This window comes from Argopecten irradians, unplaced genomic scaffold (assembly GCF_041381155.1).
Source record: "Argopecten irradians isolate NY unplaced genomic scaffold, Ai_NY scaffold_0373, whole genome shotgun sequence".
Lineage (NCBI taxonomy): Eukaryota > Metazoa > Mollusca > Bivalvia > Pectinida > Pectinidae > Argopecten > Argopecten irradians.
Window position 1 is genome coordinate 1 of NW_027187840.1, and position 60,620 is coordinate 60,620.

Here is a 60,620-nt window from a genome sequence, read left to right on the forward strand (position 1 = left end):
ACTCCTTATGGGATGTTGTCAGATGGATTGGGCTATAAGGATCATCATCTTATTTTAATCAGTTTGGTGTGTCAGTTCTAATTTTAAATTATCACTTGTAATTCTGCTCCACTACGATGCTTTATATGTACGTTACGCTCCCATACAAGATCTAACAATCGCCATGTTCAGATCGAGTCACCTCAGCATGGGTCCATTGCGACCTAGAATCGGAACATTTCGGCGACGTACTGTTAGCCGTATTATATTTCCATAATGACACTAAAACCACACCGAAGATTCCGTAGACGCTGATTGGCTAACCTCAGGGGGTCATGCTGAGGTAAACCCCGAATGGGGCATTGTTAGCTATAGATCTTGTTAATTGGAACACAACGAAAGAGCATGTTAGTGGAGCGGAATTACAAGCTATAATTTTAATTAGTTTAACTGCTGTGTGCCAAGGTTATTGAAGGGTCAAGAGTGGACACGCTCGACACAAGTCATTTGAGTGTCACATGGACAATTTAAATTCAGACAAATACTCTGCGCATGTAATTTATACACACTTTAATTTATATGATTATTATATTATAAAACAAGCGAAATTTAAACCCAGATGTTTTAGATGTAGGAGGCTATGATTTTGTTCTTACGGTAGCTGAACAGTTGGAGTCGCCACACGCAAAAAAAAAAACAAAAAAAATACTTATCAGAACAAAGTGAAACGTCTAATTGTTACCATTATTGTGTGTTTGAGATGTCATGGATCAGTTTGTATAATATGCGGTGTACTAGATTACAGCCACATGTCAGCCATATATATATATTTGCTAAGTGGATAGTCTGTGATTGAATGTCCGGATTAAAAGTGATCAAAACATCTTCCAAAGGAATAGAATAATACTTTTATAAATAAATGCAATCTCGCAGCGAAAATGAACAATTTAGCATATGTCCATGGACGCACATCCCTGGTAGGGACGCTAATAGATAAAAAGAGTGGTGTGTTGAATTGAGCATTGTGTCAATGGGAGAACAAACTTGAGAATCGGCGCGCGGCTACAAATTCTTTATATATGTTCCAGAATCAGACGGGACAAGGACAGTAATTCCAAACGTGGTGGACAAAACAAAAATTGTACGAGGCGATCTGCCCCTTTATCACAGAAAATTACAAAAAAGAACACAATTACATTATAGGGATACGAAACAGTGTAATGCGGGACAAAGGCTGACCGTTATTTAACGTAAATAGCAACTCGGAGCGCAATTAACACCTTCGGCAAGTAGAAGCTGGAAAAGCGTGCCACGTGTGAACGGTCCCAAATATGTGGCGAAATTTTATTTTAAGGTGCATCATTGGAATAGGAAGCTAATTTTGTAGCTTATTTCCATAGGTGTGTTGCAAAGAAAGCAAAGTTCCCAAATTTTAAGTCCTCCTGTTTGAGCTGCCGGCAAGGAATTATGTATAGGATCAATAACGCGATTCGAACAGAACGGGAAAATGCAGGAAATAGGTATAAGCTAATTGAAGAGCAAGTGAGCAGTAATTGAAGAGCAGTGTACAAGAATATATCTTATGCATGCCTTAAGACGACGCCTGTGGAAGTCACGTATGGCCTTGCGAACGCAAGTCTACTTGTGTTTCTTAATAATTTGTATATTTAAATTCCCAATGAAACTACATTTATAACAAAAAGCAATACAATTTATTGACTCGTGCCCTAGGTCCGGGGCCATTTCTCACGATCTACGGCACCCAATCGCCTATAGCCAAACATAGCTGTGACCTTCTACCACTATTCACTATGTGTTTTTGTATCCAAAGATTTAATTTGGACAATTTCCATAGTGATCATGTCAGCATATTGAGATCCGACTATCACTTCGTCATTGAAACATCCCTTTTTTGGGGATGGTGGAGTTTGGCGCAGTGGTAGAATGCACAGCTATGTTTGGCTAGCAATTGGTGACCGTAGATCGTGAGTTCGAGGCCCGGATAGGGCACACAAGTCAATAAATTGTCATGCTTTGTTTAAATTGTGTTTCTTTGATATTTTATTTTTTTATATACATGTACATGCTTATAGATTGATATAAAGGTTAATAATTAAAGCTTAGTTGGTCGTAATGAAATGGTTGATTTTTGATTTTATATGGTTATGTAATGATCTTGGTGGCTACTGGCAAGTACATGATAACATGATCATGGTGACTACTGGCAAGTAAATGCAAAAGGTTACAAAAATCAATTTAAAAATAAAATAATAATTCTTTTTAGGCGTTTGACCTATGCTGAAGTATTGTGGGCTATGCCAGCTGTGCATGTTCCAAGTGATAGAAAGAAAGAAACAGTAAAAGTAAGTATAATAATATTAATGTATAAACATGTACATACAACCTGGTATGGTATTTCAGATATTGTTTTCTATGTACCAGTATATATAACTCTTTAGATTTTTTCTGTGAAGGATGATTTTAAAGGGGACTTGTAGTACATTTGCATGTATATATTTCTTTTTTTTTTAGCATATATCAATGTTATTAAAAAATCGTAATGAAAACTGCACATAGTAAGGCTATGAAAACTTTTTGTTATTCATCTTTATGCAATACACATTTGAATCTTTAGTGTTTTAATGACTTCAATAGGCAATGACTATATTGTAGGAACTCTGTTTGACGTTTTTATTGTGTGATGATTGCACTTAATTATATTATTGAACATTGATAGAAAAAACAACTGCAGAACTGAATGTACCGATAAATTGAGAGGAGGAGGAGGAGATCCAAAAGAATGAAATTTTTCTAATCGTAGAGTGGTAGGTGATATATATTCTTGTTCTACTTCATCATTTAGTTATAATGTGTTTGTAATGAATTTGCACAATATGCTATATATGTCCACTTCATTTCATTTCTGTTCTACATCTTTTAAATGTTTGTCTTTCCATATATATAGTGGCTGTGGACTGTTCAGATTTTTATTTTTTTTCTATCCCTTTAATGCTTCTCTTGTTGTTACATATTGAAGTTGTATGTGCCGTAACTGTGCGAAAAATTTTGAACATGTTATTTTTTCTTCATTAATACATTGAAAAACCATAAGGTTGATGAATTAATTAAGCTGGTGAAAATCATTGAAATGGACAGACAAATATGTATGATACTTTATAAATCATTACCTACGATGAGCAGTAAAGTTATGTGTTTTTATGCCTGAACTGTAGAAATTAATTTACAATTACAAATAATGCTACAACAAATGTGAATTGAGATTTTACAACCACAACTTATGCGTCTATGTACTCATTCCACGTACACTGTAAACATAAATATAATGTCAGCTGTAATTTGTACTTGTAAAATTGAAACCTGTACATATACATGCACATTGCACAATCATTGTAATTTTTCAAAATATTTTGTGGAACTGTTTTAGGCTGCATATAACATAAAAGAAAGCACCTATTTGATGTCATAAGCACATATAACTTTAAAACTTGTATTTGTATAAGCCATTTGATCAATGTAGAAAATGAGCACTAATTGGTAAACCTGTCATTTAAAGCTTTTTATAAAATTTTGCAGAACACTTTTTAAGTTATATTCTTAATCAAAATGTACACTGTGTAATATTGTTAAATACTCTTAGCATTTAATTTAGTTTATTTGCTGACTGAAACTATGTTTATGTTGTTGGTGGATGAATACGCTTTGCTGTGTGAACACAATTAATACGGAATATATCTCTTCTGCAATATTTTTCACAACATACTTGTTTTTTCTTAGCTGTCCCACATACTCACTAGATTGTGAATGTTTGTTTGTTTGTTTGATTAATTAACGTCCTATTAACAGCTATGGTCATTGTAAGGACGGCCTCCCCCATGTATGCGGTTTGTTGCGTGTATGTTTGTGCGTGGTGCGTGTTTCGGGAGACTGGCGTATATTTTCATTTTGTGTCTTCTTGTATAGTGGAAACTGTTGCCCTTTTTATAGTGATTTATCACTGATGCATGCCGCTGAAGACACCAAGCAACACACCCCACCCGGTCACAATTATACTGACAACGGGTGAACCAGTCGTCCCACTCCCTTTTTGCTGAGCGCTAAGCAGGAGCAGAAACTACCACTTTTACAGACTTTGGTGTTGTCTCGGCCAGGGGACAGAACCCAGAGCCTTCCTCACAGGGGCGAACGCTCAACTCAAGGCCAAAAGTGAGGCGGTGCCAAGGGAGGCATTAGGAAGGATAAAGTCAGTTAGGAAGAATAGAAAAGATAAGATCCTAAATTTAGTCGCCTTTTACGATCATGCAATAGGGGCAGCAGGTACAATTCTAACGCCCTACCTGCAGAACAAATTTTTATCAACGGTATTCATTTATAAATTAAAAATATCCTGTTGATTAACTTTGTTCATACTAAAAAGAGTTGAGCATGTAATGTTGATTAACTTTGCTTTGATACTAAAGCTCTGTTTTTTGTTTGGTAGACTAGAAACCGCATTAATGCTTTTCTCACGAAAAGTTTATTTTCGTGCAATTTTTTCTTCTTTTTATGGACTTTTAACTATTGAGTTATCTTATTTGTTAAAGTTTTAAATGTAGTATACATTCAACTATACCATTAAGTATTGTATAAAAGCTATTTTTAAATGGAATTATAATGTATATACATTATGTTCATTTGTATATTATAGTTATTAATTATTTGATAAAAGTTATTGTGATAATACATAATTACCCTAGTATATTTTTTTATGTCCTTGATTTTAAACAAACTACTTGGGTGTTTTCTGACCTAACTTTTGATATTGACATTATGTGGCTGCCAAGGGCTAAAAAGAAAAAAAAAAAAATACATTGAACTGATCTCATGACTAGGGGTGAAATGGTACGCTTTCTCTGGTTCGGTTCGTATTGTGATACATTGTTCATGGTTCGGTTAATACATTTGATATTCATATCTGCCAAAATGTGAAAATATCAAAAGCATATCAAAAGTAACACCCACCATTGTAAACTCTTACATCATTAGATAATACATTTCTAATATTAAGAACCTAAATCTTACATGCTACAATGTTTCAAATCTGGAATCTACATAGAATATACCCAAATAATGCCATATAGCAGAGCGTTAAGATGCCAAGGCAGATTATATTGAGAGATTATATTTTTCCGTCAATAACAAGGTTACTGTAATGCCACTTGATTGGCCGTTTTGAAAACTGGCTACACTAATCAGAAACCCACTTATATACAGTATATAAGTGCTTTGGACCTGCCACAAGCCACCCAGAAAAAAGTTGACGGTATATACATGTACTGTAATTCTGAAAAATACTGTGTAGTAGAACGAAAAGAAGTATACCATTCATGACGTTAAACTGTTTCACTCACTACTAATGATATCACATGCATGAAGGATTCGTTTGTTATATGAATTTTTTCTTATAGAATATACCACGGTTCATGACGTTAGAACTGTTTTTTCATGAAGGATTCGTTTGTTTATTTCATTTTGTAATTGCAATGATGGCATCATTGTTATTGAGCTTATACTAACTAAAATGTGTAATTTCGATTTTATTGCATTTTGTTATTAATTTGCATATCCTTGTTTTCATTCTGCTTTAACTTTAATTGATTTGTGGCTGTCTCTCTTCTTTCTACCACACTTTTTAGCTCACCTGGCCCAAAGGGCCTGGTGAGGTTATGTCATGGCGCAGGCGTCCGTTTGTCCGTCGTCCGTCCGTCTGTCCGTCAACATTTCCTTTTTTAAATCGCTACTAGTCATAGAGTTCTGCATGGATTGTAACCAAATTTGGCCACAAGCATCCTTGGGGGAGGGGGAACAGAACTTGTATAAATTTTGGCTCTGACCCCTCCGGGGGCAGGAGGGGCGGGGCCCAATAGGGGAAATAGAGGTAAATCCTATAAATCGCTACTTGTCCTAGAGTTCTGCATGGATGGTAACCAAATTTGGCCACAAACATCCTTGGGGGAGGGGGAACAGAACTTGTATAAATTTTGGCTCTGACTCCCCGGGGGCAGGAGGGGCGGGGCCCAATAGGGGGAATAGAGGTAAATCCTATAAATCGCTACTTGTCCTAGAGTTCTGCATGGATTGTAACCAAAATTAGCCACAAACATCCTTGGGGGAAGGGGAACAGAACTTGTATATAAATTTTGGCTCTGATCCCCCAGGGGCAAGAGGGGCGGGGCCCAATAGGGGAAATAGAGATAAATCCTTTAAATTGCTACTAGTCATAGAGTTCTGAATGAAATGTAACCAAATTTGGCCACAAACATCCTTGGGGGAAGGGGAACAGAACTTGTATATAAATTTTGGCTCTGGTCCCCCGGGGGCAGGAGGGACGGGGCCCAATATGGGAAATAGAGGTAAATCCTTTAAATCGCTACTAGTCATAGAGTTCTGAATGGAATGTAAACAAATTTGGCCACAAACATCCTTGGGGGAAGGGGAACAGAACTTGTATAAATTTTGGTTCTGATCTCCTGGGGGCAGGAGGGGCGGGTCCCAATAGGGGAAATAGAGGTAAATCCTTTTAAATCGCTACTAGTCATAGAGTTCTACATGAATTGTAAATCCAAATTTGGCTACAAACATCCTTGGGGGAAGGGGAACAGAACTTGTATAAATTTTGGCTCTGACCCCCTGGGGGCAGGTGGGGTGGGGCCCAATAGGGGAAATAGAGGTAAATCCTTTAAATCGCTACTAGTCATAGAGTTCTGCATGGAATGTAACCAAATTTGGCCAGATATATCCTTGGGAGAATAAGAACTGAGTTTGTATAAATTTTGGCTATGGTCCCGGGGGGGGCAGGAGGGGCGGGGCCTAATAGGGGAATTATAGGTAAATCCTATATAAATTGGTACTTGTCCTAGAGTTCTGCATGGATTGTAACCAAATATTTGGCCATAAACATCCTTGGGGGTAGGATTTTTGTTTGTTTGATTAATTAAAGTCCTATTAACAGCTATGGTCATGTAAGGACGGCCTCCCATGTATTGTGGTGTGTTGCGTGTATGTTGTGCGAGGTGCGTGTTTTGGGAGACTGCGGTATATTCATGTTGTGTCTTTCTTGTATAGTGGAACTATTGCCCTTTTTATAGTGCTATATCACTGAAGCATGCCGCCGAAGACACCAAGCAACACACCCCACCCGGTCACATTATACTGACAACGGGCGAACCAGTCGTCCCACTCCCCGTTTGCTGAGCGCTAAGCAGGAGCAGAAACTACCACTTTTATAGACTTTGGTGTGTCTCGGCCAGGGGACAGAACCCAGAGCCTTCCTCACAGGGGCGAACGCTCAACTCAAGGCCAAAAGTGAGGCGGTGCTAAGGGAGGCATTAGGAAAGATAAAGTCGGTTAGGAAGAAGAGAAAAGATAAGATCCTAAATTTAGTCGCCTTTTACGATCATGCAATAGGGGTAGGAGAACAGATCTTGTATAAATTTTGGCTCTGACCCTCCGGGGGCAGGAGGGGGGCGCCCAATAAGGGAAATAGAGGTAAATCCTATAAATCGCTACTTGTCCTAAATTTTGCTTGGATTGTGACCAAATTTGGCCATAAACATCCTTGGGGGAAGATGAACAGAACTTTTGGCTCTGACCCCCTGGGGGCAGGAGGGGTGGGGCCCAATAGGGGATTTAGAGGTTAATATTAAAATTTCTTCATAAAAGAAACAATGAACATGTATTCAGAACATTACTTGGCATTACAAACCAGGTGAGCGATACAGGCCCTCTGGGACTCTTGTTTTTCTGTAATTGTAAAAAGAGCACCTGATGTGGTTGGATGTTTATAAGCAAAGCCTCCAAATCTTTGCTGTCAGATGGAGCATGGCGCCTCTTTCACTCAGTTGGTAAAGAGATCTAGCACTGTTGATCATATAGGAAAGATTTGATAGTATTGAACATTGTCTGTACTGTTTATTTAAAAAAAAACAAGAGGCCCAGAGGGCCTGTATCGCTCACCTGGTTTGTAATGCCTAGTAAGGTTCATTGTTTCTTTTCTGAAGGAATTTGAATATTTACCTCTAATTCCCCTATTAGGCCCCACTCTTTCTGCTCAAGGGGGTGAAAGCCAAAAATTATAGGAATTCTGTTAACCCCAAGGATGTTTCTGGGCCAAATTTGGTTAAAATCCAAGCAGAACTCTAAGACTAGTAGCGATTTATAGGATTTACCTAAATTTCCCTATTGGGCCCCGCCCCTCCTGCCCCCAGGGGGTCAGAGCCAAAATTTATACAAGTTCTATTCCCCTTCCCCCAAGGATGTTTCTGGCCAAATTTGGTTTCAATCCATGCAGAACTCTAGGACAAGTAGCGATTTATAGGATTTACCTCTATTTCCCCTATTGGGCCCGCCCCTCCTGCCCCCGGGGGGTCAGAGCCAAAATTTATATAAGTTCTGTTCCTATTCCCCTAAGAATGTTTCTGGCCAAATTTGGTTACAATCCATGCAGAATTCTAGGACAAGTAGCGATTTATAGGATTTACCTCTATTTCCCCTATTGGGCCCCACCCCTCCTGTCCCCAGGGGGTCAGAGCAAAAATTTATACAAGTTCTGTTCCCCTTCCCCCTAGGATGTTTCTGGCCAAATTTGGTTACAATCCATGCAGAACTCTAGAACAAGTAGCGATTTATAGGATTTACCTAAATTTCCCCTATTGGGCCCCACCCCTCCTGTCCCCGGGGGGTCAGAGCCAAAATTTATACAAGTTCTGTTCCCCTTCCCCCAAGGATGTTTCTGGCCAAATTTGGTTACAATCCATGCAGAACACTAGGACAAGTAGAGATTTATAGGATTTACCTCAATTTCCCCTATTGGGCCCCGCCCCTCCTGTCCCTGGGGGGTCAGAGCCAAAATTTATACAAGTTCTATTCCCCTTCCCCCAAGGATGTTTCTGGCCAAATTTGGTTTCAATCCATGCAGAACTCTAGGACAAGTAGCGATTTATAGGATTTACCTCTATTTCCCCTATTGGGCCCCGCCCTTCCTGCCCCGGGGGGGGGGGGGGGGGGGTCAATGCCAAAATTTATACAAGTTCTGTTCCCCTTCCCCCAAGGATGTTTCTGGCCAAATTTGGTTAAAATCCATGCAGAACTCTATGACTAGTAGCGATTTAAAGGAAATGTTGACGGACAGAGACGGACGACGGACGACGGACTCCGCGCCATGACATAAGCTCACCGGCCCTTCGGGCCAGGTGAGCTAAAAATATTCACATTTATGTATATATATATATATTTATATATATATAGCTGTGTATTGACACCCGACATCTTTCCATAGTATATTTACTACTTATAATTGTAGGAAGTGTGGTCATTAATTATCAATATGTCTCATTTTATTTTCATTCGATTTCATTTCAATAGGCTGTCTCCATACAATGTTACACTGGACATTGACGACAGCTTTGCGATTGTTGTGAAACCAAAGTGTGTTGTGTCATTATTTGAGGAGACAAAAGTCAAAAATGAGGTATGTTAAAGAAAGATGTTATCAGAATTCTCGGTTAATTTGTCCTCTTGATCACCTTTCTTATAGTCATCAAATTTTGACGAAGTCTATGTTAATATTTTACTTATCAGTTACAGTTTGATTTGTTAAGTATAATTTTTCGCTTGTTTAGAATTCCGTTATTCATTTAATTATATGTTGAAATTGGTATACATCTCCATGATAATTTGTTCAATACTTCTTAGACCACTTGTTAAATTTGTGTTTACATTTCAGGTCAGTAACTCCTTTGAAATTTAATTAGATTTAACCTTTGCTCTTTCCATATTCTTAATTCATAAAAAAGATATTATTGACATTATGTATTAACTAAAAAATTTACATTATTAGAGATTTTTTATAGATACACGAATTTAGTGCTTTATTTTTAATTGCAGAACAATGACATTCGATCGGTCAAGAAGACAACAAAAAGAAAAGATACAGTAAGATAACATCATGAAATATCAGTTACAATAACTCGGAGTTTAATCAGTCAGCTTGTTCAGATTTCATTTCCAGTGATAATAGGTTATATTATCTACATTGTACAAAGTGCAATTGATTTTTTTTAGGGATTCATAATAATAAAGTGGTAAATATCTTGGTCTTAAAAAACAATAAAAAAAAATGTGTGTAGATTAAAGTAGAAGCATAGTACATTTCATAATTAAAATAAAATAATTTGTTTTATTATTATCATTTCAGCAAATCACCAAGAAGCTGGGGACGCATTGTTGTGGCACATACCACAACAATGACATAAAATTCCTTGACCACTATATCAAGTGCCACAGGAGCCAGGGAAATAGTACTGGTATGTATAATTGACTCAGTGATATAGTTTTTATTTGCATATTCATTTGAGGACATTTTCTTGGTGAAACCTACAGTAAGTGGAGAATACCACAACAACAGCAAATTTCATTACAACACATAGATTTTCAATTTAAAAAGCAAGCAGAAAGTAGCAATATAGAGAGAGAGAAAAGGAAATTTAAAGGAAGTACTACAGATATATTAATTTGAATATGTAATATATGCCAAGACAATTAAATTGAATTTTTTTTAAATAATGTGATAATTTGTTTAATGATTTCCTTTTGTGTAATGTTATTGTTATCTATACTTGTATATTATATATTACTTTCAGACAAACAAACAAGTCACAAACACACCAGCACACATAACACACAGCCAAAATCATTAAACAGAAACAATAATACAACCAACACAACATCCCAACCCAACATAAATAACCATTTCGCACAGGAAGACCCAACTACAAGCAACACAAACACTAGCATCATTGGTCTTCACACAGGAACATCTATACCCTTGTTGTCCTGTGGGGATATTGAGGCAAATCCTGGCCCAATCTATAAGGTAAGTAAATCTCCCCCTCATCCGAGCTTTAGTGACGGATGAGGGTGATTCTTCTGTATCAGCCTGAGGCTGAGGGAATAAGGAGCATTCCTGTATCCAAGCCAACGTAAACCTCGTTTTAGAGACAAAAATATGCAAATGAGATGGGTCTATATCTGGTCAGACACGCACAAGATCGCCATACTTCAAAGTAAAAACACTGTTTACATCAAGGGCAGGGCCCAAGGGAGGGCAAAGAAACCTTATTCCCTCAGCCTCAGGCTGATACAGAAGAATCACCCTCATCCGTCACTAAAGCTCGGATGAGGGGGAGATTCTTTCCGTATTGCGCTCTTCCGCTTCCGGAATAAGGAGCATCTTCAGAGGATGGAAACAGTGATAAAAGATAACACAACAAGAAAATAAGTTCATAAGTGTAATGAAAAACACATTTCAAAACTATACATCATGATACAACAAATTATGCTGCTGTCTGCAAAACTGAATTTGCAAAGACACTACCATCACTAACATCCCGCTGATAGAATGTCGCGAATGTACGCGCCGAGGCCCAATTGGCAGTCTTCAGAATGTCACGTAACGGAACACCTGCCCGAAAAGCCTGAGAGGAGGCTGCTCCTCTAGTAGAATGTGCTTTAAAAATAGGATCTATGCCTGCTGCCGAAAGAACCTCCTTCACCCAACGTGAAATCGTAGATGGTGACACTTCATCGAAAGTTTTATAAGAAATGAACAGTTTCCTACTTTTCCTCCTCTTACGTGTAACCGACAAATATTGTTTTAACACTGTCAAAACGTCCAACGTAACGTCTTTCTCATAACGATATAACTTCACCACTGTCGACGACTTCCCCGGTTTAGAGGTTTTAAGAAGAGCTTTAACATAAAAAGTACACGTATCGCCCGACCAAGACATGCTGTCCACATCTAATGCTGCTAATGTCTGACACCGTTGCGCCGTCGTCAACGCAATTAAACATACCAATTTCAACGATAAATCCCTCAAAGATAAAGTTTCTATACACGGTAGGTTCTTCAGATAAATCAGCACCTTTGAAACATCCCATGTTTCCACATACCGAGGCATCGGTGGGTTCTCGTTAAATAACCCCTTCATAACACGGGAGATGCGTTTACTGTTCAAACACACATTACAATTTAATAACTCGAGAGTTTGTGAAAGCATAGATCGGTGCGTGTTCGCCACGCTATAAGACCTGCCCAAAGACACAAGATAGTCACAAATTACAGCTTCAGTCGGCGCACTTGGATCAACTTCCTGTTGACGACACCAAACTCGCCATTGCTCCCACGCCAGGTTGTAAGCCTTCGAGGTACCCCGTCGCCATGACTGCAGTGCCGCATCGGTAGCCCGGCCTGAAAAGCCCTGGTCTGTGAACGCTGTCCGGAGACGACACAAGCGGTCAGGTTCAGTGTCCTAAACAGACGATGACAAGAACCATCGTGAGGTAAAGTTATCAAATCTTGCCAATGAGGAAGTCTAGCTGGCGTGTCAATCAATAAATCAAGTAAAGTGGGAAACCACGCCTGACAAGTCCAGTTTGGTACAACAATAATAGCTCTAGATATCCGATCATCAATCACCTTTCTCAAAACCCTCCCAATCAAGCAGAATGGAGGAAAAAGATATGGTTCATAATCTGACCAACATACTGTGAACGCATCATAATTCTCGGACCCAGGGTCTGGGCCCCACGAAACATATCTAGATAACTTACAATTAAGTCTGGATGCGAACAGATCAACATCTGGTCGAAAGAAATGTCTGCAAATTCTCTCGAAAATTTGAACATCGAGACTCCATTCTGTTTGAATCGAAAATTGTCTCGACAAAGAATCTGCCTCGACATTTTCACAACCTGGTAGATACTTGGCAGTTAGAAAAATCTGTCTATCGTAGCACCATAACCAAATATCTTTGGCTAGATAATAAAGATCACATACGGTACCACCCATATTATTGATGTAGGAGACTGCTGTGGTATTATCACATTGAATAAGGATATGAATGGCCGATCGCTTTTTACAGAAAGCATGAAGTGATAATTGGATAGCTTTTAACTCCAAAAAATTTATATGACATTGTGCTTCTTGTATAGACCAAAGTCCATTAACTTTCTGATCATCAAACACCGCACCCCATCCTTCTAGGGATGAATCAGTTGTCAACAAACAATCTGGTTTATCAGGACGAATAGATTTCCCATTTGAACTGATAAGATTCTCATTCCACCAATTAATCTCTGTAATGCTTTCTGATGAAAGAACGACAAGGCCTTCATAGTCATCACTGTTTTCTGATAGACCTCTCACTTTATCTGCTTCTAATGATCGATAATACAATGGGCCAAGTAACACTGCCCTGAATGACGCTGTACAACATCCAATGAAAGAAGCCAATTTTCGTATTTGAACGCAGGGTTCTGACAGGATCTCTGAACATTTCAACAAGATCTTTTGGACTTTCTCATCAGGTAAAAATACCTTGAACTGAATGGAATCTATAATATAGCCCAAATGTGTAATAACCTGTCTGGGGTCAGTAACCGATTTCTCATGATTGACCTGAAAACCTAATCTCGCCAGAATATCGGTCAACGCAGTAGTGTCCTGGTGACACCTATCTTTCTCAGAAGCTCTTGTCAAAGAATCATCAATATAATAAAATGTCGAAATGCCCCTGCTTCGCAGGTACCCATAAATTGGTTTCAAAATCTTAGTAAAAACTCTCGGTGAGCAGGCTAACCCAAAGGGTAAAACTCTAATTCATAGAGTGTCTCTCTCCATTCAAATCTGAGCAATTTCCAAAAATCTGGACTAATAGGTATGCTAAAATACGCATCTTTTAAATCAACAGATGTAAAGAAATCGTCTCTTTGTACTGACAGTAGAATAACATCCAAAGTTTCTTGTTTGAAGTGCTCATAAGCAACCCATTCATCATTCAGATCTCTTAAGTTTATGACTGGACGATACTTTCCATTTTTCTTCTTAACTAAAAAAATATTTGACAGAAATTCACCAGGCTCATGATAACAAGGAAAAATCGCCTGTTTAGACAAAAGTTCTGATACTTCCTTATCAACCAATGACATTTCATCTTCTGAGAAAGATATCGGTGCTGGCACACTATATTGACAAGGCCACTGTTTATCAATCAATTCTATCTCATAACCCTGAACTGCGTTCAAAATCCAAGTATCGGATGTAATACACCGCCATTCATCAATGTGATTGGTAATCCTACCAGAAGGCACACTTACCTCTACTGGTTGCTCTTGTTCTGTGACTGTGTGTAATTCTGACTGTCTGGGGCGTTCTGGTGGAACTGTGCATGCCTTCGTCCCCGTCGGTTCCCGAATCGTCCCCTCTGGAACCCTCTGCCTCGCCCCCACGGAGCCTGCCAGTTTTTTGTGACATACGACCGACCACCACGATAACTAGGGTATCGATTACCAAAGGCACGACCCCTTCTCTGTGTACATCTGTTCAAGTCATCCAACTCTTTAATTCTCTTTTCTACTCCCTCACCGAACAATTCTGATGTGATAGGTGTATCGGCATTACACAGTGGGACTAAGTGTCTATAAGGCAGCGACGGCCTCATAAAGAATCTACGCTTCACTGAAATGTCATAATGAACATTACACAACAAGCTCATGCCATCTTGGAGCAACTTCTTGATCATTTGTCTATCGTCCGTATCGGGGACTTTGATTTTCGGAAACTTTGAAATTAACTGTAAGAACGGCACCATACTGTGTGCCAAAAGACGTTGAAAGTCTTGTAAGGTTCTGTCCGATGTCTGGGCAGCCGGCCCAATAAAATTCCACACCGCGTGATTCGTGTGAGGCGGCAAGATCGCATCAACATTCTCCGGTACCCGGTATGTTTCATTTAGAGCAGTAACATCAGCTCTGGTCCTCACCGCGTGAGAAACATTGTTAGCCAATTTTCCCGAAATGGCCGGCCCGAATTTCGCTTTATCGTAAATGTCGGATAATTGGAAGATCTCCTCTTCCATTTCATCATTGTCAGAGACCGCCTGAACTTCCGACTCGTCATCAAAAAGAGAGAAATCGTCCGCCTCTCTACCAAACACACCACTCTGTCCTCCATTTTGATTGTCCTCTCGCGAATTCACGTTCGCCTCGAGATTAACCGACTTTCTCGATTTTTTACTAGAATTCACGTTCTCATCTGTCTTTCCATCGGAAATGACCTTAGTAAGGTTTTGAATTGCCGACAACACATTATCAAGCTTTCCATCATCTGTGTTGCGTTTTCTCTTTCTACTTGAGTGTTCGGTATTTTCCGTCTGCGACGGTTTCACTTTCGATTTGTCAGCCTTTTTACTATCTTTCTTTTGAGACTGTTGCCGAGTATTCGAGGCTGGTGGTTTAAAAGAAGAACCCGGTGCCCGGGACTCGTGTATTTCGGCTGTAACTTTCATTTTAGAACTAGGACTCTCTTGTAACATTTCTAATTCTTCCTCGGAACCAAGTCCGATGGACACATCATCACCCGAGTCCGACATATTGTCCAACACGTGACCTCGCGTGAGGCCAAGAAAAGTCTGAAAATAAACACAAAAACCGAATGTCATAACGAAATAAACACCGAATTGTGTAGATAAGACCCGAAATTTCAATTGAGAAAACTCATAAAGAAGTGTGCGTGCCGACAAATGTCTCAGGACTTACCTTTACGAGGTGTACGCTTTCGAGCTCAAAAAGGAAGATGGCGATCTTGTGCGTGTCTGACCAGATATAGACCCATCTCATTTGCATATTTTTGTCTCTAAAACGAGGTTACGTTGGCTTGGATACAGGAATGCTCCTTATTCCGGAAGCGGAAGAGCGCAATACGGAAAGAATCAGCAATGCATACATTCTTTTACACAATAGTTTGAATTGTCTTAGTTTTCATCATTTTGTTTCAGATATAATTTTTTATATTATTTTTAAAGTAAAAAACTTATATTAGGATATTTATGTTGTCTACTATTGATGTACTGAACGGTATTTTACGGCTTGCAACAAATACATTTGTAATAATTTTGTTTATCTATGTTTGGATGCTATAGATGTAATAATGTTTTGCATCGTTTTCTAGTGTGAACATCAAACATGTGGAGGGAATGAGCAGACGTTTCCATCAATACAAGACCTTGCCAGACACATATCTGGTACCCATGTGTTTGACATCATATGTGGATGGGGAGATTGTGTCTGGGGAGCTCCTGACATTATTGATAGAGATATGGAATCTCATATTCTTCAACACATATACAAGGTAATAACACCATTCTGTTTTTATACATTCTAGTAGTTTGTTTTGAAATAAGTGTTGAGCAAACAATAACATAACATTCAAAATTCATAAAGCTTTATTTTGGATTCTTTTAAAAGAAATTCTTTACTTTGTTTTTGATAATTTGTATTTTAATTACAGACTACTATTTTCGAATCACTTGATTCCTGGTGTGAGGCATTGCCTTCCGGTTATCTTGATGAGCATTCCACAGATCTACGGCTTTGCCCGCCTGCCTTGGTTAGTATAATGCTATCTATATATGTTACTTGAAATATAAATCATTGAAATGTTTTAACTTGTTATTGATAAGCTTTGGTTACATTGCCCTGATTTTTAACATTTATAATATTAAAGCCATTTATTATTGACATTAACTACATTTTTATAAAACTCACAAGGTTTGTAGACATAAGACTTTGAGCAGAAGTTTCCTTTATATCATATTTGACAACTTATATTACTCTTAAATGAGTTTCCCTCCATATTAGATTTATAATGCGAGTTTATAATTTTTCATGGCCTTTTAAGAGCAAAAAATGAAAAATTTGAAAAGAATATCATCAATCTAATATGAAGGGGAACGAATGATAGATTCTATTTATCATATGGCTAATATATGCCTTTGTTTCTTCCTGTTTGGAGTTTTCTGCTAGATGATCAATCAATAGATCAGTTGAAATACGTACCATTCATCAGAATCAACCAATCACCATGCAGATAGGTTATATTACACGTGTAAATAAGATTTATTAAATGGATATATTGAATGGGAAAACATGGAAGTCATATGATAAATAGTCATCTTAATATGACCTCATATCATATGTACTGATAAATAAAATCATTTATTTCTCACGAAAATCGACTGAAGCATTGAAGGCACTTGGGAAAGCAGATTTTATGTTTAATGAATAATCTTGAACATGTTATTCGTCGAAGTGATCTACATTAATTTTAAAATTAATTTCAGATTTACAGTAAGAACCTTGAACTGAAGCATCAACATGTTTTATATTTATCTTATAGACGAAATAGTTTGATTGATATTGATTGGTAATTTTGCCATTTGGGAATTCAGTACCGATTTACCATTTGAGTATAAATATGTGGATCAAGTTTTGTTTGAAAGCACTCTTTGTGGAGAGTGACAACTTGGCAAGTTGAAAACCTCATATCTCAAACTGAGAATAGAAGACAAATCAAAACTTAAATTCTTCTCCTTATGTAATTTATGTGACAAAAAATGACTTTGGTCAGAATTTGACTTTAATAAGTTTATTTGAGAAATCGGAACCAGTTACTCAGTTCACGACTCATTTGATTTGTGTATTCTTTTTTCTTTACAGAGAGGTGACTTGAACCTTTTACTGTTGGATTCTTCATTTACCATCAAGAAGAGGTACACCATATTTGCCCACATGATGTACCTATTCCATTTACAACAGAAGAGTCCAAAAGAATATTACGAAAAGGTGGAGAATTTCATTTCAAGGCAGCCACCAGGAAAATGGGAATTCAAGGGTAATGAATATAGAATCGTTGATGAGCAATATTGTATTAATGACGATACTGATAAACAGGAACTAAATATGCCATTATTTAATGATGTGTATTGTGTGAAAATGCCTGACAACACTGATCACACTAGAATTGTAACTTCTAGACCTGAACTCCAAGGTACAAGTACTGCCTTCACTCTACATAATACTAAAAGAGTTAAGAAAATGAAAACTTCCCATTCGCAACCACATTTTTATGACTGTCCATGGAAGATAATTTTAATGAAAAATTTAGAGAGGTGTAACACTGCTATAGTTACAGAGTTGAAAATAGTAGAAAAATTACAAGAAAATAATTTTATTACAAAAAAAAATCTAAATTTTTACTAGAAGCAGAAGATTGTGCAATAAGGCTTTCTACATCACCTGATACTACTGAAGGTGTATTTGTTTGTAATGTGTTTATGGTAGAGGTTGATGAAAGAAGTATTTTTTATGCAAGATATGTTGAATCAGGTTGCTATACTGGTTTCATGTCTCAATGGCTGAAAAATTAATTACTCGAGGCATTAGACATTTCTTCTGAAGCATTAATTTTGAGTCAAGTTGTTACAAATTCTGACATTAAAACATTAAGTAAAAATCGTGAAAGTGAAAGGACGATCAAAGGCAAAAAAGGAAGAACTGATAAAAATTATAAGTATAATTTGAAAAACTTTAAGCAACTTTTGGGAAATAGTTTAAGTCATGCTGAAAATTGTGGTGTCAATTTTGTGCTTAATCTCTCTCATTGTGTCAGAAAGGGATTTCATGCACATATAGAGTCAGAGTCCTCAGATGATTGGTTTTTACATACAAATACTTCTGATTCTGACAGAAAAAAATTTCAAGATCAATTTCTGTCATTTCCACTCTAAAGACGGACTGAACAAAGCAAGTTGTCTGAGCATTTTGCTGAAGAAAATTTTCCCAATTCTCTACCTCTTTTAAACCAGTCTATTTATCTGAATTATTTATCAAATAGCCATTCACTATTGAAAGAAAAAGTTAGATTTGAGGAAAGACTGCCAACATCTAAGTCAATACCAAAGTCTTTCCGTTACCAAATCTCATGGCTGTTTTTGAAAAATGATACTCATAAGTTATTCAATATTTTTGAAAGTTCAATGGGGTTAAGTTTACAAGGAAATGTAACTTCCACATGTAGAGATAAATTGATATCAGGTGTTTGAATGAGCCATGGTGGTACATCCGATACGGTGTACTCGTCAATGGTGTCGAAAGTTATATTAAGTTCCAGCAAAAATTTTGAAATTCTGATGCCAAATGTTGGTATGAGCTTTTGATTTTGTGTAAATATTTCTTGATGTTGTGGATTGAATACAAGGTTAAATGCAGGATTTTTGGGGTTGGATTTCAGTTGAGCAGCATACTGTAAGGATAATTTCTTTCGTTGATCGTCTAGAGATGGCTCATTAGACTCTTCACAGGTGTTGTCCGAAAAGCTCCTAGTGCGAGACGCAGTCCCTGATTCTGTATAGGGTCAAGCATCTGTAGATAGGAGCTGCGAGCCGATCCATAGACAATAGAGCCGTAGTCAAGTTTTGATCTAATAAGTGCCCGATAGATACGTAGAAGCATTTCACGGTCTGCACCCCAATCAGAATGGGAAAGAACTCGTAGAATGTTCAGCGCCTTCGAGCACTTATCCTTCAGATGTTTGATATGTGGAACAAAGGACAGTTTCGAATCAAATATTAGTCCAAGAAATTTAGTTTGTTCAACTACTGGAATTTTAATTCCATTGAGTGTGAGGTCAGGATCATTGTTTGGTTTTCGTTTTTGACAGAAGTGCATACAGACAGTTTTTGATCTTAAAAATCTAAAGCCATTTTCGTCAGCCCAATTTTGTAATTTGCCTTAACATTGTTGTAGTTGCCGTTCTATAGTGTGCATGTTTTTTTTATCTGTAACAGATCAAGAAATCATCCACAAATAGAGACCCTTCCGTAGATTGGCCAAGACATTTGGTTATGCTGTTAATTTTTAGTCCAAAACGTGTGACGGACAAGATACCACCCTGAGGGACGCCCATCTCCTGTGTCATCTGACCAGATGGGTTAGGATAACCTACATGTATAGTCACCGTGCTTCGTCTGTCGTCGTTCGTAAACTTTCCATTCAAACTTCTTCCCAGTAACAGAAAGGCCCAAGGTACTGATACTGGGCATGTAGAGTGGTGAAATGAAGAACTAACAAATTTGTTCCAATGAATGACCTTGACCTTTATTTAAAGTCACAGGGTCAAATAGGCTTTAATCTTAAAACGACTTCTTGAGAATAACTATGAGGCATATATACCTGATACTGAGTCTGCAGCAGCTGGGATGAAGGACTATGAAGTTTGTTCAAATGAATTACCTTGACATTCACTAAAGGTCGTAGGTGACAATAATGCTTATATCTTGTTTATACACAAGAGGCCTAGAGACAGCTTGATATTGGGTCTGTAGCATACTAGGATGAATGGCTAACAAGGTCTTCAAATGAATGACCTTTACCTAATTTTAAGGTCAATGTCATTAAATATATTAAATATCGGAAACTTATAGCTTTAATGAAAGAGTTCCTTGTATTGCCTTAATTGTTACATTGTAGCCACTGCTTTATACTGTGACTGTTTAACGTTGTTTTTTGCCAATGTTCAAATGACTGTTAAGGCCCATAGGCCTCTGGTCTTTTTTGATATCTTATATTAAATGAAGCTAAGATCATTCATTCTTAATTGAACAAATAGGTAGCCATTAAACAAACCAAAAAAGTATATGTGCATGTTTGTCATTGGTAAACAGATATTGAGATTTTATCATAATTGTCACTGTGACCTTGAATGAAAGTATGCTTTTGTACTTTAAAACACAATAGGTAGGCGTAAAAGCATCCTACTAACCCAATATTATTAGTGAACTTTGTACCTGTTTGGGTTGAATGGTTTCAAGTAAAGAATGATCTTGGACAAGTGAGTTGAAATTTAAAATAATCAATCGAAATTTGATTGAGTTATTTGGACACCTTTTGGTTAATAATGGAATGTTAGACTCTCTCATTATGTAAATAAAAAGGATAGGGATATAAACAGAATCTGTCACACTCTTTATGGCAAGACATTGCAACCCATTGCCAATGGTTGAAATGCTTAAACTGTCAGCTTTGCTGAATGTTTGACAACTTAATAATCTTATCTTCAGGGTGCAGATCACCTGTCTTACCCCATAGAAGGTGTATGTTTCTCTTTTTCTTATCCACATGCAATACACTTTGTGCCGAGGCTGTATTGCATATGGCTACAAATGCTGAAAACCAATATCATTATTTTCTCAGGGAAATTGAGATGTCAGACATTTTGAACACAAATCTTGTTATCTAACCTCTGTTATAGTAAAATTTTGAAAAATGACATCGAGAAAACACTAATTTTATGTTGATATTGATGTCACAAAGTTACATTGCATGGGTAGCCATGAAATACAACCTAAGTCAGAACAGTGTACATTTTTTCCAAGGATAAATCGGGGATGATGAGACAATTTATTGATATTTGTAGAGAATGTTATTACCTGAAGATTACCATCAAAAGACTTTTGACATCTGATCTTGATAATTATGCAGTGATGTGTATTTCTTGAAATTGATATCACAATTTATTTTGGAATGTAATATATAGACAATGGGACACATAGTACATAAGGACAGATGCATCTAAGATGCAGTTGATGATGGAATCTGAAGCAAGAGATCATAAATAACATTAATTTATTTAAGCAGATTTTTATTTAAAATAACTGTGATTGCAGCAATAAATGCTGCTTACAAATGCAATTACAGATTATATAAATATCTTATACAGCTGTACACTCAATTTGGACATGTTCTTTTTACTATATATACATAATATATAACACATTACGAGACAATATAAACACTACATTCATTCCAGATGATATCCGATTTGACTTCAAATCTCTTTACATACAAAACACAAATAATTTTAAAGTTGTGCAGCAAAGCATTTTCATCGTATGGAAAATTTGTATCTTTCAATGCTGCTTTGAAACCATGACAGTGAAATAATAAAATACATTTAATGCATTACTGTTACCAATAATTGTTTCAAAGACTAATACAAATGATTGTGATCCGCAAAATCAAAACAAAAATCTGAGTGTATTCTCATCATAAACCGCTTCACGGCTTATTTAGAGTACACTCAGATTTTTGTTTTATATCTCCATAACATAAAAATTCCTTAATCCTTAAATAATTTGAAAGCTACAAACCAAGAGGTCCATAGCACATATATCTTATATAATATGACCAAATAGATCCATTTAGCACCGTCCATCTGTCTGTACGTTTAGAAAATTCTGTAATATTATGTCACTATTGTGGACACTTTTACACTGATATTGTTAGTCATATTGTTTTGAATTGTTCATTAACTGACCAAATAAGAAATGATTTCATATGTTCAATTGTATCAATCACAAATGTAGATTTCATTTCATATTTATACTCCCTCTCAGATTTTGAGCTAATACATGTATTATTAGGAGGTCCCTTGGACTATACATTGGAATGTTATGATATAGAACAATTCAGATTGACATGCGTGTACAATTTTAGACAAGAGCTGTTGGAGAACAGCAAAGCTCGCCTATTTCGACACCATTGACGAGTACACCGTATCGGATGTACCACCATGGCTCATTCAAACACCTGATATCAATTTATCTCTACATGAGAGGGCAAAATCCAGTGCATTACCCGAAGAACACAAATCCTCCTTTCGGGAGTGCATTAGGGCTTTCCCTGACCATGTTCAGATCTACACTGACGGATCAAAAGATGGTGATAATGTTGCGGCAGCATGCTGTACATCTAATCACTGCTCCTCTATCCGACTCCCGGATGTTGCCTCCATTTTCTCTGCGGAAGCATGTGCTATCGGTCTGGCGCTTGACCATATCGAAGAACACCGCATTGAAAAGGCAATCATCTGTTCAGACTCTCTTTCGGTTCTTCAGGCTTTGAAATCAAGAAGCCCTAGAAATACTCTAATCCAAAATCTTTTAATCCGAACATTTCGATTATCTTCTAAAACTCAAATTACTTATCTCTGGATTCCCAGTCATGTGGGTATAAAGGGGAATGAACAGGCTGATAAAGCAGCTAAGACTGCTCTTCGCCTAGCACAAACAGATTTGAAACTACCATACACCGACATCAAACCTTCAATTCAGTCAGCCATCAAACACCATTGGCAACAAAGGTGGTCTACCGAAACAAACAATAAACTGTTTAAAATTCAACCTACACTTAATCCTAAACTGTCCAGTTGGAGAGACCGCAGAGAGGAAGTTGTTCTCTCTCGGCTCCGAACTGGACACACATATTTTACACATTCCTATCTATTGAGAGGGGAGGATCCTCCTACATGCCATGCATGTGATTCCCCTCTCACAGTGGAGCATATTTTATTGCATTGTATTGATTTTAAACACATACGAGATAAATACTACGATGTCTCCGACATGTACACTTTGTTTCATGCCGTGAGACATAATCGTATTTTTAATTATCTCAAAGAGATCGGTATTTTAAGCAAAATATGAACGTTTTCTCATCATACATCGTATCAACTCAACATTTCATCGTTTCATCAACATTGTGCATGAGTCATGTGTTTTAGCCAAATTTATTTTATCCCATGCAAACCTTCTTTTTTTTTTATCAAATTAACATTTACAATCTGTGTTTTAGTCCTTACTTGCTTTTTCTTACCCTGAACTTTTATCCTGATATTAATGCATGACTTGTAGTTTGGCCCTAAATGACCTTAGTTGTCGATGGGCCGTAAAACTCAAACAAACAAAACAAACTTTAAAAAAGTTTATTTCAGTTGCGTTGCTTTCATAGCAAGTCTAAAACAGTTGATAAGTTAATCAGTTACTGAACCATATATATTTTCATGTTGAAGGACTGTAAAGTAATAATTAAACATGCACGACACGCACGCACTTTTTTCAATTGATGCATAAAATACATTATTTGGTGCTTCTAAGTGTTTAAATTGTTCATTATAGAATGCTGTGAATGCACAATTTGCTAAATATAATTCTTATTTGCTGAAAGGAAAAAATAATTTCCGCCAAAGCAAACTTGAAAGTTAGTGTGAGACCAGCTGTTAGGCTAAAAAAATAGTTAAAAGTAAGTAAGCATTGTGCAATTAGAATTTCTACAATGTACAGGACCATTATCGGTAAACACAGTCATGTGTAACATATACCACCACACACACTCGGATACATTGAGACTTAGTTGGAAATTTGTGTAAATTTTGATCGGCAGTTTTGAAGGAGCCCCACCTTAAAGGCCCACTACCTTTCCAAAACAGTTTTTGATTTTTAAAATGGGAATGTAAAACGAGATAAATAATTTTGTAGAGTGGCAACTGTTATTAACTTAATGTTAATACTACACTTGTTATCACCTCCTAAACAATTTAATTAAATAAATAAAATGTTAAAGGGCCTTAACGGTCATCTGACTACCTTGACAATAGTAAAATTAATTATATATGGTGTCACTTTGTCAGGATCATGTCAGGATCATTTTCAATTTCTTTCAACAAATTTTATTTCAAACAAGAGGCCCAAGGGCCTTTAAATATAGGAAATTAATTAGACATAGTGTCATGGTAGTCATCTTCGATTTGGGATCAACCAGAGATGTAACAATACTTTGTCTGGACCATGTCAGGATCATTTCATGCAAGTTTCAGCCAAATCCCTTCGGTAGAACTTGAGAATAAGTTCAAAATGTGTTTTCAAGATGGCGGCTGTGACGGCCATCTTGGATTTCGGATTGACCCGAAAAATAACAACACTTTGTCTGGACCATGTCAGGATCATTTCATGCAAGTTTCAGCCAAATCGCACCGGTAGAACTTGAGAAGAAGTTCAAAATGTGTTTTCAAGATGGAGACTGTGGCGGCCATCTTGGATTTCAGATCGACCCGAAAAATAACAACACTTTGTCGGGACCATGTCAGGATGATTTCATGCAAGTTTCAGCCAAATCGCACCGGTAGAACTTGAGAAGAAGTTCAAAATGTGTTTTCAAGATGGCGGCTGTGGCGGCCATCTTGGATTTCGGATCGACCCGAAAAATAACAACACTTTGTCGGGACCATGTCAGGATCATTTCATGCAAGTTTCAGCCAAATCGCACCGGTAGAACTTGAGAAGAAGTTCAAAATGTGTTTTCAAGATGGCGGCTGTGGCGGCCATCTTGGATTTCGGATCGACCCGAAAAATAACAACACTTTGTCTGGACCATGTCAGGATCATTTCATGCAAGTTTCAGCGAAATTGCACCGGTAGAACTTGAGAAGAAGTTCAAAATGTGTTTTCAAAATGGAGACTGTGGCTGCCATCTTGGATTCAGATCGACCCGAAAAATAACAACACTTTGTCGGGACCATGTCAGGATCATTTCATGCAAGTTTCAGCCAAATCGCACTGGTAGAACTTGAGAAGAAGTTTAAAATGTGTTTTCAAGATGGAGACTGTGGCTGCCATCTTGGATTTCAGATCAACCCGAATAATAACAACACTTTGTCGGGACCATGTCAGGATCATTTCATGCAAGTTTCAGCCAAATCGCACCGGTAGAACTTGAGAAGAAGTTTAAAATGTGTTTTCAAGATGGTGGCTGTGGCGGCCATCTTGGATTTCAGATCGACCCGAAAAATAACAACACTTTGTCGGGACCATGTCAGGATCATTTCATGCAAGTTTCAGCCAAATCGCACCGGTAGAACTTGAGAAGAAGTTCAAAATGTGTTTTCAAGATGGCGGCTGTGGCGGCCATCTTGGATTTCGGATCGACCCGAAAAATAACAACACTTTGTCGGGACCATGTCAGGATCATTTCATGCAAGTTTCAGCCAAATCGCACCGGTAGAACTTGAGAAGAAGTTTAAAATGTGTTTTCAAGATGGCGCCTGTGGCGGCCATCTTGGATTTCGGATCGACCCGAAAAATAACAACACTTTGTCGGGACAATGTCAGGATCATTTCATGCAAGTTTCAGCCAAATCGCACCGGTAGAACTTGAGAAGAAGTTCAAAATGTGTTTTCAAGATGGCGGCTGTGGCGGCCATCTTGGATTTCGGATCGACCCGAAAAATAACAACACTTTGTCGGGACCATGTCAGGATCATTTCATGCAAGTTTCAGCCAAATCGCACCGGTAGAACTTGAGAAGAAGTTCAAAATGTGTTTTCAAGATGGCGGCTGTGGCGGCCATCTTGGATTTCGGATCGACCCGAAAAATAACAACACTTTGTCGGGACCATCTCAGGATCATTTCAGGTAAGTTTCAGCCAAATCGCACCGGTAGAACTTGAGAAGAAGTTCAAAATGTGTTTTCAAGATGGCGCCTGTGGCGGCCATCTTGGATTTCGGATCGACCCGAAAAATAACAACACTTTGTCGGGACCATGTCAGGATCATTTCATGCAAGTTTCAGCGAAATTGCACCGGTAGATCTTGAGAAGAAGTTTAAAATGTGTTTTCAAGATGGAGACTGTGGCTGCCATCTTGGATTTCAGATCGACCCGAAAAATAACAACACTTTGTCGGGACCATGTCAGGATCATTTCATGCAAGTTTCAGCCAAATCGCACTGGTAGAACTTGAGAAGAAGTTTAAAATGTGTTTTCAAGATGGAGGACTGTGGCTGCCATCTTGGATTTCAGATCAACCCGAATAATAACAACACTTTGTCGGGACCATGTCAGGATCATTTCATGCAAGTTTCAGCCAAATCGCACCGGTAGAACTTGAGAAGAAGTTTAAAATGTGTTTTCAAGATGGTGGCTGTGGCGGCCATCTTGGATTTCGGATCGACCCGAAAAATAACAACACTTTGTCGGGACCATGTCAGGATCATTTCATGCAAGTTTCAGCCAAACGCACCGGTAGAACTTGAGAAGAAGTTCAAAATGTGTTTTCAAGATGGCGGCTGTGGCGGCCATCTTGGATTTCGGATCGACCCGAAAAATAACAACACTTTGTCGGGACCATGTCAGGATCATTTCATGCAAGTTTCAGCCAAATCGCACCGGTAGAACTTGAGAAGAAGTTTAAAATGTGTTTTCAAGATGGCGCCTGTGGCGGCCATCTTGGATTTCGGATCGACCCGAAAAATAACAAAACTTTGTCGGGACCATGTCAGGATCATTTCATGCAAGTTTCAGCCAAATCGCACCGGTAGAACTTGAGAAGAAGTTCAAAATGTGTTTTCAAGATGGCGGCTGTGGCGGCCATCTTGGATTTCGGATCGACCCGAAAAATAACAACACTTTGTCGGGACCATGTCAGGATGATTTCATGCAAGTTTCAGCCAAATCGCACCGGTAGAACTTGAGAAGAAGTTTAAAATGTGTTTTCAAGATGGCGGCTGTGGCGGCCATCTTGGATTTCGGATCGACCCGAAAAATAACAACACTTTGTCGGGACCATCTCAGGATCATTTCAGGTAAGTTTCAGCTCAATCCCACTGGTCAAACTTGAGAAGAAGTTCAAAATGTGAAAAGTTAACGCACGGCGGACGGCGCACGGCGGACGGCGCACGGCGCACGGCGGACGGCGCACGACGACGGACGAAACATGATGACTATAGGTCATCCTGACCCTTCGGGTCAGATGACCTAAAAAAGATATGAAATTTTTGTAATAATTTTCGTCTTATGTTTTCCTCCGTCATCCTAAATACCGCGCGGTAGTTGACCATTACTGCGGCAGACGGTAAAACAGCAAAATGACTCTCCATTGTTATCTTATATTACGCAGGAAATCTTGCATATGTTTGATGTTGTAACCTCATCTTAGGCCATCAGTATATATTTTCTGAGGTAATTAATGTTTTTAAGAAATCTTTATATTTTGCTCCAGAAAGGTAGTGTGCCTTTAAGCTTGTTATCAAATTGGTTCAGCTAAGCAATATGCACATCAAGGGTCCTTACACAATCACAGAAAAAGCAGCTGTGACTTTAAGCACTAATCCGATGCCCACAACTAGTAATTTTACCTCCGGAGTGCCACATGTAATGAACTAGTCCGATAAGAACTAGTGACTCACCATTTTAAACTGATAAAAATTGGTAAATATAATACATTTACAAGAGCGGTGGTCAATAGCATTTTTCTATACATTTTGAGTGCATTCTGTATCCAATTATTTCAGCCCAGATGCATCATTTAATCCTGTAATTTGGGTAATTTTTCCAAAACCATGAACTAATCATGACTGAAGTGCTGAAGCAAAATGGCTGTATAGATGCTCCACCGCTGACAGAGCATAAACGATACCCATCATTTGAACAATAAGTGTTGTATAATCGTGTTTTTATGTGTCTAATTAACACAAAAGTGCATATAAAATAATTTTTGCTTTTGTTGCATGCGCAATCAGCACTTAATTCCATATAGGGCATAGTGGCATGGAATTACCACCTTTACTTCAAGATTAAATACTAATCAAAGTACTGTAAGTACTGAACTGAAAAAGCATTGATGTAACAAAAATTTAGTTCAAAGAAGGCAAATATGTCATTAGTAACATTTTTGGGTGTGTATTTTCTTGCAAGTCTCATGTCATTATCTAGTTTGGTTATTTATCTTCCAAGTATTCATTTAATTAATTTTGGATAAATTGTTAAGATTGCAGACAACCATTCCTCCTCATATCAAAAGATGAATCTAAAAATTATGAGAAGATTTTAAGAAAATGCTAGAAAATTTCTTTAAGATTTGAACTTTGAACCTATCTTGAATTCAACAGTTTCAACAAATATTTACAGTCAGTGTCATGTAACCTTTTCTCTAATGTTTGAATGTAATTGTCTGAATAACAAAATAAAGAAACATTTTGTAGTTATGATTATTTGATAATTGATCTTGAGGACAAGGCTGTGAAGACCTACAGCTAATAACAATCTGCAGTAAAATGACAACAAGGGAAACATTAAGACTCCATAAGAAGAAAGTATAATCTGACAGATGGATATCCCTTGATGGCATTTTTACAAAGTTCATGGCTTATGCTGCGAATGTTGTTTACAGACCTCATTTATAAGGAACTATGTGCAATGCATATAACATACAAGTATTTTTTTCGATTAACTATATGGTACAGATCTATTACAGGAGGAAAGGGCAAAAGGCAATTAATTAGATAATTATCAAGAGAAGAAATGAAATGACAAAAACTAAGGGTCACATGTTTATTTAGAAGAATTGGTTACTTCATCAAAATGAAAACTGAATTGTTTTGAATTATGTTTATTCAAAAATACTTTAATACAAACATGAAATAACATCATAATACATTATTTTTTCTAGTTCTCTTCTGTGATACACACGATGTATTCAGGCATATTAGTAAGTAATGAGCAGTTCTTGATACTTTGCTGCAATATTGAAGAAAAGTCATATCAAAGTCAGATTCAGTATGATACTGTCTCTATATAATGCATAAAATGGACACTGAGAATTCTTAACAGCATATTAAAACAACCATTCTCAAAACCAGTGTGTTATTTGTATACATTGACATGTACATTCGACCCTCGATAATCTGGACACCTTCGATCCCAGCCTAAACCGTCCAGATTACAAATTTTCCGGACTGCCGAATTTCGTGTACCCTAGTCAATTTTGAAATTGTCATACACAAGTTACTCCCCTTGACCTTGTAAATCAATGATGGGTTTTTATGTTTATGTACTAAATAAATACTTTGTTTGTTATGTTTTAAAGGTTTTTTTCCCATTAAATTATAATGTTAAGAATATGAAATTAACATACATGTAATCACACATTATTGGCAACTTGTTGTTAATGTCACATTACTGTTTATACATGTATTGGTAACAAGATCAGAAACAGTTGCAAAAACATTTGATAGAGGCATCAACTAATGGGAACAACCAGAAGTGTTAAAATTTGTGTCATTTTGGTAAACACACTGCACAAAGTCAAGAAGTAAAACTGTTTAATATGTTTCTGTTGTAGCAAATAATTGAATGTCATTCCATATACAATGTACTTATATGGCCGTGTCACAGATGTGAATCACTGAAATATACATTGTAGTAATGATAATTCAGGCGTGATGATGGGTAAATAAATTATCAATTTATATTATAATTGTAGGATATTTCTATATATATCTAAATGCAAAGTTACTCGACACTCGCTAATTGTCATCACTTGATGTTTTGCAACATTACAGTCAATGGGACAGAATTGTAGTTCTGATAATGACCGTCTGTCAGAACATATATAGTGTGTTTCATTCAAGCCAAGAAAACTCTTTTTTGTTTGTTTGAATTTTACAACAAAACAGAAAGACTAACACATGAGTCAGTCTGTGAAGTTAAACGTTTAAACACCTTCTATCTCTCCACAGATTGATAATCGGCAGTATGTCAAATGGTGACAACTCTTTGCAAAAGTTGCAAATATACTGGATTTACTTTTTTTGTATTTTGGTGTTTTAATTGGCATTATGAAACAACGCGAACGAGAAGCGCCAACCCATATGCCTGTTGTCCAGAGCTACATGTATGTTGTCGCAGCTAGTTTAATATATGCCTGATAGTCATCCTTAGAATCATTTCACTGCTTCCAAAGTAATTCTGATAATCTCCAGTCTTCAACAATTATGAATCTGCTTCAGATGATTAGCCAATGAGTCCTGTAATTATAAAAATTAACATACACTATATATGTAATTATTCTTAATTTGTTATAAAAAAAGTTACAGAAATCATCTAACAATGACAAAAGGAAGATATTGGACTCATGTATACAAGTACTTTAAGTTAAAGATGCTCCACCGCCGACAGAGTATAAATGACATTTGAACAATAATTAGTGTTTAATCGTGTATGCATAAGTCTAATTAACACAAAAAATAATATAAAATAATTTGTTTTGCCTTTGGGTCAAGCGCAATCAGTACTTCCTTCCATATAGGATATAGTGCTACGGAATTTTTTCGGGATGCAATTAATTATTTTTTTGATATTTTTAACTTGAAGTAAAATTAGAAGCTCAAACTTTTCAACGGCGATAATGGTGTAAAGTAAGTAACCTACTAACTGAAGAAAAATACTAAATCGTCTGCTGCCGTTTTTGATAGTGAAAAAATACCATTTGTCAGCGGTGGAGCATCTTTAAATATATTAGCATCATAATTAATTTGTCTCCTCTACCTGATACACATTGATAAAATACAATGTTTTTTACTGTTAGCAAAACTTACTTTAAACCAAATACTGTAATATTGAGCAAGTGTAAATTTACCATGTATGATATATTACAGTGCACAGGTTATTGTTTATTTTGGTAAGTGTTATTATAAATTCTCTGAATCCATGAAGTTATATATGTAGTGACTGTTTAATCGATGTTTTAAGTTCATACCGCCAATTTCGAAATCCCAGATATTAATTGTCTTAAATAAATCTAGCATTACAATTCTTCTATTTATCTAAAGCAATTCTGTATTCACGTGTGTATTACACACATATGTACGTATTGTGTATGGATCTATATCATGCATTGTTTTGCCTACAAATAAACACATGCTTTTTGTGATGTTTATATTTTATAGACATATTGACAATCTGGTAAATTGACTCTATGCATTAATATTAAATTTGATGTCATACCATTAGAAAATAATACCAAAAATGAATCTTGTCAACTGCTAATATAAAAACAAACTACTTCAAATTTAAAGTGATAGTCAATTTTGTTCGTTGCGTTGTAATAAAATAAAACGTCGATTATATGGATGTTAGCAGGAATTCACCCATACTCATGATGTTGTAAGTTCACTTCATGTGCCGATGTCTGTCAAATCGTTCATATAATAATATAATCCCTATTGAGATTCCTCCTCTAGACTCTTTTATATTCGGACGTCTGATAGATGTCTCTCGTCGGAATCCCTACTCGGGCCTTCTAAACTTTATTCTGGAAAATCAAGTCAGGTTGACCTACCTCTTGTAAGGGTCTATTACAGAAATAATCCAACTGCAGTGGTTTCCACACTGGCACACATCGATAATGGAGATATTTTTCTCTCAAAACGCACATATATTATGAAGTGACATGTATTGAAAACAAAAAACCATCTCATTTTGCAAATGATGTCTTGTTCTATCGCTACTTTGAGCAGCCATTTTGAAAGTTCCTCGCTGTCACATGACCACTATAGTGCGTTCCAGATAATGCCTATTACACTGAATGGAATAAGGTTATACAGGTAATGAATTTTATTGAAACAGACTATAGTGGTCACACGACAGAGTGGGACTTTCAAAATGGCTGCTCAAAGTAGCAATGGAACATAACATTGTTTACAATATGGGATGGTTCTTTGTTTTTAATATGTGTCACTAAATAATATATGTGCGTATGGAGAGAAAAATATCTCCACTAGCGATGTGTGCTAGTTTGGGAACCACTGCAGTTGGATTATTTCTGTAATAGACCCTTACAAGAGGTAGGTCAACCTGACTTGATTTTCCAGAATAAAGTTTAGAAGGCCCGAGTAGGGATTCCGACGAGAGACATCTATCAGACGTCCGAATATAAAAGAGTCTAGAGGAGGAATCTCAATAGGGATTAATAATAATATACCGATCACATATATATAGGCATGATAGGCAAAGAAGCAAAACGAAATGAAACTTACGATTTTCACTGCTTCTGTCTCCAAATACGAAAAGAATTCCGTAGTTTACTAGCAAGGTGGATTGCAACATGCAATGTTCAAATATTCTTCGGTGTTTTTCAGATATGCAAATGCATTTATTACGCTTGATAATTAAATGGAAAATATCTCTTGACTTGCAAGTTTAGATCACAGGTCCGCTTTGCGTGATGACGTCTTTGTTTACATTCGGCCGTTTACACTATTGCTGAGTGTCACGATATTGCATTGTATCTGTATCCATGTATTAAATATTTTCTCGTTTATGAAAGGATGCGTTAGTTGACAATCCGTGCGAAATGATAAGGAGCCAGCGTAACTCAGAATTTATCGTGTTTGTTGGCTTCTGCATAGATCACCCAGACGCTTGATGCGCACGTAGTTATCAAGCGTCTGTTTGAGTGAGACTTGGATAAAGTCAGTGGGCCATCGTAATGACATGATCACAATACGAACGTACCTGTTCTCCAAAATGACTATCAATATAATACATTTAAAAACAACTTTTGTATCTTTCTTACGTCACGATGAATTAAAAAATTGTCATTATATAATAGATTATGAATGTATACATCAAAGTACAATTAGATAGTAACATACCAAAATCCTGACAATTCCTTTATTTAGTGTTACCCAAACCGGATGTTTACATTAATATATGCAAATGACTGGCGAGAATTAGGCCACCGATCGCTACCACTGATGCAAATTATCCTCACTATTTTTCAATTATAGACGTCCATGCTATAGTTTTTGTAGACATGTTTGAAACTATTTTATTTAATGAAATACCATAGAAGTTGTTTATTACAATTAAACTGCACTATGGCAGCATATTTGTTCTAGAAAGAGGAAAACGAGAAAAAATCGCATGCAAATGAGAGGTCAATCGCATTTAAATTAGTGGGTCATCCGGGCCGTAGCAATACTGCAAAAGCAAGCTTTTTCAGTAAAAATAATTAATTGCATCCTGGAAAAAGTACATGGCAATATTACCCTTTATATGGAATTAAGTACTATTGTGCATGGACCAAAATTATACATCAGTTATGGTTCAAATGATGGGTATCGTTTATGATCTGTTGGCAGTGGAGCATCTTTAATACTTACATATTCACGTACATTAATTCTTACACCAATGTTGAAATTTCAACATTATCCAAGAAATTTAAGTAGAGTGCACATTTGAATGACAATATGTGTGTCTTAATAATCCTTTCTCAAAATACACTGGCTATTTCATATACATGAAACATAGTTATATATATACATACAGATATCTGAACATGCATGTATAGAAATTCATTGTTATGTAATGAATTTGTACACATAGCATCATGTTTCTCAGAGAGAATATGGTATGTCGCAATCAAAGCCTACCTAAAAGGACAGTTAACTCTGTTATATCTGCAAAGACAAACAATTTCATGTTGTGTACATACCAGTGCGATAGTTATCCAGGTGCGAATTCCAAAATTGCAAAAACATTCTCCATGGAAGTCTTTATTTTAGGCAAATATCTTCATCTCGTGCAAGATTCTTGGTCAGCTAGACTAGCTTATATCTCATGGTCTTAGAAATCTAGAAAGCAATAGAAACAAGAGGCCCAGAGGGCCTGTATCGCTCACCTGGTTTGTAATGCCTAGTAAGGTTCATTGTTTCTTTTCTGAAGGAATTTGAATATTTACCTCTAATTCCCCTATTGGGCCCCACTCTTTCTGCTCAAGGGGGCGAAAGCCAAAAATTATAGGAATTCTGTTAACCCCAAGGATGTTTCTGGGCCAAATTTGGTTAAAATCCAAGCAGAACTCTAAGACTAGTAGCGATTTATAGGATTTACCTAAATTTCCCTATTGGGCCCCGCCCCTCCTGCCCCCAGGGGGTCAGATCCAAAATTTATACAAGTTCTATTCCCCTTCCCCCAAGGATGTTTCTGGCCAAATTTGGTTACAATCCATGCAGAACTCTAGGACAAGTAGCGATTTATAGGATTTACCTCTATTTCCCCTATTGGGCCCGCCCCTCCTGCCCCCGGGGGGTCAGAGCCAAAATTTATATAAGTTCTGTTCCTATTCCCCTAAGAATGTTTCTGGCCAAATTTGGTTACAATCCATGCAGAACACTAGGACAAGTAGCGATTTATAGGATTTACCTCAATTTCCCCTATTGGGCCCCGCCCCTCCTGTCCCCGGGGGTCAGAGCCAAAATTTATACAAGTTCTGTTCCCCTTCCCCCAAGGATGTTTCTGGCCAAATTTGGTTACAATCCATGCAGAACTCTAGGACAAGTAGCGATTTATAGGATTTACCTTAATTTCCCCTATTGGGCCCCGCCCCTCCTGTCCTCGGGGGGTCAGAGCCAAAATTTTAACAAGTTCTGATTCCCTTCCCCCAATGATGTTTCTGGCCAAAGGAGTAGGTGCAATAAAGGTCAATTTTGGCCCCAACAGAGATTGCCTTTATTTTGATACTATATATACATCAATATATGGGAATTATAAAATGCACACTTTCAATACATTCTGTTATGTTGTTGCCTAGCAACAGGCCTGGCAACGAGCATACAGTATTGATGCTAAAACAGACACTTGAATTGCTTTTAAAAATTTCTAACGCGTAGATTAAGGTGGAAACTTTAAGAAAGTTAGTACTTTGTGATGTGTATAAGAAATCATCGAAACCATGTCATGTTTCATAACACTTAACCATATTATAGCCCATAGTTACACCATAGCAACCATTTTCTCCCCATAGCAACAACACTCTAGACACTAAAAACACAAAATAATGAGATTTTAAAGATATTTAATCAATCTAATTTTACGTCTGTTCATTCCATTTCTGTATTTCAGCAGGGTAGTCTTCACATTTCTTGAATTTTATATCAAAGTCCCAAAAGGATAGCAACAACGTAATTATAATCACAATCTTATGGCACTACTACATATGTACACTACGGTACTACTTTACGATATGTATTACATGTATACACTCGCTATTTACAAAAGTAAAATCGACAATACTTTAATTCATGTAAATATTTCCAAGTGCAATAATGAAAGATAATAGATTTAGATACATGTACAACAGGTCATGTTTAATTTACAAGCATTTTTCAACCGCGCAAGTGACTTCGGACTTACACCTTTTCAATGTGTTCCAGAGGTTTGTATCCTGTTCTGGGAATTGCGTTACGTCACATCTACCCTTTCTTATCAATTAATAAGCTGTTTTTATGTTATTTACTTTCAAGCATGATCTTTTAATGTAAGAAAATACTTTTGGCAAGCAACGCCAGTGTCCTTGCAGTGGTTTATTCCTAAATATTTAGTATTAATACTGGTAGCATGGCAACCATACAGTCTTTCATTAAGAAGTGTCCCTTTTTCACAATCAAATCAAATTAATCGTCTAGGCATCCTACCATACAGATGTAAATATAATCAACGCTCAGACCACGAACAAGTTGTTGTAATATACATGTATATGTATTTTAATATTTTAACAGTAAAGTCAATGGTTACATGTATAACTACCGGGAAGTATGTACATAGTACATATGTTGACTATGGTAATGGTGTCCTTGTTATTATTATTTTTTAATTATGTCAACTTGAATAAAGGAGAAAATAGATTGAACAACATATTCACATACGGTTATATAGGTTAAGAATGTTCCTGGTTCAATATTTCTAAATATAATATTTTAAATTGTAAATGGAACTATAGGCCTACTAAAATAACACATGTAGGTATAGGCCTAACATATTATTACTGAAAGGCCCACTACCTTTCCGAAAGGGCTCTTTATTCTTAAAATTGAAAAGTAAAACGAGATTGATAAGTTTGTAGATTTGCAAAAGTTATTAGCGTTCTGTTAATACTTCAATTGGCAACACATTCTGACCAATTTATTCAAAATAACCCTAATGCTATTTTCATAATGCGGGTCGTATTATGTTTTAGCCGTCGTCCTGACTGCACCAGACAACAAAACAGCGAAGTGTACTTCACTGTTAAAATAGATTACGAAGGAAAGCTTGCATTTGTTAAGTGTTGAAGCCTTGTGTTAGGTCATCGATAAATATAATTTTCTTATTAATTCATGTTATTGAAATAATATAATTCTTTATTATATAATTCATGTTATTGAAATTTTTAATATTAATTCTTGTATAATTATTACTTTTCAATGTGGAATGGTAAGTAAAAAGAGTAATTGGTGGAGCATCTTTAATATATAAAAATATATATTTTTTAGGAAAGGATGAATTGATAATTTCATTAAAAGTTGGGGTTCAGAAATTAAAAAAAAATATATATATGGATAAATGTCGATTCGGACTCACTACCTTCGGAACAGGGGACAGAACGTCACGACTGCCACGCATGCTTCGTAATTAGTTGAAAAAATGAAGATATGTATCCTTAATAATCTGTAGCACTCTAATGTAAACAATTTTTTGCTAGATTAGATTTTATTATATAAAGGTATATAACGCCTTTATGATATAAATACATCTATAACATATAGAGATAAAATAACTACAGTAGTTAAACCCATGTCCAGTGTCCTACCGTATTGCACTACTCTAGCCTAGCTAGCTAGTAGGCCTAACGTTAACTGTAGAATCGCCAACTTTTCAGATTTTCAAAATTAAAAAATGAACATTTTTCACATAAAACACACAGGCTTATACATGAAAATGGTGTCAATGAATAGGATTTACTGTATGACGGAATGATCTATGTTGAACTGAACGTTAACGTTACTGTACTTGGCCTACCAACGATACATGGCTTCGAATTTTCAGTGACGTAGGCCTACCGAAATGTCAGGTCATTGACGGGTTCCCATCTATGATCAAAATACCTCTCGTGAGATATATAGTAGTAAATCTATAGACTATATATATCAAGAAGAGTATACTTGATTCTTCAATTGAACATCACGATCCATGTTGAAACGACCGGGAAGACAATGTATATAGAAAATCAGCGTAAACATCGCCAGTTACGCTGTGTCAAAACACCGAGTACATTATAAAGGCGGGACCGTAATCCGGGCAAAAGAATACGGACACTATTTTTATCGCAACGTTTTCGCTACAGAAAATTGAGAAAGGCGCTTACTGCACGGAGTAATAATTTTATACATCGTCATAAAACTAATCAAAATAATTACTTATATTATTTTTATTCCTTAGTTCATATATGCACACTGAATATGTTTCCGATTTATTTTTTTCCGGATAAATAATAGCCGTGCCCGATACCGTTTTATGTTATTATTACCGCCGTTGCGATCTCTGGTTCGTTAATTTCATAGAATTTTCTTTTTTTCGGATTGGCCGCATTTGTGTCCAAATTCGACATTTTGCATAAAGATTTAAATTTTTATGTTGGTTCTGTTGACAAAAATTGGTGTTTGGACAAAGCTGCGGCCAATGTGAAAACTACGCTTTTTCAAGCCATTTTTGCAAGAAAAGGTATAAAAATGCATGAAATGGCCTAAATATATCGTCTTTTAACCCATCTACAAATACTGTAAGTGGAAAATCATCTTCGATTGCGAAAATATCGATACTCAGCTCTTTTGGAAAGCTGTGTTTGTGAGATTTGACATTGTTTGAATTTCTATACATTCTGGGGCCATAATTGCCCCTTATTGTACCTACTCCTTTGGTCAGAATCCATGCAGAACTCTATGACTAGTAGCGATTTAAAGGAAATGTTGACGGACAGACGGACGACGGACGGACGACGCGCCATGACATAAGCTCACCGGCCCTTCGGGCCAGGTGAGCTAAAAACTCCAAAGATTAAAATATTCAGACCTTGGAGGAGGTTCTATGTCTTATGATTTACATTAACTTTTGTCAGCAGTGTAGCATTTATAGTATTTTCTTCAGTTACAAAAGTTACTTACCGATGATTTACCATTACCATTATTGAAAAGTTTGAGCTTCTTATTTTACTTCAAGATAAAAATATTAACAAGAGATTCCATAGGGATCTTGACACCCATCAAAGAATGATCTATGTCTGACTCTGGAAATAGGGATCTTTTCTCCGCTTTTTAAACTTAAACTATCAAAATCCAAGATGTAGGCCATCCTGTTATAATTAACAGACCAGTATCATAATATAATATGGAAAAATAAGGCCGATCAGGACCATACATGTGAAATTTGAGAATGGTCCCTTTAGCACTTTCTAAGAAAAAGCGGTAATAAGAATTGTTAATGGACAGACAGATTGACAATGGACCACAAAAGAAAGACGACTTGAATTAATTGCACCCTGAAAAATCCATGTCACTATGACGTATATGGAATGAAGTACATTATGTACCCATCGCGAGTGCACATGAAACAAAAACAAAATGAATTATTTTACATGTATTTTTGTGTTAGAAGCGTAGACACATATAAACACGATTATGCATCAGTTATTCTTCAAATGATGGGTAACATTTATGCTCTGTCAGCGGTGGAGCATCTTTAATCTTAACAGACATTCTCCAGGCTTTTTCATGAGAAAATTACTCATTTTTGGTAATTCTCAAATGATGATTTTATTGAGCGAGTGATTTTAAGTGATTTTGTGTAGCTACGCGTACTAGCTAGCAGGCCATTTAAATTTTAGCAGGGGCAATCAAAAAAGGACTTTTAGGTCTAAATAAAGGGAGTGTTTTATCTGATATTTAGCAACTGGGTCTGGGGCCTTTTTTTCGAGCATTTAGCATGATAATACACAAGTGTCTTCATTGAGGACTTAAGATTTTAAAAGGGAAGAGGGATGGTAAAGCCATTCCTCAACTTATATTTTTGGTTGACTAATACAGCGATAGGTTCTTCTTGGTCCTTCTACTTATTCTTTTTGGAAAATATCCAAACAGACAGTAGCAATATTAGATTTGACAATCAAAATGGCTGTTTCTGCATGCTAAGCAACTTACGAACTTAACCAAATGGGAATTCACTTTCCATTTGTGCATTTAGTATTTGAAAGTGAGAGGGAAAAGAGAAAATCTTGGAACAAATCCCTCTTTCCATTATCAGAGACAATTTATATCATTCTTTAAAGGGACATGAACCTTCAATAAGTTGTTTTGTATTCTTAGATATGGTTTTCAGATGTTTATTGAATATTTTATTACAATGATTGGTTATCTAAAACGGCAGGAAAACGTGGGGAATACCTTCCCCAAAAATGATAAAAAATAGACTGTCATATTCTATTTTTGGAACACAAAACGAAAGCTGGCCGAAAGCGAGGTTATAATGAACAACAAACTTGCTGACATGACAAGGAATATTAGTTTTCCAAATTTTAAGATTATTTACCATGGTTGACAAATGAAGTTTAAGTCATATTTGTTAATAATAGTTATAAAACAATGTATTTAGCATATGAGTGATAAGTCAAAAGTCACATTAGACTTTTCATTCGACAGGGCACAGCGAAGGGAGGTTCCTGACTTATTGCACATATGTACATCACACAAGTATAAAGTAGGAAGTTGCTCCCGTCTCTTTCATTTCAGAGATCCTTTTATATTACCTACTTTTCCAATCGTGCACGTTACTGACTCTTGACATACTCTGTTTTCTATCGGAATTCGCTTCACCTACGTTTTTGACCCACCATTTTGTTTACATTGTATATTCATTTAATTTGTGCAGTGCATTGAGGAGGTCACTAAATTAGTTCAACACTACTATTCTCATCACACTCAGACTACAAAATTCTCAAATTTACATGGTTTATTTAGGTTCATGACCCTTTATGGGCACCAATATCCTCTGGGATCTCCTGTTTGAACCTCCTTGTTTACATATTGCTACATGTTTTGTAACACCTCAAGCTTACATGTACAACCATGGCTTTGCTGATATTGATGACCAGAACTGTCAAATACAATGTATTATTCTGAAACAGAGAAACTAAAGGTGAACAAGTAATGAATTGTTCAAGGTAAACATGGCAAGACTTAATGTGAGAAAAATAATTTTGGAACAAGAGAGGAGTTCCAAACCAAATGTAGAGCATAAACGATACCATCATTTGAACAATAACTGATGTTTGATCTTCTATAGATATGTCTAACTAGCATAGAAATACATATAAAACAATTTCATCTGCTTTTGTTTCATGCGCAATCACTCAGTACTTCATTCCATAATGATATAGGGCATAGTGCCTACTAGGTTTTTTTTTGGGGATGCAATTAATTATTTCACATATTTTTATCTTGAAGTAAAATGAGAAGCTCAAACTTTTCAATGATGGTAATGCATGGTGTAGTGTAAGTAGCTTTTGTAACAGACCTGGTTTATCTTCTCGAATCAAGCTTTAAGATATAGTAGATAAACATGAACATGAAAGTTGCAGAGTTTGAGAAGGAAGCAAAAAAAAATGTATTAAAGGATTTATGCAGCGAAATTTTTTATTCATAATACATCAGAAAATTGCTTTAGAAGATATATAGAATCAAAGTACTGAAAGTACTAAATGGCTCGGTCTCAATGATTGGAGGATATATTTCTAAAGTCAACATTTTTTTGGACAATAAGAAATAAAGTTTGCTAGTGTTCCTTCCAGTTTGGACTTTTGAGGATTCCTTGGACACCAAGGTGTTAAATAAGAAACATATACTAAACTCTTAGGAGCCCATTCTAATATTTCCTATGGTGTTATATGCCAAATGACTTTATAGCATCTTTAACATTTTCCTTGTTAATTTGATGTCAATTCAAATATCCATTCTGAATTGCTATTCTCATTAAATTCCTGGGACCAAAGTATCAGTTAACAAGTATTGTTTTGCAGCAGAGACAGACAAGAGGCATATTTTTCTATGCCAAAATGTCTTAAATATAGAATATGTCAGTCCTCAAGAAGACTTATCAATATAGTCATACCATTTTGAATAAACTGGTCAATTGGTCTACTTTTAACAAGTTTTTGTAATTAGTCTTTTGTAAAACAGCAAGTTGATTGATATATCCAAACATGATTTAAACTAGCTCTGATAAAATATCTTAAACATCTTACAGCCATTTAAACAAGAGCTGTCGGAGAACAGCAAAGCTCGCCTATTCAGAAGAAGTTGTTGTTCAAGTATTTACTATTTAAACATGGAAATATGACAAATTAACAGACTAAAAAAACCCTAAAGGGCCCAAAATTGGTTGTATTATCACGTTCAGCATCCATACACATTAGGAAAATAAAATCAGAAACATTTATGATGACTTAAGTTTAAACAATTGACGAAACAGAAGCTTGCTCAAAAACTTTAACGTGAAATGGGACGCCAACGCTGACGCCGGGGTGACAACATTAGCTCCCCCTATTCTTCGAATAGGCGAGCTAAAAACGTCTGGTCTATTTTCATGTTAAGTATACATTATGCCAAAAAGTAATCATTCTACATTTTATTCCAATATCAATTGGGTATCTTGTTAGCTCGCCATAAACCATGAATTGTTTTATACACTTTTTTAACTTGAGGAAATTACAAATGATTTTTTCTACAATATTTGTATTTTCAAATCCCCATACTTCTGATGAGTATAATAAAACTGGCATTACAAGTGACTAAAATATTTTCAGTTTAAAATCAACAGGAAGGGATACATTCCTTTGTTTCTTAAAAATAATAGACACTGATTTAATTGTTTGTTCAGCAGTTTTTTCCTTTTCTTTAAAAACGCTACCATTAATGTTAAAAAATATACATAGATATGTATACCCTTCTTATCAAAATAATTCTATATCCCATAACGTAAACTGGTGTTGTTGGGCCAATTTACGTTTTGAGAATATTACAACTTTTATCTTTCTGATATATTAGATTATAATTTCCATGTAATGCAATAATGTAATGCAATATTATTCAAATCCGTTTAACATTTGTTGTAGAACAGTGTCATCGCCATATAAAATGATAAAAGTTTGGGACACATTTCAATATTATCTGTAAATAATTTGTCAATAGTTGTCAGACAATTAACATTCTTTTTCCGCCAGATAAGATTCCAAGTCATCAAGGTATATTGAAAATAGGAAAGGAGATATAAATAAGGTACCATACTGTGCATGTATATGTTCAATGTAAATTAACAATGTAAGTTGATCTTGCAGAATTGCCTTACAGCGTTATAATAAATGCAGTTGTCTCATTGCATTGGATATAATTGATTTAAGGCAGTTCATGTGGCGACCGAAAAAGGTAAAATCACCATTTTCAGAGTGATCAGAGAAGATTGATAGTCAAGGAGGGAAAACATAAGACAACCTGTGTTATGCAAATTAATATCTAATTTATTTTGAATAAAGTATGCCGAAGATGATGATTAGTGTATTATTAACAATAATCTTATTATGTTTTCTAAAAATATTAACAACTAATGTCATATTGTGTTATAAATTTAATGTTTATTTATTCTTTTTATTTCAAGCATGTAGATGTCTTAGAAAATAAACAAATACCAAGTATATGCATATTAAAGTAAAATTCACAAATCACAACACTAATGTGTATTGTATATATGGAATGAAAGATGATGATGGTAATTATTTGGATCAAAAATGTTTACAACATTAAATGTATTATATATGTGAAATTTGAATATGATGATAGTAATTATTTTCATATCAAAAACTATTACAGTATTAAGCTACCACAGTTGAAAATGATTTCTTTCATTTTGTTCACACATTTTTTCTCCTGGACTGGTTCCAATTGAAATGATACTTGCATGTAGACATTCTGTAAAACATAAGAAAACAATAAATGTATTAACAGCGTAATTACCGAAAAGGCTAATATCATATACAGTCAAACCTCGATGTATCGAAGTTCCAGGGACTGTCAGAAAATCTTCGATACATCGAGACTTCGAATTATTCGTGGTTGAAATTAGACCGATGTTTTTTTAACATGACCAACTGTGGTAGTTGTGTACATGTCGTCTCTGTTCCGTAAACTTTATAATCATTGTACCACAAGCAAAACAAAATTAAAACGAAGTATGCAATTAATCACGTGTATTGCTATCGTTAGCAATACATACGTATATTATAAACAAGACTTACGTGTACTAGGCCTAACCCATGTACAAGTGTTCGTTTGGTGACTATTTAAGCGATGGTTAATATTACGGAATGAATATAAAACAAAAACACATTGTAAAAACGAAACTAAAAAGGAGGAACCGAAAGCGCTACAACACCTACAAAATACTTCGATTTAGAATGATCGATTTGCTCCAGTATTTATGCCAAAGTTGTGCAATGTAACAGTTTTGAGTATGAGTTGCTAATAATGTGGCTCGCTATTTACCGTTCCGTAAATTCTACAAACCGCTATCAATGGCGGCGGCGAACATCAAAAACGACTAACTGGATCTTTGCCGCGCTAATGATTTAATAACGCAGCTTGTAAAAACAAAGCACCGGGTATCGGCCTGATTAGTGATATTAATCATCTTGATGATATCAAGCTAGCAACACAAGCTGTCATATGTCCGGCGAAGGGCCGTCGCGAGACAGCTAGGTGTGACGGCATGCCGCGGGGTATCGGCGAACACCTGATTTGTACAGGTAAATTTTTATTCGAATCATCGAGTGTCAGTTACCTATGATTCTATAACAAATGGTCCATGAAAAAAGTTCGACACATCGAGAACTTCGATTCATAAAACTTCGATTCATACATGGGTTAGTTAGTAATGTTATATAGTGAAGAAATTCGGGACCAGACAAAAAGTTCGATACAGCGAGAAATTTGATTCATCAAAGTTCGAATCATCGAGGTTTGACTGTAATTAAACATTTTTTTTTATAAATAACAATACCAGTTTAGAGTAAATATTATTGAAATTTATTTTCTGTTGTTCTTGTCCTCCTGTTCTTTGGAGTTTTGTCCTTCATAAATTGATTGTAATACAGCAGTTGTCATATAATGTATCTGATAATGTGCACACAGAAGTATAAGTATATGCATATGCATGTGTGCATGGGCACGGTGATAAGTTTATTTTGCCGAGTAAAAAGTTCAAAGAACTAGTATTGTTCATACTCAAAGATGTAATCGCACTAAAAACAGTGATCGTGTAGGCTTTTGTGTGATTGCATTTGTAAGGGGTGTATCTCTGAACGCCAACATTTTGGATTTAGCTGTAGGGTAGTTTGTTGTGACAGTGGTTTTGGGTAGTTTGTTGTGACAGTGGTTATAGTCTTTTTCCTAAAGGCAGACCCAATGCCACAGGTAAATTTACCTGTAAAAGTTACCTGTGTTGATACTTATCTAAGTGTATATTGATTAATTTTCATTTCAATAAGTGTTCATATTTAATATCAGATACATATATCTATGAAAATATAACAATAGAATCTATGAATGAAATTAAATTAAATTCACAATGATTTTATTTCAAGAATTTTAAAGATTTCCTTGATATATCTAAAATCTCTGGTATAAATCTCATTAGATTTTCAATAGATTGATACTAAAATCAAGCAAAATTCTTTGAAACTTATTTCACATGGAAGAAACTTTACCATTCAGTAATATCAAAGAAAAAATCCAAAAAGGAATTATCCAGTTTCAACTTAGTGTAACACTAATTTGATTAAAAGTTTGAAATAATATAAGCCTTTTGCCTGTTGAAAAGTGATATATTTCCACAAGGTCTTCCATATATGTCTGTTAAGTGACCTTATATCACATATATAATACATGTACATGTAACATCTGCGTTAATAACCTACCAAAGAGTAAGTGAATTTATGTCAAATATGATTTCCAAATTTTACTTGTACTTGACTGACCTTTTTAAGTTAACAGAACATACAATATATATTTTGAAAGTTGCATTAGGATGCATCATTTATCATTATTATATAATTTTCCTGTTTTCTTATCCTAAGATGGTATTTCTAGATCAGCGTGATGTTACATTATAATGTAAATGTACATGTATGTCATTATAGTTAAAGAGCACCCAATAATTAAACTGTTGTCCGTTAACTGCGCAGTAAAATTATATATTTTTGTGCATGTTAGAAATAACATATAAATTTCTTTCCTATGGTTGAATTTCGGTCAAACATTGTTACTAGATACAAATTGGTATATGTACTATAATCTTTAAACAGAAAAAAATTAGAAAACTGTTAATTTGGTATTCTGAGCACTAAACGTTTGCAACATTTTGAGAATTACAAGACCTTCAACATATGGACTTGATATAATTTTGCCAGTATTGCAACATAAACATCTATAATGTGTATTAAAATGAATATGGTTAAGACCCTAAGTAACAGTCTTCAATCTCATTTCATTTAGTATTTTTACATTATTAAGTGACTTCTAAAAATATTTTGTATCAAAAATACATATAGAGCATTAAACCCCAATGATATATTATTACCAATGTTTATAAAACATCATAATGTGTGTTTGTGTCGGCTTCAATAGATTACCAACTTAAACTATAACCAACAGGTCAAAATTTCCGACAATATTAATTTAAACTTTTGTGATATTGTTTTTCTCCACTCATTTTCTAACCAAATACTTCACGGTGCATGCGCAACTATGCACGGTCACAAGAAATGAAAGTTGGCTAAGAATGTACATGTAGCCCTACTGGAACTCCTATGTCAAAACAGAATACTGTTTACATTAGAATATACACTGATCAAGAAACCTGTTTTTCTGATAAAATTGAGATATGATTTGTAAAAAAATATTTCACCTGGAACTCAAAATGCATCGTTCTTAATAATCCACATATAGCTCCATATTAATTCTTAGCATATTAAAGCACTGATTATCTTTGATTAATAATTTACGTTGTATATAATACGGAATATATTGAAGGAATTTTTATCCAAAACCCACCAATGTTACCTATGATACTGATTGAAATACAGGTAAATCTCAAGTGACTTTACAGGTGAAAATAAAGACAGCTTATATGAAACAGTATATAATTGCCTTCCTATTGTTTCCTAAAACAACACCTACCTGTTGTTGATAAATATGTTGGCGTTAAGAGAACACCCCTTTGTAAGACTGCCAGGTGGTAGAGATTAGTTCCGCTCGAGTGATCACACAATGCAAGTGAGAATCGGGAGTATGTTTATGTAAGTTTTAATTACTAATCTCTGATGATTGTTGATAAAATATAACTCAGGATAATTGCTAAACATTTAACCGTTTTCTCCTCGTTTGTTGTAGATTGAAACAGCTTTTTAAGTGCCGTTCTACGGAAGAATTATGAACAAGAGATCCCAGAGGGATCTTGGCGCCCACCAAAGATTGATCTATGTCTGACAAATGAAAGAGGGATCTTTTCTCGGCTTTTCAAACTTACAATTCTTTTTTCTGCTTTTCAAACTTTAAACTATCAAAATCCAAGATGGTGGTCGCAAAATGCAATAGGCAGAACTGGGGTCCTAGAGGAACCTACATATGATATTTGAGAACAATCCCTTCAATACTTTCTGAGAAATAGCGGTAACAAACTTTAAGTATCAAAATCCAAGATGGCCACCGGTCGGCCATCTTGTTGACCGATCAGTCCCAAAATGCAATATGCACAACTGGGGTCCTAGGGGAACCTACATATGAAATTTGAGAAAGATCCCTTCAGTGCTTTCTGAGAAATAGCGGTCCCAAAATGCAATATGCACAACTGGGGTCCTAGGGGAACCTACATATGAAATTTGAGAAAGATCCCTTCAGTGCTTTCTGAGAAATAGCGGTAACAAACTTTAACTATCAAAATCCAAGATGGCTACCTGGCGGCCATCTTGTTGACCGATCAATCCCAAAATGCAATATGCACAACTGGGGTCCTAGGGGAACCTACATATGAAATTTTGAGAAAGAACCCTTTAGTGCTTTTTGAGAAATAGCGGTAACAAACTTTAACTATCAAAATCCAAGATGGCTACCTGGCGGCCATCTTGTTGACTGATCAGTCCCAAAATGCAATATGCACTACTAGGGTCCTAGGGGAACCTACATATGAAATTTGAGAACAAACCCTTCAATACTTTCTGAGAAATAGCCGTAACAAACTTTAACTATCAAAATCCAAGATGGCTGCTTGTCGGCCATCTTGTTGACCGATCAGTCCCAAAATGTATTATGCAGAACTAGGGTCCTAGAGGAACCTACATATGAAATTTGAGAACAATCCCTTCAATACTTTCTGAGAAATAGCCGTAACAAACTTTAACTATCAATATCCAAGATGGCCACCGGTCGGCCATCTTGTTGATCGATCAGTCCCAAAATGCAATATGCACAACTGGGGTCCTAGGGGAACCTACATATGAAATTTGAGAAAGATCCTTCAGTACTTTCTAAGAATTAGCGGTAACCAAACTTTAACTTATCAAATCCAAGATGGCGGCTGGTCGGCCATCTTGTTGATCCGGTCAGTCCCCAAAATGCAATATGCACAACTAGGGTCCTATCGGGAACCTACATATGAAATTTGAGAAAGAGTTCCTTCATACTTTGAGAAATAGCGGTAACAAACTTTAACTATCAAAAATCCAAGATGGCTACCTGGCGGCCATCTTGTTGACCGATCAGTCCCAAAATGCAATATGCACTACTAGGGTCCTAGGGGAACCTACATATGAAATTTGAGAAAGATCCCTTCAGTTACTTTCTGAGAATTAGCCGTAACAAACTTTTAACTATCAAAATCCAAGATGGCGGCTGGTCGGCCATCTTGTTGACCGATCAGTCCCAAAATGCAATATGCACAACTAGGGTCCTAGGGGAACCTACATATGAAATTTGAGAAAGATCCCTTCAATAACTTTGAGAAATAGCAGGTAACAAACTTTAACTATCAAAATCCAAGATGGCTACCTGGCGGCCATCTTGTTGACCGATCAGTCCCAAAATGCAATATGCACTACTAGGGTCCTAGGGGAACCTACATATGAAATTTGAGAAAGATCCCTTCAGTACTTTCTGAGAATTAGCCGTAACAAACTTTAACTATCAAAATCCAAGATGGCGGCTGGTCGGCCATCTTGTTGACGATCAGTCCCAAAATGCAATATGCACAACTAGGGTCTAGGGGAACCTACATATGAAATTTGAGAAAGATCCCTTCAGTACTTTCTGAGAAATAGCGGTAACAAACTTTAACTATCAAAATCCAAGATGGCTGCCTGGCGGCCATCTTGTTGACCGATCAGTCCCAAAATACAATATGCACAACTAGGGTCCTAGGGGAACCTACATATGAAATAGCGGTAACAAGAATTGTTAACGGACGGACGGAAGGACGGAAGGACGGACGGACGGACGACGGACCACGGACGAAAGGGCGATTTGAATAGCCCACCATCTGATGATGGTGGGCTAAAAAGAAATCGGCATTTTCATCGATCTACACAATGAAGTAGTCCAAAAAAATCTCATTTTATGTATGATTTTTGTCATTCGGACCAAAAATACTTCGTTAATTACGTAGTTTACTGAATACGTTATATATTATTATCAGAACGTCAAGCTCCTGTAGGCCTACATGTGATGAAAGTGGCTAAAATGTTTTTAGTGACAACCTCTATACGTGCTTTAATATGTATATGTAACGTCGGCCGCCTACATGTTGGCGACGACGAGACGTATAAGTTCTTTTTGGGATGAAATGTGGTGCGATAAACTACTTGACACAATAGATAAAGTTCACATTTTTATTAATCCACAGCAAATTCAAACACAGTTAATAATTCACACTGTTCCATGATCGTACATTCACACTTGGCCAAGTCCTTTCACCCCATTTTCACATAAGTATTTACAAGTCCATCCTCACAAAGTAACGGCACTTCCTCTCACTTCTAAAACTACAGGAAAAACTCTGATAAGTAAAGCGCGCACCTCTTTTTATACCGCTTCAATAACAATTAATATTCATTAACTCCCAAATTATTCTACTGACCAATCCCAACCTTAACCGTTTGCACGTGCTCCTGATAGATCAGCATCATGCCTAATATGGACCACGGCTTTTGTCCCGCAATGCGACACTGCCCGAAATTGACCATATATGTCTCTACCCAAAATCCACTACCTGTGAACAACTGACTTTCAGTGTATGCAAACTATAGAGTTTAAACGGAAGAGCGCTATCCACGAACCTGAGCGAGATGCGTAAACCTATATCACACGTCCTATACTAGTAACCGTACCATTACAGCGCTAGCTAAGCCAATATACGCACTACACCTAAAGGGAAGCAACTCGAGTAGAATTAACTTGACAATAACTAATCTATGATCACGCATCGTACAGATATATACACTATCTCTACCAAACATATAACCATTCTAATAAAATAATCTGTATCTCCAAAATCACTACACAACCCCCTCCTTTCGAAGAGTTTGTGTCCTCACAAACATCTAAACATAGCAAAAGAACGTTATCACAACTAATTAATAAAAATATATATCCTCAAATAAAACTTCAACTCATATAATCTATCTAGCTGCACATCGCGAGCAAGCGAGCTACATATGCATGAAAATATACCAATACGACAACTCCACTTTAATTTCTTAAATTCTCACAAGAAAAGGCACCGTCTGTCCTATCTTATCCACATCACCAACTAGTATTTTAATGCCTTACACATTAAAATAAATACATAATCTATCCACATATTAATTATAAACTATGCACGATAACCCATAATAAATGCACCAACAAAAATATCTCCTTATTTCAGTAAAACATCAGAAATAGATATATTTCTTCATTAAAGATAAACTTCGCATAATCAACAGTTATTAACTATATATATAAAACTGACCATAAACTCTTCTCAAGTCACTTGAAAAGTTTAACAAATAAAAATATGGTACAATAAATGTTAATAAAATCTCCCATACTTCTTCCATACCCATACACACATTATGGTAGTAAACATATATATAGTTTGTGAAATATAGATTTTAACATTAATCTCTTCACTTTGCTTTACGTATATTCTATTCTATACGCATCTCTATATATTTGAGCTATTATTAAAGCTTCAAATTATTTGTTTTTTAAAAGCCAACCCCGAGGGTATATATGTATCTCCTGACATAATATACGCTATATATAAAACTTTATTTTAAAATCCACCCTTATGCCCAATTATGCGCTAGCATATTTAACATATAAGACCCTACATTGACTTGATATACATATAAAATATCATGACTAAAAATCGTTCAACATATACTTCACCTTATTAAAGCGAATTAAATTCCAAAATTTCACATGTTTTATATATGGGATCCAAAGTATCACAAAAATAATTATTATTTTTATCACAGTTCATCTAGTATTGGATGTCCTAATAAAAATCCACCGGAATGTATCGTTAAATTGTCACTTTATGTGTAAAGTATCACAACACAGTTCAGCACCATTAATCCAGCATCACAGTAAAATATAAATCCCATAGTAAGTTCACTGTCACGTATTAAATGTAAATCCCTGCGTAAATCCAAAGGTAACTTTTAAAATATTGTTACTATAATCCAAAGGGTATTAATCCAAAGAATGGTCACAAAAATAATGTCACTGTTATAAATCCAAATATACGGAATGTCACTGTTATAAATCCAAATATACGAAATGTCGCTGTTATAAATCCAAATATACGAAATGTCACTTTTTAAATAATCTGCCGAAAATATAATTAATTTCACTTATAATCCATCTTCATCCCCCCAGGGGCCTGCGTCCATATAGGGCAATTAGTCGTTGATTTTCTTCTGTTGTAGTGTAATTTAATAATCCAATTTTCATCCCCCCAGGGGCCTGCGTCCATAAAGGGCATTAAGTCGTTGAATTTATTTTTCTGTTCTTTTTCTTTTTCATCGGTGACTTCTGATTTAATAATCCAAATATATTTCTAAAAAATTCCGGCCGGTCTGAATAAATTTAATTTCTTTTTTATCGTTGGGCATGCTCATGTAGGTCTTGCAGTACGTCCCTGCATATCTGGCTGACGTCTGGGCTCTCGCTACTGTTGTTGAATACGATCTCCGAGACCCGCGTTGTCCTTGAAGAGCCGTCCGGTCCGGTGGTGGTGGTTGTTATCAATCTGATAGTTATCGCTCTGTTGACCGTAACATCTCCAGCTACGGACTCAGCTGGAGATGCTGGTGACGACAGGGTTTCCTGATGGTCTGGATACAGCACGACGGACTCTGGACTAGGGTATCCTGACGAAATGCCATAGTTCCATGTCGAGGCCGTGGAGTCTGGCGATCCCGGTGGACTTATGACTTCCTCGTCTTCATCTCCAAACAGGTCTTCCAACAGTTCATTAAACCTTTCATCTGTTGTGTCCTCATCCCTAAAGGCATAGGACGCCAGGTCCGGAACCTCGATACTATCCTCAATCCTCATTTTCGTCAAATCCAGCAGGGTGTTGTAAAGTTGATTCTAATCCGTTGATGGCTCAAAAAGTGACAAATTAGCGATAGCGCGCTGGTTTTACTACGGCTCGTCCAGTCCTTGTCGTCTTGGCAACGGGGGGTGACCGGTGGTCAGTCGTTGGACCGGGCGAGTCCAAACGCTTAGGTAATTTTTCGGGAGGGGTGACAGGGGTGGAGACTCCCGCTGGGCTAGCGCTGGCCGTAGCCCAGGTGTCCTCTGTGTTGACCATCTCTGAGCCACGGTATGGCTTCAAATTGTCCCCGTGTATCACTACGGCCTTTGATCTCTCAGAGTGGCGAATTCTGTACAACACATCACTGAGGCGCTCGACCACTGTCCACGGTCCGGTCCAATCTCTAGCTAACTTAGGTTTAGTTCCTGTGATAATTTTATGTTGAAATCTCCTTACTTTATCTCCAACATCATATGATCTTTCCTTTACATTTTTGTCGTAATGATGTTTTTGACGGCAATGCCGACCGGCCCATTGTTTTCCGTGCCGTACTAAATGACTGTTCCAATTTTTGCACAAGTTTTTCGAACATAATCCGAACGGTTGATGTAGCGTTCAGGATCATCTAGACCCTCACCCATTGAAATGTCTAATGGTACACACATCTCCTCTCCGAAAACCATCCTGTGAGGCGAAATACCCGTACTTTGATGTGGAGTGCTATTATAAGCCATAATAACTCCATCTATATATTCGTCCCAATCTATTTGGTTTTCACTGATGTACTTTGAGAGCATGTCTTTAACCGTTCTGTTAAACCGTTCCACCATTCCATCGGCGCGTGGATGATACGGCGTTGTTTTAGTTTTATAAATCCCCAAGAATTTACACAGTTCTTTTAAACAACTTCCCTTCAAACTGAGATCCCTGATCTGTAAATATTTCCCTTGGACTTCCATAGCGTTTAATCCATCCCTTGAATATAGCATCCGCGATCGTTTCCGCCTCTATATTTGGAACACAATATGCTTCTGTAAATTTTGTGAAATAGTCAGATACCACAAGAAGATATGCGTTCCCCCGGTCGGACTAAGGAAATGGCCCCCGTTATGTCGGCTGCTATTCTTTCAAAGCGACTTCCTGACACAAACGTTTTCATGGGATGACGCTTTTTCGCGGATGGTTTCTTCCATTTCCTCACAAACATCGCACGCCTTTACATAATCCATTATGTATTGTCTCATTCCCGGCCAGTAATATTTGCTAACTTTGGCCCGTACCCAGGTGCGAAACATACCTTGATGTCCGGAAACAGGTGAATCGTGTGTAATTACCACACAATAGTATCCTCTAAGAGATACAGGTACACAGATCCTTAGTCTCTCTTTTCCATCCGCCTCGATCCATTTTTCATACAGAACATTGTCTTTTAAAAACAAGTAAATCCCATCTAGCAAACCAAAATTTGGACTCGTAGCTGTACGCAGATAACAGTTCTATATCCGGTTTCGTACCACTATATCTTTAAACTTCTTTAGTAGTTTAAATAAATAGGTCCAATGTGCTCATCTTTTTCTTGAGCCACACTTATATTGCTTGAGAGTAAGCTCATTCTCCGGTATGGGTTTGTTAACAGACATAGGTGGTTCTATTCGGGATTCTACCCCGTTTTGCCTTTTTCTTTTCTATGGGCTCCACAGATTCGAACAAATTCTCCAAAGTTTCAAGACATATCGTCGACTTCACTCTATCTTTTACACACTTGTGGATTTCCTCTGTGTTCTGTCTAGAAGTTGATTGAACTGGGACCATTGTTACTCATAATTAAGCGGTAACTTACACTGCTTACAACTATCAGAAGGTAATCTAGATAACGCGTCCGCGTTAGTATGTTTTACTCCTGGGCGGTGTTGAATTTTAAAATTGTACTCACTTAATCTCTGAATCCACCGACCGACATACTTGTCCATCATCGGATCCTTGAATTTGTCAATACCACCGTTAATGATCCCATGGTCTGTCCCTTATCTGAAATCTCACGACCAAGAAAGATAATGTTTATAAATACTTCACCAAAAATACAACACTGCGAGCATTTCTCTTCGGGTGACCACAATAATTCCGTTCCTACCGAGTTAGATGATGACTACTAGCGTATGAAATAACCTACTTCGCGGCACATCTTGAATTTGGGCATATTACCGCAACCAATAGCAAAGTTACTAGCGTCCGTGGTCTAGAATAATACATTCCACCTTTCCATGTTTGGATATCCGAGTATCGGATAAGGGGGGGCCCAGATATTATGCGTTCCTTCACGTTCGTTTGAATGAAATCCTTTACACTCCTGTCAGTCCATGACCACTTAAACACCTTTCCCTGGTGAAGGTAATGCAGGACAATTTCGCTTATTTGTGCGAAACCGAATGACGTAATTCCGATAATATGACACAAGTCCCAGAAATGACTTCAAAACCTCAGTAACATTTAGTTGGAGCACACCATCGCTTTAATAGCCAGCAAATTTTTTGTAGGATCACGTCTTAACTCCGTCCAATTGGAAACCAGGTGGCCGACGAAATTAATTTCCCTGCAGAAGACTAAAAAAAAAAGGAATAAAAGAAGTTACAATTTACGCGCATTTTTATTGCATAATTCGCGTTATTTTGACGTCACATACAACAGCTGTGGAGTCGACTTTTATCCTGTACTTCCTCACAGCTTTTAATCGGCACTGAATAACGCCATATGCGTTTTTTTCGTTTAAACGTAAACAAGATTCAGTGTTCGGATTTGAATTATCTGGCCATATATATTTCCCTGTGTAGTTTCCCAATAACACTCAGCGCCAAGACGCGATCTGTGAGAATACAATAAAATTTCTGTTGGGTATTAACACTACCCTCAACATTGACGAAGGTTTTTTCTTGGTCAGTTTTGACCTTGATTCACAGCTTCCTTGCATAGGGGAGTATACTCACAGCTTTCTTGCAACTGACACCGGCTACATTTTTTCTAGTCAGTTTTGACTTGATCACAGCTTCATGGCGGCTCACAGTTTCTGCACTGACAACATACGAAGTTATTTCCAGTTTTGTTTGAATATATCCATGCGTGGTGTTTTATTGATATTAAACATACACTGTATCATAATTCCACTGACACTTGAATTTTGTTATAAAATCCTGTCCCAAAAGAATTAGTTTTAATTGGTCCGACAAACACTCGGAATTCCACACTAGCATCACTAAAACGTTAAAAAACATGATCGCGCGTTCTACAACATTTATTTCCTTTCCGTCAGCAGTTTCGTAAGCGCGTGCGAGATGGTTCTAACTCAGGACGCTCGTCCGGCGTTATTTTCCAATAAGTATCCTCTGTTATGTAGGTTTATCCTGGCGCCGGTGGTATTACTTTCCAAGTTTAAGGGGATTTCCATAAATCATCCCTTTCACTGTCTTACTCGAGTTCCTTGAACTTTTATTTTCGAGTAATTCCTCCGTCTCTTCCTGTTTGTGGTTGTCCGCGGAAGATAAATCCGTGTTTCTTCATTTTTCACCCAATGTCTGTTCTCATAATTCCCAAAATTTACGTGCGAATTATGACTTTGGATATTTCCTGGGCTAGGCCTCCTCGAATTTCCTGACTGGCGCACGGCCTACTGCACCAGTGATTCGTCGTTTGACTGCTTATCTGAAGATTTGTTTTCCTTTGTCGATTTAGGTTTTCTGTCAATTTCGGACACTTATTCCGCCAAATTGTTCCGTACTTCCACATTCGAAACATGCAGCTTTTTGGCAGTTTGTTTCAGGTTTTTTACCCGTTCTCGCCTTCACATTGGGTACATACATGGTGCCGACGGGTTTCTGATGTTTTCACTTATTTGGATACAGTCTTACTTGCATAGCGTAAGTAACAGCCTCCTGCACCGTTTTAGGCCGCATTTCGCCTTAATAGCTAGACGGAAGTTTCAGAAGGACTACAGTTATCTAGGAATGTTTTTAACGAACTATTTCCTCTACGTACTCACGATTGTCCGGGTAAGCTCTCACTGTACATGTCCTGAAGTTCCTGTGCGAAATCACGGAAAAAAGATTCCTTATTTTTACGTTTCCGTGAGTTTTGCCTCAGCAATATAACTTTCTTTCATAGCTTTATGGACCGAAAACGTTCGTCCATTTTATTCCTTAATTCGCTCCAGTACTGCGCGAGTTGATTCTGATAATCCTTACGCGACTACACTTCAGCTTGGCTCCTCTTAAAACAGTGAAAAAACACTTTTCAAAGCCCTGTCTGGATTCCAGTTATTCAAACTTGCGACATTATCAAAATAGCGAATGTACTCACTCCATATTTCCTTTTTTTTTTTTATTTTTTTTCTTTTTTTTCTTTTTTGCATAATTACATTACAACACAATGTACACAGTCACATAAAACAATATACAGGTACACATATATATGTATTCACAATCACATATCACTCGCGAGCACACACAAAAACACACATACACACACCCACACATCCTCACACCCACACACTCCCACCCACACACTCACCCTTACACACACCTACATTCGTGCAAGAATGTACACACAAATATTTCATTTTAAGGGAAAATTTTTAGAATTGAATTTTATAATTGTTATAAATAGCACAATATTAATATCAAGTGTATTGTTATACTAGTTTAAAATACGTATTTGAACAGGCGATGTATTTTCAATCACAACTTACAAAATCAGTTATCCAGTAATAAAAAGATTATAATGATTTATCTTGAAATATCTTATATATTTTACTCAAATGGCTTGGTAAATATCTAATGAAAAAAAAACATTTCTAATACTCAAATGTACATGTATCATTGTACTCTCACACATATTCTCCGCCTCAAGCGCATACACCCACACACAGTAATCACGTGCATAATGATATATTACATTTACATGATACGCGAAAAAACATAAACATTTTTGTTGCCATTTATTTTTTTAAATAATACAGGACTAAGTTATGGATAAGAAACTATGATTGAGTAATACAGAGTATTGTAGTTGGTTTCTTAATAAAATAAAGAAAATTGAATGGTTGGACCAGCATAAGTGATTGATTTTATTTCAGAGAAATCATTAGCTGAAAATATTTTGCCAATTTTCCCACAGTTTGTTAAATTTGTCAATAGTCATGTTTTTCTGGGCTAATGTTTTTTCAATATTAAATCTATACAAAAGGAAGTTTTTTATTTCATTTAACGTTATTTTATCATTTTTCCTGGATGAGCAATAAATAGAGTACTTTGTGTGGAGGATTATGAAATTGAGAGGATAAGAAGTTTGCAAATTTTCACTTTTTACCAAAAAGAATAGAAGTTAAATTTAATTGAATAGTTTTATTTATTTTATTTTGTATCCACTCTATATAAGCATCTGCCAAATCCTTTTAATTTCATCTCACTCCCAAAATAGATGTTGAATACTTTCAATTTCAGTTTTGCATATATATTACATTTATTACAGTTTTTTATTCCTATGTTTTTTTAGATAAGTGTTTACAGGCAAAATTCTATGTTGTAGTCTGTATTGGAACCATTGTATTGTAGTGTCTTTTGACAGTTTAAAGGTATTTTCATAAACTTGCTTCCAATTTTCAATATCAATATTTAAGTTTGAAGTCCATTTCAATTCAGCTGTTATTTGTATTTTTGTACGGAATTTATAAGTGAATTGTACATGTCTTTACATCCTTTCTTATTTTTTATCAGAATATTTATATGATTTGGAATAAAAGGTCTAGTTATATCAAATTTTTTTCCCTTTTCTATTTGGTTCGATCTTAGCGCAGTTTTGATTGATTCGCAAATTCCTATATAGAACAAAAAATTGGAAGATTCTAAATTAAATTTTTGTTTGAAGCTTTCAAAATTCAAAAACATTTGATTTGAATCCATAAAGTCTGATATAAATTTTATACCTTTTTCGTACCATTCTTTATTGAAAAAGGATACATTATCTATTTTAAGAAGGGGTTTATACCATACAGGAGATTTTATAAATTCTTCAAGTGTTGTGTATGAAGTCAGAATCAGATATGTTTGACCATTGCTTGGAAAACATTTTCCCAAAATTTATTATTAGTTTTAACTTTTTTCAAAAAATCTGATCCCATATCTATAAACTTTGAAATTTTAAAATGTTCTGTTTCATAATATACTTATCCATTCTTTTTCTTCAGCCACTATTAGTCTTCGTAGCCAAGTTGATTTTAAACTTATTATAAATTTCTGGAGGTCAATCATTTTTAAACCCCCGTCCTCATAATATTTAATCAATGTATTCCCGTTTTTATTCGATCAATTGTGATTGCCAAAACAAAGTGAGAAGAAGTTCTTTATTAAGCGTATTGATTTTAATCTCTATATTTGGGTTAGGAATAGAGACATAAAATAGGTGAAGTTTAATTTGAGGTAATAAAATGGATTTTTATTACTATACAATTTATTCCTATGGGTGTGAGCACCCTTTTTGTACCATTGCACAATATTTTTATCTATTGTATTAATTGCCTTTTCATAATTCATATTACTAATTTTCATCTAAATTTATAGACAATAGTCAATACCTAATATGTGAATTTTGTTTTTCCCCCCCACACTGAGTTTCCATCTATGGTGGTAGGACATCATTACTACTGAATTTTTTACTTTCCGAATCCATATGACATTTGTATTTCTATCATTAGTTTATTTTCAGGGCCTGAAATTTGTCCAAAAGTGTCTAAAACCTGCAATTGCTTCATTAAAGGGTGATTTCTTCTGATCCATCTAAGATGAGAGATGTGTCGTCTGCGAACTGCGAAAGTTTAATGGTTTTTCTCTCCATTGACCTATACCGCTTATAGTCTTTGTTGATTTTTTTTTTTTTTTTTAATCATTAATATGCTAAGCGATCTTCTGCGACTAGGATGAAAATTAAATATGGTGATATGGGGGGTCTCGCCTTTGGCGTGCATGCAGGGCTCGGCGCAATATTAAAAGGTTTTGGATAAGAATACAATTTTGAGTTATGGCAGTGCAGAAAATGTGTTTTTATTTAAGATGTCTCTGTACCCAATTTTTAAAAAACTATCTATCCAAAGATTAAAAAATCCATGACTTTTTCGAGGAAAAGAAAAATCCCAAGATAACCGAGTCAAATAGCTTTTTCGAAATCATACTACAATATTGAGTAGCCCTGGTATATTATTAAATTCTGTAAAATTCATTTAAGTCATAAATTAATCTAGTATTTTCCTCCCAATATATCTACCATTGTTAATAAAAACTGTTTGTTGTTTTTGAACAAATAATTTGTGGTCTAGAACTTGTTTTAGTCTGCTTAGCTATGCATGCTGAGGCTGAGTTTGTATTGTTAACATTACAATTAAAGTTATAGGGTGCGCTACAATTATTTAAACTATTGATCGTGGTTTATCAAATTTTTGGGTATGCATTTGTAATGATACCCTTGTCGCTGTGTAATTGACAATCTGTCCAATATCATATCCAAAATTTAAAGTAAAAGATCGTGAGAACTAAAAATGCCTTTTATGTCTAGGTCCAAAAAGAATTTAAAAAATTCACAAAGTGAAAAGCCATCTTATCCAGACGAGATTTGACCGTTTAGTAATTGTCTGTATCACATAGCCTTTTTTAAGTGCGCAAATTACAAAGTTTCGTGAACGTTCTTCTGTGTTACCCATTGTTCCGATCAAGTTGTTTACTTTGATTTGTTCTGAAAGTATATCAATACTTACATCCCTTGAAGAAGTTACATCTAAACATTAACATTTTGGAGAGAGTCAGAACGGTCTTTGTATAGATTTTGTGTAAATAATTTTCAACCATCATGTTAGAATAAGCTTCACAAACAACTGTTCAATGATGAGTTCTCCATTATTCATCTTTCCTATTCTGTTAATAGAGTTTTATTTATGAAATTTTGTGACTTCTAGATTACAAAAGTATCTTGTTGGTTTTTCACCCCTCGTCTATTAGTTGTGCTTTTGATCTTAATTCATTTCCCCACTCATTTTTTAATTTTCGTGATATTTGTGAGTTCATTTTGTTTTAGTTTCGTAATCTTGTACCATTTAGTTTTCCATGAGTCCATTTTTATGCTCCATATTTTCTATTTCTAACAGAAGTTGTTTTTCTTTCTTGTCTTTTTCTTTTTTAAGGTTGTGAAAGGGGGGGGGGGGGGAATATGTTATTGTTAGCACCTCTATATTTCCATTAAAAGTGTTTATATAAACAATTGATCTTAATGTCAAATAATAATATCTTTATCTAATATAGCAGTGATTGTTGTTATTAATTGGTGAAGCATATTGTTGTTTAACTTAGCAATAGTATTTTTTATTTTGTTAATATATTCTTTGTCATAAAGCAGACTGTTGTTAAATTTCCAAAGACCTTTACCTTTAACAAAATTTGAAAAGTTTTTAAATCTAGAGATATAATTGAATGATCACTTCTGTATCTAGAGTGTATTATTTGCTTTTTCTGATTGATTTAAAAGATTTTCTGAAATAAGAAAGAAG

General features: G+C 36.1%; 2 protein-coding genes and 1 long non-coding RNA gene across 3 annotated transcripts; 2 read left to right on the plus strand and 1 right to left on the minus strand.

Annotated features, from left to right (window-relative positions):
• The first annotated feature begins 9,308 nt into the window (after positions 1–9,308).
• On the plus strand, positions 9,309–10,332 carry LOC138312564 (uncharacterized). Its single transcript, XR_011206980.1, has 3 exons — positions 9,309–9,505; positions 9,922–9,969; positions 10,232–10,332. It is a non-coding gene; the product is annotated as an uncharacterized lncRNA (long non-coding RNA).
• A 403-nt stretch (positions 10,333–10,735) lies between these two features.
• LOC138312565 (uncharacterized) lies at positions 10,736–18,420 on the plus strand. Its single transcript, XM_069253380.1, has 4 exons — positions 10,736–10,909; positions 16,046–16,225; positions 16,385–16,483; positions 17,593–18,420. Exons 2-4 carry the CDS (start codon positions 16,193–16,195, stop codon positions 18,133–18,135), a joined length of 675 nt encoding a protein of 224 aa, XP_069109481.1. The 5' UTR covers positions 10,736–10,909; positions 16,046–16,192; the 3' UTR covers positions 18,136–18,420.
• LOC138312566 (uncharacterized) lies at positions 11,508–15,766 on the minus strand. Its single transcript, XM_069253381.1, has 3 exons — positions 15,634–15,766; positions 14,194–15,506; positions 11,508–12,347 (listed from the first exon to the last, which is right to left on the minus strand). The coding sequence occupies exons 1-2, from the start codon at positions 15,718–15,720 to the stop codon at positions 14,196–14,198; spliced, it is 1,398 nt and encodes a 465-aa protein (XP_069109482.1). The 5' UTR covers positions 15,721–15,766; the 3' UTR covers positions 11,508–12,347; positions 14,194–14,195.
• Positions 18,421–60,620: the final 42,200 nt, after the last annotated feature.

What these genes read in the sequence shown, in the direction of transcription:
- LOC138312566 (XM_069253381.1), bottom strand. Translation starts at nt 15,720, where the DNA reads ATGCAAATGAGATGGGTCTATATCTGGTCAGACACGCACAAGATCGCC. An exon ending in AAAGCGTACACCTCGTAAAG is followed by an intron (nt 15,507 to 15,633) that starts GTAAGTCCTGAG and finishes GTTTATTTTCAG; the next exon opens with ACTTTTCTTGGCCTCACGCG.
- LOC138312565 (XM_069253380.1), top strand. Translation starts at nt 16,193, where the DNA reads ATGGAATCTCATATTCTTCAACACATATACAAG. An exon ending in TTCTTCAACACATATACAAG is followed by an intron (nt 16,226 to 16,384) that starts GTAATAACACCA and finishes TTTTAATTACAG; the next exon opens with ACTACTATTTTCGAATCACT. An exon ending in GGCTTTGCCCGCCTGCCTTG is followed by an intron (nt 16,484 to 17,592) that starts GTTAGTATAATG and finishes TTTTCTTTACAG; the next exon opens with AGAGGTGACTTGAACCTTTT.